This window comes from Panulirus ornatus, chromosome 66, assembly GCF_036320965.1.
Source record: "Panulirus ornatus isolate Po-2019 chromosome 66, ASM3632096v1, whole genome shotgun sequence".
NCBI classification, from domain to species: domain Eukaryota; kingdom Metazoa; phylum Arthropoda; class Malacostraca; order Decapoda; family Palinuridae; genus Panulirus; species Panulirus ornatus.
Genome location: NC_092289.1, coordinates 24,165,829 through 24,237,917, shown reverse-complemented (window position 1 = coordinate 24,237,917; position 72,089 = coordinate 24,165,829). Strand labels below are relative to the sequence as shown.

General features: G+C 43.2%; 3 protein-coding genes across 3 annotated transcripts in view; all 3 read left to right on the top strand.

The window, feature by feature from the left end:
• The first annotated feature begins 31,255 nt into the window (after positions 1-31,255).
• Positions 31,256-51,408, top strand: LOC139746701 (aromatic-L-amino-acid decarboxylase-like). The gene is made up of 15 exons (XM_071658157.1): positions 31,256-31,425; positions 41,661-42,172; positions 43,013-43,178; positions 43,591-43,661; positions 45,271-45,507; positions 46,465-46,564; positions 46,779-46,882; positions 47,612-47,679; positions 47,978-48,068; positions 48,279-48,472; positions 48,704-48,849; positions 49,291-49,370; positions 49,502-49,676; positions 49,819-49,891; positions 50,513-51,408. The coding sequence occupies exons 2-15, from the start codon at positions 41,972-41,974 to the stop codon at positions 50,682-50,684; spliced, it is 1,878 nt and encodes a 625-aa protein (XP_071514258.1). The 5' UTR covers positions 31,256-31,425; positions 41,661-41,971; the 3' UTR covers positions 50,685-51,408.
• An 8,274-nt stretch (positions 51,409-59,682) lies between these two features.
• LOC139746703 (uncharacterized) lies at positions 59,683-62,215 on the top strand. Its single transcript, XM_071658159.1, has 2 exons — positions 59,683-60,303; positions 61,705-62,215. The coding sequence occupies exons 1-2, from the start codon at positions 60,116-60,118 to the stop codon at positions 61,994-61,996; spliced, it is 480 nt and encodes a 159-aa protein (XP_071514260.1). The 5' UTR covers positions 59,683-60,115; the 3' UTR covers positions 61,997-62,215.
• A 7,070-nt stretch (positions 62,216-69,285) lies between these two features.
• The window catches only part of qsm (Zona pelucida superfamily protein qsm), an 81,487-nt gene continuing 78,683 nt past the window's right edge, over positions 69,286-72,089 (top strand). The window contains exon 1 of the mRNA XM_071658158.1: positions 69,286-69,526. Coding sequence (XP_071514259.1) covers positions 69,451-69,526 — 76 coding nt within the window. The 5' untranslated portion in view covers positions 69,286-69,450. The remainder of the gene's footprint in view (positions 69,527-72,089) is intronic.

Below are 72,089 nucleotides of genomic sequence, written 5' to 3'. Positions count from 1 at the left end.
TGTGTGTGTGTGTGTGTGTGTGTGTGTGTGTGTGTAATTATCTGTTCGTATAGTATGAGGAAAGAGATTTACAGTCGTGCGATCCCATCTCTTGAAGTTTCTCCGCTTTTATACAGCTTTTTGAATTTGTGTACCAAGGATATGTATCAAGTAGGCTGAGTCCGGTTATTATTATTATGAAACAACTCCATAAATCCCTTCACGAAAACGTCCTTGGGGTATACCCCAGGACTCTTATACACGAATATACTGTGTGTGTATCTGAACGTTGTATAAAGATGTTATTTTCATCTGAGAATCATACGGTTCCCAGTCAGTAACATAAAATGTATATATTTTTTTTTCCCATTCTAATAATTAAGTCAAAACTGTTTTCAACAATAACACCAAGTCCGTGTTTGTAGAAAAGTGTCAGAAAGAATATCTAAAATTCTTTCATACGGCCATCCAAGACACGTTCACGAGCGTCTTCATGGTCTTCAAACTGATTCTAAGAAAATCTTCAAAATGCTCCTCATCAAAGAGCTTCAAGAAGTTTCAAACCAAAATGCCTTCCAGATAGTGGGCAAATGTCTTTCAGATAGTCATCGGACAGGGCCCAAGGAGAAGTCCCTAGAGGAATATCAAGAGTGTAGAGGTGCTGAACAAGATGTTCATTTCTTAAAGTTGTATAAGATTTACCTGGAAGATAAGAAGCAAAGATTCAAAATACTCATAAGGATCTCTATGAAGTTTCGAATTAGAACCTCAGATGAGTCTGCGCCATTGGCTTTGGGAAGGCATTCAGGAGGAGCCGTCCACAGAGTCGTAAAGAGAAGTTTTATGAAAATCTTTACGGCTGTCTTTGAGAGAGTTTTCTCCAGTTTTCAAGTTAGTTTGATATGATCTTCAAAAAGGTATTCAAGAGGGCCTCCAGGAACGTAATGGAGAAGGCCTTTAGGAAAGTATTCAAGGCGCCCATCAGGAAGGTAATGAAGAAGGTATTCAGAAAGGTATTCAAGAGGTTCATACACAAGTCCTCAAGAGACCCATTAATGGCAATATACATAAACAGTGACAGAGAATCCCAGTCGTTAACGAACATATCAAACCTTAAAACATTAACGACAAGAACACATACAGGCAATAAGAAGCTTCCCGCTAATGTCACTCAACCGAGAGTAATATCAAGCGTTTCTCACTATCAACAATCGTAGAAGACCCAGAAAAAAATTCTTCCTGTCAACTACAACAAATATTCTCATATAAACAGTGTTTCTCGTCGTTAATGAGGGCGCGTGTACCCAGCCAGGGCAGGATGCGACCCGTGACTCTTCTTGCTTCTTGTCATGTTATGATCTTTGGAAACTTTCATGACTTCTCGGAAACCCTTCCATGATGACTGCTGTGATCGCGATGTTGATGACACGATCCTTGACATTTATTCCATCAAGCTTACTGATGCACATCTATTTTCAAGCAAAAAAAAAATCGTTTTTTGTTTTTAAATCTGCCTTTCTCGCATTAGACAAGTAGCGCCAAGAAAAGACTGATTCTTGAAAGGAAAAAAATCTTTGTTATTCCTCTGTTCCCACAGCTACTGAGGTAATTGTCCTAAATCTAGCTCCAGGTTTCTCTACCACTTTTCAGACTCCTTGAGCAGGAGGGTGCGATCCTTGAGCGGTACAGTACTATCCTTTTGAGCACAACGGTAAGAGACTTGAGTATGATGGCATATTCTTTGACCTGACCCTCAAGGGTAAAGTCTAATGCTAGGTCATTATACTCAAGGGTCGCAACGTACTGCTCCAAAAATTAATCAACCACAACCAAGTTGGACGTTTATATAAAAACTGGTCAATTTCTCGGTGCCTGTCTACACAAAGTCACCTCGTGGACAATCTATTCAAGACATAACTCTGGCTGGATTGCCTTACCTAGGTTCCTGTATCCATGTTTTTATGACAGTGTTAGTCTTACATGACCTGCTGCCCGCTATGGAAAACAAGAGTAGGGACACTTGAGTGGCTCTGATGACATAGACATCACATTTATATTTCCGTTCTTTGATTTGCATTAACTGAGGTAAATAACATTACCAGTTGATATCAAAAAGTAAAATGAAGCAAAAATAAAACAAGGAAAGTTATGGTGACAGAATTGGGTAGGCAATGCAATGGCGGGTGAAATTCCCCGAGATCTCCGGTTCTCCTTAGTACAGCATAAGCTCAGAGTAGAAGTGTGGGCTAAACTTGCTTTACTAAGCTAGGTGGGAATGTGTCACTACAGGAAGCAACAAGTGTTGCCAAGCGCCCTCCCCCGCGGCGGGATCAGGTTCTGTTTTGAAAACAGAAGACTTGGGTGGCTATACTGGGCGCTTACTGATGTCGGGCGGATGTCAGACCTGACAAACTGTACATGTTATGCTATGCAACATGATCGTGATTTACAGTTGTATTTTGTTTAAAAAAAAATGAATATTTACATGAGATCACTGCGAAACAGGTGTGACTGGTGGATTCATGAACGTTAGTACACAATGATAACTAACGCCTGAACTGGTTGGCTTAGATAACAACTCAGTAACGCTAACACTGACCTGCTACTGTAGTAGGTCGTCCTCCACACGTACTGTGATAGGTCGTCCTCCACTCCTACTGTAGTAGGTCGTCCTCCACACTGGCACTCAACATCATGTTCACTATTAATACAAACACAAGAACACTCATTATCTCATAATCTTAAATTCACTTCAAAGGTCATATTCACTACCCTTTATTTTCACTGCATTCTCAAGGGTCAAGTCAAAAGCTATCTTCACTAAATTCTAAGCTTTAGGTGTAATAAACATCCTCATTCACTAAAACCTCGGTGCCAGAGGCCAAACCTGACTCTTGTGGGTCTGATCAACACATCATCACTAAATCCTCATCCTCATTACATGCTTACGGATCAGGTCAAGTTGCATCTTCCTAAAACCCTCTCATTCACTACATGCTTGCAGACCACGTCGAAGGCCAACTTCACTACACCCTCATCTTCATGAGACTCTCATCTTGACCACATTACAACACCCTCGACACATGAGACTCTCATCTTGACCACGTTACAACACCCTCGACACATGTGACTCTCATCTTGACCACATTACTACACCCTCGACACCAATAACCTAACCTAACCTAACCTAACTTAACCTAACCTGAATCCTGTGTTTGGTCAAAGGTTTCTTTCACTACATCTTACCTTACCTTTACCAAACCCTCATCTACGTTATGCTCTTGACACCACTGGATTTTAAGTGAAGACACGTTTAACATAACCCTAAAGTTCAGGCCAAGTGTAACTTCAATGGATACATAGGATTAGGTCGCTAAACTGAGTCACAGAAACTAAGTCAAAATCGTTTCCATATAAAGAAGGGAGATATAATGAACTTGTGAAGTAAAGAAGACAGAGAATGTTAACCATCACGCTACGGAGGTAGTAGCTGGTAACTTTCATGCAAGTCTGCAGGCCACAACACACCAGGGACGTCAAGGTAGCTCTAACTACTTGTTTGACTTGCTGAGCTTACGGTCATTCCGTTTTTACTTGAAAACAATAAAAGTGTGATAACCTGCTGACATCATGCAAATTCAACCAACAAGAGATCACCTGCACAACAGCTTGTCGTCGTCTGGGTAATCGCTGAGTTAATCATAATATGTAGGATGAACCGTGCTGACTACCTCAAGATGCAACCACAAGTAGTACCATAAGATCATGCTTCATATACCAGCACAACAACAAGATTCCATGGAGTGTACAGTACTTGTCATCCATTTTGTAATATTTCTTGCATGTGAATAGTAGTAGTACATATACAAACTTGTACTACTTCTCGCTCCAACATTCATATATGTAAGATGTATTGTAGCATCATCCTCTACAATTACACATAATGAACACATATTCCTCTCTCGTGCTCCAGTCTGTATCGCACTGTCACACAGACAGTGGAACTGACGATGGTAAGCAGGGGCGCCCTTCACCACACATGGCAGAATTTTCCACAGTGGAGCTTTCCACAGAGCCTGTGGTAGGAGGGTAAACCCTCAGTGCTAGTGTCAATGCATTACACATTGTTGTTTCCTGTGCCTCGGAAACCACATAAAAACTATTATGTATCAATCCCTACATATACACAAGCTGGAATATATATATATATATATATATATATATATATATATATATATATATATATATATATATATATATATATATATATGAGAGAGAGAGAGAGAGAGAGAGAATAGTAATGGTTTAAAAAACTGAGCTTCGTAAGCGCAACTGTTCCGGTACTGGAGAAATGTCCTCACATGTGTTTATCACACACACACACACACACACACACACACACACACACACACACACACACACACATCACCTCAAGAACTCATAATAGCACTATACTTCAGGTATGACTGATGTCAGACAACTGTAGAGAAGACATTTTCTTGATATATAAACACAGAAGCTAAAGCTGACACAACAAACACACATGATCCACTTTCATTTTAAGAACATTTTTCTTCAGTGGATGAGGACTGTCTGTATACCAGTGGTTAAGCTGACATGTCAGTAGTCGACCATAAGGTTTAAATAGTTTTCCTTTTTTTCGTCAATAAATTTCTCCTACTTCACAATTCCGGTGTTTACACACACGTCATTCCCTGGAATTACGTCCATCCTCGGGCTGAAGGGGAAGACCTGTTGAGTCACAGACCAACCTGCACTGCACAATGGTCTGAGAGGGAAAACCATGACCACGACCATAACCATGACCACGACCATAACCATGACCACGACCATAACCATGACCACGAACCTGGACCACGACCATCCGCGAGACTTGCCGTACCTACACTTATGTTACATGAACGGCCTCATCATTATCGTCATCATCATTATCATCGTCGTCATCATTATTATCAACGCATCATCGTCATCATCATCATCGTCGTCATCATCATCAGTAAGCCTAGCATGACTTAGCGACGGTAGTAACCAGACAGTAGAGTACAGTGTGGGATCAAGGCTCCCCCAACCTACACCAGCCAACCAGAAATTCTACGACTCTTCCGGAAGGCCAGCGGGACTAGAACTGGAGAGGAGTTAGTTATCAGACTGACTGATAACAAAGGGACAGACATGTCGCTATCAACAACATTAAGCATGACAACTAATTATGATAAATGCAACTTTATTTCCTACACAACAGGATTTTTCAACATGATAATTAAACCAGATGAGTAGCAGAAGGACCGTCCCTGGATGTATCAAGGCCAGGATCCTGCCTGGGTGGGGTGGTTGTATTCCTCATGTGCTCACGACTGTCATCTTTCTCGTTAGTCAGCCGCCCTCGGGCGCCGGTCTCGACCCACCCTGGTTTGGGATGAACCACAACGACGGAACACGAACACCTCTCACAACAAATAGCAACAACAACAACTATAGCGATGGATGAAGCCAACAAAAACAAAGCAGTAAATGTATCAACAGTTATACTACCAAACAAATAACAACAACAACAACAACATACTGAGCAGCAACAAGTAAGCAGACCGACTATAATGACATTAACATTTTGAGCCAAGTTTGAGGGTGATGGTGTATGAGAGGCGTCAGGTCAGCAAGTGTCAGGGGCAACGCTCATGAAGAAACGATAAAGTCAACTCTGACGTCAATTCGTTTTAGGCCATGCGACCGTTGCCTGCGGCTGTCTGGACCTTCACAAACAAAGGGCATGCACGTGTCAATGTATTTACTAGCAAAGGTTTTAACGCGCATGTGGTGTGCTCTGCCTGCATTATGAGATAACATGCAGCATAATTCCCTTCAACATTTGCCACATAATACATCATGTGTGCTATCATCGTGGGCTTCCTCTCTACATAAGAGAAAGAATGAAAGACAAATGAAAGAAAAACGTACTAAGAAACCAGTTGCATGCGGGCACCTCCCCCAGACCAAACTACATCAAGGGCCAAGTTCGTCAATTATTTTTCCTAGACTGTTCTGCTGGTGATGCTATCGAGTCGAGGTGCCTATGAGACACATGTTCTTTATTTAAACTGAACAATAGTAAGAAATTACGTGGGTTCCAAGTTCATCCCAAGTTTTTCAAGACAATTCAATTTCAAGTGGTTGTCTTGAAGGATGTGAGAAGCGTACCAAACTCAGCTCTGGAAGACCAACCTGATTAAGAGGACAGAGCGACTCGTGTCCACCTGTCTGACCCACCCTCATGGTGTGTACAGAAGAATCACGAAAGCCACAAACCTAAACGTTCATGTATACAAAAAGGCGGCTACAAGCACATGACGTCACGAACCTTAACCACGACCAATGGGTGCGACAGTACGACCCTCCAGCACGACAGTAAGACTTGCATCTGATGGTTCAGTCCCTGACGTGACTGTTCACGTCAGACCAAACGCCATACTCAGGGTCGAGCTCAAGAGGGTAAGTTTTAACTGCCTGTTACAATATTTGTACATCAGACCAGACTGTCATCAAACGTGGTGGACGACTTACTCGCTCGTCGATCTTCAACTTATCTTAAAACATTAAAGTCGAATCGCTTCTTGTTGTGTCCACACACACATTCGCTCTTATCTTGGGGAGCGACATACGCTTCAACATCTAGACCGTGAAAAGATAGAGCCATATATATATATATATATATATATATATATATAGTCCAAACAAATCCTCCTTTTACGATGAGTAACTTGCATGAGTCACTTTGGATTGTCACTATACATTATATCATGATCAAGGACGGAACTCTGCCAGACAGTCTTGTACACCTCCTCACACTTGGTTCTTGGTCGCTGCCTCAGCGGAAGGGATGGTGTTCTGACCCATCTATGAAACTAAATACTATACTTTGGTGAGGATCTGTATATCATAATCTTACTATATGCTATATCTTTCATGAGGAACTATACGCCATACCCTTAATGAGGACCTGTATGCTACACCCTTGATAATGACCGATATGTGACCGATATGCTATACCTCAGAGAAGCACCGATATTCTACACCCCTGATAAGGACAGGAGTGCTTTACACACGATATTGATTTTTCTTCCATTCTTTGCCAGATGGATTCATTAACAAACAGTGCAGTGTATATGGAGGAGGACAGAAAATCCGACGAAACTATGGGCTTTCTTGGCACTTCCACTTCTGTGTAACATCCACACATTGGAATCTACCAAACTTCTTTCCACCTTACTTTCAGCTGAGTTCAGTCTAATCATCTTTAACAATGGCGTCCGTACGTACAAGAAGTTTTCAGAACAGGACCATTAAATATTGATTAATTAACTTCGTCTGATATGATTATGATTAATGGAAGATGATTAATAGTGAACCTCACATTACAATATCAAAATAAAGTTACACAATCAAATACTACACACACTGATTACATGTTGATCATGGTTGTACATAACTATTGATTTTTCTCTTCTAATAACAATTTAAACTAAATTACTTCCTATAACTTAACAATATGGCAATCGATTGGCATCAGAATATACTTATTCTGCTTCTTGATTACAAACGAAAACTCCAATCCTAATATTATCTAATGACCGGAAGGTAGTATGGCACCACTGACTCCAGTACTGGTACAAGATTCGGGCAGTGTATGACATCCGCTCTAACCCGGTTTACGTCACCTAACCTTTCCATACTGACGGATGGGATTTCCAGGTGGTAATGACGTCCAAGTGGACAAACAATCATCTTCTCATTAGTAAAGACCTTTCCGAGATCCAAATTTGTGGGAAAAAGTATCATGTAATGTTACTTAAAATTCATGTGCTTATATGCTGTCTTTTGCGATACGACAGTTTCTCCACATCACCGCAAATAACGATTATATTGTGAAGATATATATATTTCACAATGATATCCACTGTTTCATCATACCCATTTGCAAGAAATTAGTGGCTATGCTATTTTATGTTAATAATCAAAATTTTAAGAATCTCTTATTGAAATCCACCAAATTCATTCGTGAACCGAAATTTTATTCATAATTCATTATTCAGTTTCTGGAAGCAGTTCAAAATTTCATGAACTAAACTGGTAACACAACTAACTTGTTAACTAAAAGCAACTACACTCCATGTGAGTCTTTATCACAGTATTATTGTCATGATGCTGACCCAGGTGAACCCTGCCTGCATTGCCTCATTAATATAATGTCTTTTGGAAAGTACTTTTCGTATGAACTTTTGATTGAGTATAAATGAGCAGACAGACAACACAGACCCCCCCCCCCCTTGTCCCATTAAACTGTGTCATACGCTCATAAAAGAATCCTACATAATTCTACAGAAACCTAATGTGGATTAGAAAAAAATATCTACCCAAAAATGAAAAAAATATATTCTTCATAACATCTAGGGTTGCACATCAAGATCAATGATATATGATGAATTATCAAAAGACGAAAACAGAGCAACTACGAATTTCATCATTCAATGATCAGCAGTTAAAAAAAAATGGATTTTATGAAATACCCGGCCGAGTGGTAAGGTTCCAGTCAGGAGCTCTGGGAACGGTCCGCCAAGGTGTAACTACTTGCACTGTTTCCTCAAAATCCTCACAAAGATCTTCAGCAGCGAATCATCGGAGAATGAGTGAGGAAGGCGAGGCCACAACCTCGCACAAACAACACCAAATGCAGGGCGGGAGTCGCCCCAACATGCCAGGGTAAGGACGGAGATGGGGTAAGTTCCCCCAAGTTTTTCTCATAAACATTCCCTTCCAGCACTAACGACCTGTAGCATGATGCATTTCGCCCAGTGGCGGAATGATCAGGCAGTTTGTATTTAAGTTTCTAAATGGGGAAACAGAAGAAGTCATGCGGGGAGTGCTCATCCTCCTCGAAGGCTCAGATTGAGGTGTCTAAATGTGTGTGGATGTAACTATGATGAGAAAAAATGAGAGATAGGTACTATGTTTGAGGAAAGGAACCTGGATGTTTTGGCTCTGAGTGAAACGAAACTCAAGGGAAAAGGGAAGAGTGGTTTGGGAATGTCTTGAGAGTAAAGTCAGGGGTTGGTGAGAGGACAAGATCAAGGAAGGAGTAGCACTCCTCCTGAAGCAGAAGTTGTGGGAATACGTGATAGAGTGTAAGAAAGTAAACTCTAGGTTTATATGGTGAAACTGAAAGTGGATGGAGAGAAATTGGTGATTATTGGTGCCTATGCCCCTGGTCATGAGAAGAAAGATCATGAGAAGCAAGTGTTATTGAAGCAGCTGAGTGAGTGTGTTAGCAGTTTTGACGACGCACGAGACCGGGTTATAGTGATGGGTGATTTGAAGGCAAAGGAGAGTAATGTGGCAGTTGGTGTACATGGGGTGTTCAGTGTTATAAATGGAAATGGTGAAGTGCTTGTGGATCTGAGTGCTGAAAAAGGACTGGTGACTCGGAATACCAGATTTAAAAAGAAAGATATGCATAAGTATACGTATGTGAGTTTTGGAGAGAGGGGAAAGTATGCAGTCTGCTGTGGATGAGAGGGCTTGCGAAGTGTCAGTTGTTGTTCGCTGATGATACAACGCTGGTGGCTGATTCGGGTGAGAAACTGCTGAAGTTCGTGACTGAGTTCGGTAAGTAAGTGTGTGAAAAAAGAATGTTGAGAGTAAATGTGAATAAGAGCAAGGTTATTAGGTTTAGTATGGTTGAGGGACAAGTTAACTGGGAGGTAAGTTTGAATGGAGAAAAACTGGAGGAAGTGATGTGTTTTAGATATCTGGGAGTGGGTTTGGCAGCGGATGGAATCATGGAAGCGGAAGTGAGTCACAGGGTGGGGGAGGGGGCAAACGTTCTGGGAGCGTTGAAAAATGAGCGGGAGGCAAGAACGTTATTTCGGAAAGCAATGATGGCTGTTTGAAGGAATAGTGGTTCCAACAATGTTCAATGGTTGTGAGGCATGAGCGATAGATGGGGTTGTGCGGAGGAGGGTGGATGTGCTGGAAATGAGATGTTTAAGGACAATATATGGTGAGGTGGTTTGATCGAGTAAGTAATGAAAGGGTAAGAGAGATGTGTAGTTATAAAAAGAGTGTGGTTGAGAGAGCAGAAGAGGGTGTATTGAAATGATCTGGTCACATGGAAATCCTCCCCTCCAGTTTTACTTTTCCAAAAGAAGGAAATGAGAAAGGGCCAAGTGAGGATTTTTTCTCAAAGTCTCAGTCATCTATTCTTTACGCTATCTCCCCATCGCGAGAAATGGCGAATATAAATAAATATATATATATATATATATATATATATATATATATATATATATATATATATATATATATATATATTCATACTATTCGCCATTTCCCGCATTAGCGAGGTAGCGTTAAGAACGGAGGACTGGGCCTTTGAGGGAATATCCGCACATGGCCCCCTTCTCTGTTCCTTCTTTTGGAAAATTTAAAAAAAAATGAGAGGGGAGGATTTCCAGCCCCCCGCTCCCTTCCCTTTTAGTCGCCTTCTACGAGACGCAGGGAATGCGTTGGAAGTATTCTTTCTCTCCTATCCCCAGGGATAATATATATATATATATATATATATATATATATATATATATATATATATATATATATATATATGTGTGTGTGTGTGTGTGTGTGTGTGTGTGTGTGTGTGTAAAACTACACACAAACGCTACATGAGAAAACTGACAACACAAAGTCCGTCCTCCAGCCAACTTTAAATCAACAAAATCTTCTCCCCAGCTGGTCGGGTGTGGCAACCAACACCACAACACAACACCGACCTTGACTCGCTCCTTCCCCGGCTGCGTCCATCCATGTCTGGGGATTTACCTACAATGTTCTATAATTAGCTTCGTTGAGTGAACGCGTCTAGTGTACCAGGATGATGCGTCACTTGGTTGGAAGCCTCGCATGTAGATGTAAGTATTGAGGAATTACTTTTTTTTTTACTTAAATCGTTATCAGAAGTGTCTACGAAATAATGAATTTATGATGACCATCAATTACTCGCCATAATACATAACTTGCATTCCATAAATCATACGAATGATGAGACAAACATTTTTGGAAACTTACACAAAAAATACAGCAAAGTAGCTTTGGATTCCTCAGACTTGTGTTGTATGTGCAGACACAGCTTTGTGATATGCAAATTGCGTCCTTCTGCTGCTGACGGTGGCGTCTGAGATGATACTCGTGATGTACGCCTGACCTGACACCTGCTATGTAGTTGCACAGGTGACGTTCACATGTCTCGTCCATGGTGTAGCTGTGTCCAGACGGGGTTTGTTGGCCTTGTGACTCGGGACCTCTCCATGGAAAAATATATATGGCGTCTGGAACTGGGTATATCGACTTGAGCCTGGGTTAGTCAACTCAAAATTGAAAGAAAAATCTACCCTGAAGATGAAATTTTCAGGTAAAAGCGTCGAATGAAACTGAGGGATTGAAATTAGGCTTGCATTGTCAGATGTCCTCCTGGGAGTAAATGTTGTGCGTGGAGTTGAAAATTGGGTCTGAGTATGGCATATAAACCTACAGCAGAAATGTGGGCCTAAAAATGTTAAATATTGATATGGGAGTTGAAAAATGAACTCGAGAATGTAAAGGTGTGCGATCTGGGAGTAACATTACAGGCACGGATGTGCTAAATGTTGACATGAAAGAAGAAATGCGGTCATGAAACAGAATCAACTGACGAGTGTAACAATCAAACGTCTTACTTGTGGATGCCAACCCAGCAGGATTCCAGAGGATGGTGGGTTGAGGTGACTACCAACCAGCCAGCCAAGCCTCCCGGGACTACTAGGTGACGGAGGTAGGAAAAATCCCGCTCGATGGAGAATCCCCAAATAAAGCCCATACTCTCACATCCGTTACCTGTGACGACTAATACAATTTCAACGTGTTATGTTTACGTACATTTCTAAGTCGTTTGTAATTTTGTGTGCGTGAGTTCGGAGAACGTCTCGAGACATTCTAGGAAATGCTTGTCGATACCAGCTTCCGTCTGACAGTCGGTGACAAACTGCATTATGTGCACACACAGATACACGAGTCTACAAACTCACACTGACACATTTATCTCGCACTCTTCTTCAGTTTCCACGCACATAATGCTATACAAGTATACAAACAAAGTTCAGAAAGGTGAATCCACATATATACTAGTAAGAAGCCACACACATGCAGACTTACATGAATGTTCATGAACACAAAAACACGGAGCTATGAACTAAACTGATAGGAAAGATACACAGAGTGGAGCCCCATACCTTAATTTTGCATATATCTACAAAACATATGACTTCACACACTAATCTAAATAAATAATAATAGATATACATACGCATGCTCATACCAATGTTATCATACGAGTGTAGATGCACAAAAGCACCCAAATACCTGCACAGACCACTAAGAACACTCAAAATCAAGCAAGACATCGACGCTGAACGTCAGCAGTATCACAGATAACAGATCAGGGCGTAAATGTACCGCCTCAAGGAAAAGAACTGCCAAGTACTAAAGACGATTCCTGTCTGATTTTTTTCTTTTACGTTGGCTCCAGTCATGGACAACAGTCCATACCAAGGCCGGGCCTCAATTGAAATACAGAGAGGTTAATGAAAGGGAAAATCAATTTTGGAGGAAGTGGAAACCTGTCTTTTAAAATGTGCCGCCAGGTCATAGTTATTAGGAAAGACATGAGAGGATAAGAGTTCCAAGGCTTCGAGATGTAGGGAAAGAAACAGTTATCACAATGGCCCACCCTTGAGCAGAGCGGAAGGATGTGCATGCAGTGTTGAGGCTTGATGAAAAGTACTTTTGCTTGAAAAAAATATATATATATGAATCAGTTGAGGTAAATGTATTTCTAATGTTTTGTGACCAATAACGAAGGTCAGAAACAGACGTCACAAAGCCAAGGAAGGAGGATAAAATAGTAAGAATAATACGTAAATATGATCAAGTGGATCAAAAAACTCAAATAAGAAAAATGAGAGTGACCAAGAGAAAGACAAATACCTGCTTCCATAACTATATGTACAGTGACACTTCCATAACTATATGTACAGTGACACTTCCATAACTACATGTACAGTGACACTTCCATAACTATATGTACAGTGACACTTCCATAACTATATGTACAGTGACACTTCCATAACTATATGTACAGTGACACTTGTTCTGATTACAACGGGGTAATAACGGATCAAGGCGGCTGGCACGACCTGGCTCTTAACTAGTAGTCGGCCGGATCGATCGTAGCAATGTGTACGTTAAGGACCTCTAATGACGTTCTGGGAAGGTTAGATAATTCGGGGCAATCATATCGGCGTGATCAAGAGGGATGAAGAACACCCAGGGCACTTCATGGGTCAACAGCCTGTGAAGCTCAGGGAAAGTCACGAACCCCGAGGAATTCATGCGAAGTTTGAAGTGCTCAGACAGCTTGTTTTCGATGAACGTTCAGTGTACTTTAATGATGAAACCATGTCCTTTGCAAGTATACTGATAAGGTTAAAAATATTCAAAACAGATCAGGGGAGGCTTTGACAGGTTCAGAAAAGGTCTGAAAAAGGTTCAAGGGTTCTAAGTTCACAGAAAGTCACTCATACTCAAAAGGATGAGTCAACTGTTTTCAGGGAAGGTCAGAGTTATTCAGGGTGCAATCAGAATATTCAGGACAATGTAACTGACATCAGGAACGTTCAGATAATGCTTACGTTCAGAGTTATTAAGGGGAAGACATGGAAAACCGAGTAAGTTAAGGGCAAGTGTGTGAATATTAGGGAAAGTCGGGGCCATTTAGGGAAAGATAGAGACGACCTACGGATGGTTATGAACACCATGGAAATTTAGAGAAGAATTGGTCAAAAACGTTGAAAACGTTCAAAGGTTTCCCAGGTAAACCCCACCAAGTCATGGAACATCCGGGAATGTCCAGGACCATCTTGGAGTATACAAGGTTCATAGAGGATTAAGGTCAACCAGGAAACACTACAGCACATCTGGGCCTCTGGCTTTAATGGAAGGACGTGGGTCAACAGAAATGACATGAAAAAGCTGAGAGCATTACAACAAACACATGAGACTTTCACATGAACAAATATTACAAGTTTATATCTGCGCTACATCCTCTCTCTCTCTCTCTCTCTCTCTCTCTCTCTCTCTCTCTCTCTCTCTCTCTCTCTCTCTCTAAACATCTTCTTCCTCTTTTTCCTATTTCCATTGTTTATCTCTCTTTCTCTTATTACTGAGAACACCTTGGGTGGTCAATGCTAACGAACTGCCTAATTACCAAACCCTCCTTCTCAGGTTTTCCTCGAAGTGTTTACTGATGAGTATAATAAGACATTAAACAAATAACTATATCCATCAGTAAAATCATCGACTGTAACCAAGGATGTAACATATTTACAAATTTGATTCACTGTGAAGGGAAGTTATACACTTCGAAACAAACTGATAATCAGTAGTGAGTTTTCCTAAAGATTATCGTTCAATTAGTTTATAAAGCCACAGATACAAATGAATTATTTTTCAAGTTCAAGGATGTTATTCCTACAGAGTTGCAGTCGTCAGTTGTGTACCTGTCAGTACAAGTGTAACAGTTGTAATGCTTTGTATACTGGCAAGACGAAGCCACACCTTAGCACGCACAGTCATGAACATTTTGGCCGGTCAGTACAAGTGAACTGCTTAATTACCAACCCGCCCTCCCCAGCAATACGTACCACACTCACGACAATGTTCAGCCAATGTAGGCAGCGAGCTTCCGTGCTGGCCGGTAGCTCATGAATAGGAGATCAATCCATTTTCTGTGGCAGAGTCAGTGGACCGACCTGACAACCAATAGGAAATATAAGCAAGATGTGGCGGACTAGCCGACCTCATACCGTAAGAACACAGAGGAGATCGTGCTGGCCCACCTCAGAAAGAATTGTACTTACACTACCCATCTGCAGCCATACATGAACAAAAGCTTTCCACCAGCATGCCAACAGTGCAAACACATCTCCATAACAGAACATTTACTGCTAAAATGCAATAGATTTCAACAACATAGAAGGAAATTGATACATCACTACAACAACAAAAACATTTCCTTTAACATCATTAATGTACTGGCATAACCCGAGTACTGTTGACAACTTGATGGTCTTCCTCAGAGAAACGGAATCAATCAAGATGATGTAAGGTGGTTCGTGGGTGGGCGGGGTGGGCTTCGGTGTACGGCTCCTCCTACTTGGGCTGGTCGCATGGTGGGTGAACATGTCGCGGTCGGTCTCGCAAGGAGGTGGTCATCCTCCGGGCCGGATGCGCCATGGGGTTGAGTCGCCGGACCTCCGATTACGCAATCTATTGTGTGTGCATGTGGTGGTGGAAGCGTGTCCCTAGTGTGTCTTATCTTCTCGCATTCTTGGGTAAAATGTAACAGAGGACTGGGCCTTTGAGAGAATATCCTCACGTGGCCCCCTTCTCTGTTCCTTCTTTTAGAAAATTAAAAAAAAAAAGAATATATATATATATATATATATATATATATATATATATATATATATATATATATATATATATATAAAATACAAGTGCAGCTTTGCTATATTACGAAAGAATTACTACGAAACAAGGTAACGTATGAACTTTGATGGTGTACAATACTGTCATCAGATGGGATTCCCTAGTTTGCTCGACGGACAAAGGTCGCGCGTCCGGTCGCCAGTATTGTGTTTGCTTATTTGAAAGTTCGGAAATTACGGGAAATACTGAGTGGCGTAGGTATGACGACCATTCCTTAGATAAGGATGGTTGTGGAGTGAGACTCACGGAATATTCGGCAGTGTAGTATACATGCCATATACCGCTTGTCTCCTATATTGCCATTCTCTCCCAACTCATTTCGTTCCCTCGTCCAGTCTCCCTCCACCTATCTTCCTTCATCACATCTTTAAACTTGCCTCTTTCTGCCACCGTCTTCTTCATCCTTTGCCCCTCCGTCCCAATAAGCCCCCCCCCCCCTACACACACACACACACACACACACACACATTCTCCTTGAATAAAGAAAATGCTCTTTCCTACCACAAATACCCTCGATAAACAAAGGGAAATTCAAACACATTCTTCTCATAGAACGAGGATAAAAAGGGCTCCAGCTGTCAACACATGACAAAGAACACGTATGGGCTGGACTACGTGGCTGACAACTGATAATAACGTGACGAAGAAAATGACCAGCAGAAGCGTCACACTGCACATCGTCAACCCAAAGTGAGTATACACAAGCCCTCATACCTCCATACACAGCCAAGCAAAGCTACGCTGCACCAAACGTAACTTGTCAACATTCCGTCCACACGCCTTGTGCTGGGCGTTCCAAGCCTGCTACTTCCGACCACCAGACACGTGTGTACATTGAAGGATATATACAGACACGTGTGTACATTGAAGGATATATACAGACACGTGTGTACATTGAAGGATATATACAGACACGTGTGTACATTGAAGGATATATACAGACACGTGTGTACATTGAAGGATATATACAGACACGTGTGTACAGTGAAGGATATATACAGACACGTGTGTACAGTGAAGGATATATACAGACACGTGTGTACAGTGAAGGATATATATACAGACGTGTGTACAGTGAAGGATATATAAATAATTGAACGACGGTTTAATGGCTGTAGGCAGCCGTCTGACTAAAATTACACTGTTGAGGTATTACAAATATGTAAGAATTGGGAGGCCATGATAGTTACCAGTTAACTAATCGTACAAGAGATTGAGACAGAGTGAGTGATGTTTCCACACTTTGGAAAAGCAAAAGGATGAGATACATTAAGACAGCCAGGGTGGCAGATACACAGGGATGTTTACAGAGTGTATGGTATGATTAATACATTATGAGGATGACTGAACCTTGTTATGAATAGTTACGGTAATACAGAAGCTGACATACCTTATAACCCACCAAACAGAAAAGTGAGCTGTTCACTTGCATACCTACGCACATGTTCACACATGGTTTATGAAATCTACAACAGCAGGCATGGGACTGTGTTTCTATCTGTCTGTCTATACGAGCTCTGACTGGAACAAGTCGACTGTTGTGAGGAACGGCAGTTCATGGTGGAGTGGCGTCAGGGAGGGAGGTGGTGTGCACGACGGGGCTGCGTCAGCAGTTTACTGTAATACGGCTGTATGAGCTGCCGGTGATGGTGGGAGAGGGTGGACAGGTTCAGCGAGATGAAGGCCTCGTGGTAGGTGGTGTAAGAAGGGCCCAGGATGGTTCCGCACGCCCTTCTCACCATTCATTCTAGCTGGTCGTACTTCGTGTTGCACTTTGTAGCAAAGTTGCTTGTGTGTGTGTGTGTGTGTGTGTGTGTGTGTGTGTGTGTGTGTGTGTGTGTGTGCTCCTATAGGTCTTCTGTAGGGCTGTACCTTCCACTATGACATAGGACATACCTTACGACAAAGATCTGAAGGAAATGCCTAACATCACCTCTACACCCTGGGAGTATGGTCTGAGCCATACACCCTTCAGAAACTAGGGTGTATAGTCTACAACCCCCAGATCCTGAGTGGTATGGTCTACAACCCCCAGATCCTGAGTGGTATGGTCTACAACCCCCAGATCCTGAGTGGTATGGTCTACAACCCCCAGATCCTGAGTGGTATAGTCTACAACCCCCAGATCCTTGGTGGCATGGTCTACAACCCCCAGATCCTGAGTGGTATGGTCTACAACCCCCAGATCCTGAGCGGTATGGTCTACAATCCCCAGATCCTGAGTGGTATGGTCTACAACACCCAGATCCTTGGTGGCATGGTCTACAACCCCCAGATCCTGAGTGGTATGGTCTACAACCCCCAGATCCTGAGCGGTATGGTCTACAATCCCCAGATCCTGAGTGGTATGGTCTACAACACCCAGATCCTGAGTGGTATGGTCTACAACACCCAGATCCTTGGTGGCATGGTCTACAACCCCCAGATCCTGAGTGGTATGGTCTACAACCCCCAGATCCTGAGTGGTATGGTCTACAACCCCCAGATCCTTGGTGGCATGGTCTACAACCCCCAGATCCTGAGTGGTATGGTCTACAACCCCCAGATCCTTGGTGGCATGGTCTACAACCCCCAGATCCTGAGTGGTATGGTCTACAACACCCAGATCCTTGGTGGCATGGTCTACAATCCCCAGATCCTGAGTGGTATGGTCTACAACCCCCAGATCCTGAGTGGTATGGTCTACAACCCCCAGATCCTGAGTGGTATGGTCTACAACCCCCAGATCCTGAGTGGTATGGTCTACAACCCCCAGATCCTGAGTGGTATGGTCTACAACACCCAGATCCTTGGTGGCATGGTCTACAACACCCAGACCCTTGGATGATCCGGAAATACAATGTACGCCTTCCTTTCACACTGTAGAGAAACAGGGAGTACACGCAGAAGAGACCGGGGAATATGGTATGGCGTGATGTAAGCCTGCCCATGGAGGAGTACGTCACTCGGTTTCATCACCGTGGAAGCCCCCGGGATGTCCCATTACCATAGTCATTACATATCACACATTTATCAAATTTCACGACGTTGAAAATCTATAATTTTACCATTCGAGTATGTTAGGTCGGCATGAACTCTACAGCCCATGTAGCTACTTCAGGGCATATGTAGCTACTTAAGTACATTTGCAGATGAAAAAGTTAAACTACTTAGAAAGTGAACACACTGCAATAATGATTCTGAAGTATATGATTCGTAGGTGCAGTGTTCCTGTGGGACGTAATCGCTGTAGGGTTTCCCCTGACCGCTGCTGATACGTTCGCTTGTTGACTCTGGAGTTACAGGCGGGCCAACTATTGTTGCCGCTTTCCGCTGACGTTGCCCTGAAGGTTGTGTGTGATATTTTTTTTTCACAACTTTTCCGAAGAAGAATGACGACGCGGGAGCCCAATAGAAGTGACCCGACAAAAATGGTTTTGTGTTTAGTGGCGGTCATGGGCACTCCTGGGAAGGTACAAACATACACACGTTTACCGGACTAATGCGTAAATCACATTTACAGTGACTCAATATGATAAGTCTAATGCTTCTAGACCCAGTGTATACCCATTTCTCCCATTTCTCTCGATCGAAAATTCCTCATCTTTCCTCTCTTTCCTTTGACGGTTCTGCAGTTTCGCATCTTGGCTCAACAAACAAGTTTAAGTTCAACACTACCGGGGGAACGACATCGACCATGAGGTAATAAGGTGTTGACCCAAGAATGTCCAAGTCTTTGATAAGTGGAGTACCTTCATCACATCACGTCTGTACATTCTCCTTACAAAACCTGAATAAACAGAGGTCGTCCTGGCTGTTATAATAACATTTATTTACCAATCCGGAAGATTTGCTTAGCATTATCATCTTGGCAGTCATTTGCTGCTTGGAAGTCAAGCATAATATAGTTGTCTGAGGTTGCAGATGTTGCCGCTCAATTTCTACTGCAGCTTAAATACATCCCACATTCCACTCGTCTGTTTACGCCACCACAGCTCACTATACAGACCATTATCAATGTCAGGTGTATGTACGTATATACCTGAAAGAATATACATTCCAAGGCATCCTTACGGCTCTTGTTATATCTAGCCATATTGTCAGACATGATGGTTTATAATCTGTCAAGTCAAACCATTGCTTGTTATATCAAATTATAATGAGACTTGACTACTAATCACCAGTTATGTCTAACCATTCTGAGGCTAGATCGTTCATCATATGTTATGTCTTCACCTTTTGTGACTAAATAAGAAAAGCGAATCACGCAATTTTCCGGGAGGAACTTTAACAATAAAGAAAGATAGAGGAGAGAGAGGAGGGACAGGCCAGCCTTCATGGTGCAAGAAACTATCAGCCATCATCATGCTGTCCTGGCAGAAGAACGAGCCATCTAAACATTACATGTGGGGGAAGCCTGTGATTATCTCTACTGTATGAGTACATAAGGAAATCACACACAAATATCTGACTCGTTCCCTCGTGTAATTAATCAATACAGAAACGCTACTTCAGAGGACGGTACTGACAACAGTGAAACGTTTCCTCTCAGAGCTACAAGCAACGTTGATACAACTACAAGACAAGGATGATAATTAAAATGTTTCTTCTTTAAATATGCTACAATTTCAAACCCTATCATCAGATCAGGTGGCTGATCCTCCACACGTTATCCCCAGGGTGTTCCATGACGTCACGCCATTACGTCACATCAAGGTGGGCACCAAGTGGACTATTTTGAGGTCCAGGGAGGTCACCGCTCGTAAGAGGGTGGTGCCAGATGACTCCGGACACTGGAAACCAAAGTTACCACAGGAGATACTACTGCACTGCAGCACGGCTGGTCGTGCTGGGGACACCCGGGAGCAAGTGTGAGGAGGCACAGTGATTATGTGCCTAGCATTATGTGCAGAAGATCAGTAAGAAAAATCTAAATATTCATCTATAAGAAGCAGGTGAGTGGAGGCTGAGGAGGAGACATTAGGAGTAAGATGTAAAAACACATTTTAAAAAAATGCGTAAACATAAATATTAGGAGATAACGCCACACTAATGACAACGTACGAGGTAGGAACATTACTGTTATCATGAAGCAATGGGCGAGACGTAACTACGTGATATAAATATAAACAGCAAAACTGATTTCAACATCCATCAACACACAATGTAAACACACCTTCTGTATTCTCCAAGCAACGTCACTAATAAGTTGTTTGCCTGATCTTGGACGACATTGTTTAGCACAACATTTCAAACCCAAGGAATGTCCAAACAAGAGCAAAGATGTTATTCACTTGATACTAAGTTGTCGAGCAGAGAAAGTATCCTCGCTAGGGTTAGGCTGGACACCGCCAAACACCCCGGGGCCATATGTCGTCACAAGCGAGGCCAGCTGCCACAGTAGCCTCAGTCCTGAGTCCTCGTATTAAGGTGAGGTGTTCTTCATCTTGTGCATGTAGTACGACGATACCTCAGGCCAACAGCTGGTGGCGACTGAGGACTGACGGCAAGCAGGAGGACAATGTGGGACTAAGTTATGGAAAGCACGGCATAATGTAATGTAATCACAAAACCAAAGGGAATCGCCGCAGAAATGTAAACACCTCCCAGACATAACATATGGCCACATCCTACCACGCTCCACGACATCACGTGCACGTCGAATGGCAAGCTTGACGACTGAATCATTCAGAGGTCACACTGGGTCAGCTCAGATCAAATGACCATATAGTGGATCTTCTCATAGCATCTCAGATGACTAATGGGATCGGAGATCCACAACTTGTGTCTTAATCAACGAATGTGAAAAATAATCACAATGCCACTTTAGCTGTGATATGTTGACGATGAGGCCAGACAGCAGCGACGGTGGTCGTCTACATCCCCCGTAACTTCCCCCCGCCCGCCCCACTGTATCTCAGGTTCATGTAGTGAGCAGGTTTGTGAGGTGATCATACATCACCACAATCCAGACAGATCATACCCACTTACCCCCAGAACATTGAACTTTTCTTCTACTTACAAAGTAACTTACACGTGTGAAAAAGTATTTACGTTTTTATTGATAAACGACGTTTAGATAAACGACCACAGATGTTGGCAGTTTTCAGCTTTTAACTCAGTAGCTGTACATCTGGCACTAGTGACCTGCACTCAGTAGCTGTACATCTGGCACTAGTGACCTGCACTCAGTAGCTGTACATCTGGCACTAGTGACCTGCACTCAGTAGCTGTGCATCTGGCACTAATGACCTGCACTCAGTAGCTGTGCATCTGGCACTAGTGACCTGCACTCAGTAGCTGGGCATCTGGCACTAGTGACCTGCACTCAGTAGCTGTGCATCTGGCACTAGTGACCTACACTCAGTAGCTGTGCATCTGGCACTAGTGACCTGCACTCAATAAACAAACTCAGGTAAGCTGGTGGGGAAGGGAAGGCTGGGGGTCAGCATCGAGCAGATGTGTTTTCACGATGATGACAGGGGAAGCGTCATATCTGCTGACGTCAACAGCAAACTATGACTTAACATTGTGCCGTCCACCAGTACGTGACTCCAGCCACGCTCACCACTCTGCTTGTAACACATTCCTGGTTACTTAGTTGCCACCTCCTCATGATACACGATGAGGAGAATTACGCTCTCCTCAGAGAAGCCCTAACACTCGCTAGCTCATATGTGTTTATTCACATTACAAACCTTAATATGACCAAGACATTGCTCAGCCCTACACATCTCTGTAGGCTCTACATATCTCTGCCCTACACATCTCTGTAGGCTCTACATATCTATGCCCTACACATCTCTGTAGGCTCTACATATCTCTGCCCTACACATCTCTGTAGGCTCTACATATCTCTGCCCTACACATCTCTGTAGGCTCTACATATCTCTGCCCTACACATCTCTGTAGGCTCTACATATCTCTGCCCTACACATCTCTGTAGGCTCTACATATCTCTGCCCTACACATCTCTGTAGGCTCTACATATCTCTGCCCTACACATCTCTGTAGGCTCTACATATCTCTGCCCTACACATCTCTGTAGGCTCTACATATCTCTGCCCTACACATCTCTGTAGGCTCTACATATCTCTGCCCTACACATCTCTGTAGGCTCTACATATCTCTGCCCTACACATCTCTGTAGGCTCTACATATCTCTGCCCTACACATCTCTACAAAACTAAACCGAAACCAAGCAAGTGGCGCTTGAAGGATCTGTGATAAATTCCCTTTCAAGCTATTTGTAACTTCTATTTTTCTTTTACTATGAATATCTTGCCATGACGCTAATGTAGCACCGTGAACCACAAGTGTTTGTAATACTGAGTCCACTTGCATCATAACACTAAACATAACATTCATGGTCCTCGCTCATGCAGCCAAGGGCAATGCCAAGTGTCCAATACGACGCTCCGTTAAGCTACGCATCTCAGCAACAAACTACAGTAAGTTACGTTACGTTACGTTGCGTTACAGAAGGTCAGTCTTGGTCAGCTTTCGCATCTAGTAAGATCTAAAAGAAGGAAAAACAACCAGCGATCGTTGGGCAAGATAAAGCGGTTATAGAACCAGTTACTTTATGGGAGTGTATGTAGGTCCGTATCACAGCTTTGTCTTCAAGGTTAAAAGGTGTAACGTTGAAGGTCTCCGAGGTGAACAGTCAGGTGATGGTAGAACGAGTATTATTAGTTCTCATATGACCAAACTGCCATTACTCACACCACACTCAGCACGTGACGCACATCTTCACAGGTTCATAACGCACCAGCAGTTTCATCTCCGACGCTTCCCATGATCTCATGGCAGCACCACCGCTGGAGGCCCATCATGACCCTCAGAACGCGGGCAACCTAACCCTCAGATCCGAGTCATACACATCAAGGTATGATTATTTCAGTTTGGTCATGAACGCTGAGTCCTGCAATTCCATCGGGGCGATTGGCCAGTCCCACCAGCATCAATACGTTGACCAGTGGTGGTGTTCGTGTGTCACATGTACTGGTACAACATACATAACTGATCCGTCGTGCTGTTTATGAGGTCATGAGGTCAGGGTAACAGTAACGAGGTTAGTGAGGGTAAACTAAGAGTACCTGAGCGAGTTCTTTCTTGTTGTGACGTAGACGAAGGTGGCTGAGATTCATAAGGTGTTCTACTTTCTCAAGGCAAACGTCACATTTCCTATGAAATAAAATCACCAAATACTAAACCTCACACGAATCCAAAGTCAGAGACAAGAAGTTCATAGAAAGTCAAACCTACGAAGAGGGAAAATACTTTTCCCTTTATCCAAAGGTCATACTGTGATAAGGCCAAACTCGGACAAGGTTGTGGAAACCAGTAATACTTGGCTGGGCGTCGACACAAACAGATTATTCCATTACAACGAAACAGGAAAACTTCAGATGTATATCATATATTACGACTAATTACAAACGTTATTGTGTGTTACTTTTTCTTAGAGTATAAGCCTTAGTTATTTAGGAAAAAGAAATATATATATATATATATATATATATATATATATATATATATATATATATATATATATATATGTGTGTGTGATCGGGGCCTGAACATGCAGGAGGGTGAAAGGAGGGCAAGGAATAGAGTGAATTGGAGCGATGTGGTATACCGGGGTTGACGTGCTGTCAGTGGATTGAATCAAGGCATGTGAAGCGTCTGGGGTAAACCATAGAAAGCTGTGTAGGTATGTATATTTGCGTGTGTGGACGTATGTATATACATGTGTATGGGGGTGGGTTGGGCCATTTCTTTCGTCTGTTTCCTTGCGCTACCTCGCAAACGCGGGAGACAGCGACAAAGCAAAAAGAAAAAAAAAAATATATATATATATATTTTATATATATATATATATATATATATATATATATATATATATATATATATATATATATATATTATATATATATATATATATATGTTCTTAACGCTACCTTGCTAACGCGGGAAATGGCGAATAGTTTGAAAGAAAGAAAGAATATGGAGGAAATGATCACAATTTTGCGCGTGATCAAGATATTCCCGAGTCCACGGGGAAAATGAAACACGATAAGTTCCCAAGTGCACTTTCGTGTAATAATCACTTCATCAGGGGAGACACATGAGAGAAGTGGTAGTCAGTTGATATACATCACTTCTCTCTTGTGTCTGCCCTGATGAAGTGATTATTACACGAAAGTGTTTCATTTTCCCCGTGGACTCATAGGAATATATATATATATATATATATATATATATATATATATATATATATATATATATATATATATATATATATATATATATATATATATATATATATATGCACAGAAAGTGTGAACATAGGGATATTGAACATGAGTCAAGCAGACCGACACTGTAAGAGCAGTGTAACACACGAGGTGTGAACACAGACGTGGTCAGGGAAAGACAGGACGCAGCAAGGACATGAGATGGTGGAACATGAAGAAGATAAGAAGGACATGCAGATAATGATGGTCTGCACAATATATGGACAACATACACATAATGATGGTCTGCACAATATATGGACAACATACACATAATGATGGTCTGCACAATATATGGACAACATACACATAATGATGGTCTGCACAATATATGGACAACATACACATAATGATGGTCTGCACAATATATGGACAACATACACATAATGATGGTCTGCACAATATATGGACAACATACACATAATGATGGTCTGCACAATATATGGACAACATACACATAATGATGGTCTGCACAATATATGGACAACATACACATAATGATGGTCTGCACAATATATGGATGACATACACATAATGATGGTCTGCACAATATATGGATGACATACAGATAACGGGACCAAGAGAAGAATTAGACGGAACACAGAAAATATAGACCTGAAGGAGACATGGAGGGGACACAGAAAAAGGGGACAGGGATAAGAAACGGAGGGGATATAGAGACCTGGAAAAGACACAGACCAAACAGAATCAATACTTGTGGAATTTAAAGAGGAGACAGTGAAGGTCAACCTTGAAGATACGATAAAACAGGGCCATGACACTGAGGATTTGGGAAGAATGGTGCCGGTATCCACCAGGTGGGGAGGATGGTGCAGGTGTCGACCAAGTGGGGGAGGATGGTGCAGGTGTCGACCAAGTGGGGGAGGATGGTGCAGGTGTCGACCAAGTGGGGGAGGATGGTGCAGGTGTCGACCAAGTGGGGGAGGATGGTGCAGGTGTCGACCAAGTGGGGGAGGATGGTGCAGGTGTCGACCAGGTGGGGGAGGATGGTGCAGGTGTCGACCAGGTGGGGGAGGATGGTGCAGGTGTCGACAAGGACTGTACCTGTGAGGACACAGACCACGTCGCCCCCACACACAATAGGTCCGTGACAGGCGGCCCCTCCGTCTGTATTATCCACGTCAGTCATGTCCCTCACGGTCAATACCTCCCATTCTCTCTCTCTCTCTCTCTCTCTCTCTCTCTCTCTCTCTCTCTCTCTCTCTCTCTCCACCTTCCCCTCCTCTCCCTACTCTTACGTCATCATCTTAACCTACCAGCACTCACCGCTTTCTCCTACTTCCCACAGTATTCATTCCTGCGTGGTAAAGTATGGGAGCATTCGCCGTGGCATCATGCTGCATCATTACGTCTGCGCCTAACAAGTTCTACACGTGATTCTACGACTCCTGATAGCCCCCCTTCCTCCCTCCGTCCCTGACATATCTATTCGAGTGATCGGTCGATCGTACGGCTGCCACAAAAATCTTAATGGTCGTCACCTACGTTCTTGCAGCCTACAGTTATTCCTTTCAGAATAACCAGACGACTACAAGAGAATTCTGGGAATCGAACTAGGCACTCATAATGCCCCAGCTGGCGCTTTCAACTGAGGTAGAAATTACACGTTCAGTCTGGTGCCATACAAAGTCATTCCAGAGATATTCACAATGTGAGCCTCACACACGTATAGTAGCAGCATGACAGGGAGCACCAGTAATGCTAGTCCAGGCTGACTGAATCCAACAGACCACAAGCTACACAAACGCACGAGACGACCTCTCCATCAGTCCTACATGAACCACAGTAGCAATACATGCCTATCAACTATATGCCCGACACACTGAAAAACACTGTATGATACACTACGGGATACTTCAATCTTGATCGTGGTATTACTGATCCCATACACAATCTCCACATGTTGTCACATGTTATATATATATAAACAGTGTCTCCCTCTCTACCACATCAACACAGCTGTAACATGACTAGTAACCCAGCCATAACAGATCGGACCCACTAACTTAATCGTAATAGAGCGGCCTCAATAACTTAGCTGCAGCAAGATAACCCCAATAACTTGTCCATGACATAACGAACCCGGTTACAACTAGGAAAAGACGTCAAAATATCTGTCACACCTTTCACGAAATTTATGGGTCAAGTACCTGACTGTATGATGACAAACAGTTGCTTGTGACTGTTACAGGACGACTCCATAACAGTCTTCACCATCCTCATGGTGAAGACGTCATCATATCACCAGGTTTCATACTTCAACATGCTCGAAGGTTCCTCGAGACTAACCTCCACAATTACTGTACAGGGAAACTCTGCTTTTAGTTTCTACACTACAGTTAACGCAAGATAATAATAATGTCTATGAAAGAAGAATTATGGCAAGGAGTTAGTTCTATATCTACAAGTGAACTATGGGTATAACTATATCTTACCGCCAACCATGGTAGTTAACTATATATCTTATAGTGAACTACGGCAGCGCTTCCCCTGTATATATGGAGGCGGACTATAGGACAAGTATCATTACAACAAAACCAAAATAAGAAATAATAATTGTTTATATGTTGTGGGTTTGTGGTGCTTGTCATGGTAGCCATAAACAGGCTAGGTCACTCACCATGGTGGCCATATGTGAATACATATTTCATACTTGATCGCTTTTTCCAGAGTTTGAGAAGGAGCGCCGGAAACAGACAAAGAAAGGCCGCATTTCCTCACATCCATTCTCTAGCTGTCATGTGTAATGCACCGACACCACACTTCCCTATCCACATCCAGGCCCAACATACCTTTCTATGGTTTACACTGGACGGTTCACATGCCCGCGTTCAGTCCATTGACAACACGTCGATCCCTATATATCACAGTGTTCCAATGCACTCAGTCCTTTACATGCCTTTCACTCTCCCGTATGTTCAGACTCCCATCACAACATACTTTTCTCCATATCCTTCCATCCCTAATTTGATCTCCCCCTTCTTGTTCCCCCCACTTGACACATACAACATTTTTGGCAACCTCTCTTCACTCATTCTCTCCATAAGCCTAAACTATTCCACCAAATCCCCTGCAGGTCTCTAAACCAAACTTTATATATATATATATATATATATATATATATATATATATATATATATATATATATATATATATTTTTTTTTTTTTTTTTTTTTTTTTTTTTTTCCCAAAAGAAGGAACAGAGGGGGCCAGGTGAGGATATTCCAAAAAAGGCCCAGTCCTCTGTTCCTAATGCTACCTCGCTAATGCGGGAAATGGCGAATAGTTTGAAAGAAAGAAAAGATATATATATATATATATATATATATATATATATATATATATATATATATATATATATATATGACCTGCAGTGCGGTACCTCGCTAACGCGGGAGACAGCGACAAAGTATAATAAATAAATAAATAAATGACCTGCAGTACAACCTGGCTGCTGTTCCAAGGGTCCGGTTTACATACAAATGAAGAGCTCCAAATAACCAAGTAATTCCTATTACATCTTTTATCATTACACATAATGGTCCATATCTTACCAGTCACTTGAGGTGGCTACGACTAAAGTGTTTTTGTTACCAGAGAGAGAGAGAGAGAGAGAGAGAGAGAGAAAGCGATGATAACCCCGTGACGTCAAATCCCCTGGGCGTGACGTCACTCAGCACGACCTAAGCCTAATGGTCATTCACCCTGGACATCAGAAGGTCGCTCTGACTCCAGCCCCTTTCTGACCCCAGCGTTTACCCCCGCTGGTGGTAACACTGTGCCGTAATTCCTTCTCTTTCATGTATTCCGTCAAACAGCCTGGCAGACATACTGGCGTGAGCTGGCTCTCGAGGTCAAGTTAAAAGGGTTTGATACTGTCAACATACGACGGTTTTGTTAAGAAAAAAGAATTACGCAGGTGTGGGTGGGGTCGTCTGTCTGTACATGGGTCGAGAAACTATGATTATTAACAAAACTCAAGATCTCTCTGGGTAGCCCACTGGTATGCAGTAATGTCTGGTAAATCATATCAGAAACAGACCGGGAACGAGAGTAAATGGGTGAGATTATTGTTATTGTTTCATCATTCTTTCATATCTGTTCGCCGTTTCTAGCGTCAGTGAGATGGCGCCGGGAAGAAACGGAGAAACTGTTACACTCGTTCACATCTATAGTCAAGCTGTTGGGTGTAATGTACCGTAACCACAAGGCATTAATCACAACCAGGCCCCACAGAACTCTCCTTGGTTTTACCCTGTTGCTCCATATGCCCTGATTCACTCCATCTACTACACATCGCTCCCTGCATACTACATCGCTCCAAATCACTCTGCTCCGTGCATGTCTTTCACCCTCCTGCATGATCAAGCTCCGAACAGTGAAAATTCTGTTTACTCCATCCTTCTTTTTACAGTTATTATCATTATTATCATTATTATTATTATTACTATTATTATTATTATCATCATTATCATTATTATCATTATTATTATTATCATAATTATTATCATCATAATTATTATAAGTAGTAGTAGTAGTAGTAGTGGTACTAGTAGCATTTCCTCAAATAAAGAAGAAGAAATTCGGTGTAAAATTCCCTCTTAATCTTTGGGTTATCAGGCAGGTGCTCCAGACATGTGACGTCATACAGCGGTTGGTGACGTCATGTAAGGGGTTAATGACGCTACGGTACACAGCATTCTCCATATCCGCTATGTAATTTTTTTATAGAATTCAACAGATGGGTGGATGAGTCCTTCATTTGTAAAATTCCATAGTATGATATAGAAAAATATCGGATATGTATGTTATTACAGATGTGCTGTAGGGAAGACCATGAGCCATGTTCAGTGGTCGAGTGGTACAACATGAAACAGAGAACACATGACAACAACACAATATGTCTCACCTGCTCTGACGAATATCATGAAATTCTCAAGTATTTTAGCAGACGAGGAGAGCTAACACATGCTCGACTCACTCACTGAGAGATCAAAGGTTCTTGTAATTAATTTTTCCTAATTTATTCGCCTTTAAAAAAATTTTTTACAGTGCATAAAATCTATGTTGCATACGATATTTAGCAGAGAACTGATATCATGAGGGACATCTTGTACTGTATTTTGTATGAGAAGAAAATGTCCGACTGCCAGTAAGTACACGACCTCACTGTAGGGTGTGTGAAGTGGTTGGTCTGTAATAACCGTTCTGGGAAAGACTTCACTGGTAAATTCCCGGACAAAAAAAAAATGATCAGTTGTATTTAATATCGCTTTGTTGCAGACTTTTCCTTTAACAGTGGACGAGTTATTGGTGAATTATATCATAATACATTATCATATCCGGTCACCCTGGGTCTGCAGTGTCATCATGCCTGGTGACCCAACAATATGGTCGTCAACAGTAAGGTTGTGTATGTTACCCTCCTCTGTACAGTCTGGGACACTTAGCTTCCTGTGGCAAGTACTGGATACAGGAAGATGGTGCATCTCTTCACACTCCCAATCTACGTACAATTAGTCTGTTGCCGTAAGAAGCATAGACGCTGATCATTCCTTCAAATACGATACTTTTCTCTATGTTTTAAAAGGTGTATGATAAAGTCCTGCACCAATACACAAATAAACCCATCGTACGTAACCTGAGTTCCATAAACCCTGAGTCGCATAACTTGAGTGCACGGGACTCAAGTTCCATGGCACTGGTCGCATTATGCGAATCACATGGGCCCTTAGTCACATTGATTTCTCAAGAATAATAATTGGATTAAGACAAAGAATACAAGTTATATAACACCTTTAAAGATCGACTCAACATTTACATTATTATATCCATGTAATTCTATACGTAAAATAGATTCCAGATTCCAGCACTGGTACCTCACTCCTCCCTTCACAATAAAATGTCCATAACAAGAAAGTCATGTTTTTGTACGTCTAAACCTAAGAAAAAACCATCTTATTACGTCACAAAACAAAGTTTTCCTATAAACAGGAGACCAAGGCTCCTACAGGGAGGGAGACGAGTAGGTGACGACACCCGTCTGACAGGCCAGGGGAAACCCCAGCCACCTCCCACCGCGCGAAGGCCTCCTCAGATAATTGTATCACAATGAACAATATAATAACTGTGATACTTTCATAAGTGTAGGGTATGCAACGTGCCCCAACACCCATACAGCAATGGATACCCGTTAAATCTAACAACAATACACCGCACCGGCCACACTTGCTAGCTTTGGGTGGGTCCTGCCCAGGGAGGAGGAGGAGGAGGAGGGAGTCGGAAGTGGTGCTAGAATATAAAGGTGCGCGCTCCTCCTCTGAGCTCACTCCTGGCCCACGAGGCAAACAGTCCTCACTTGGTGCGGTGTGCGCTTACTGCCAACACTTCCCTTGCACCTCTACCGTACTGAACTAAACTATCATTGTTACTATCAACGAAGGACACTTACAGGTTTAAAGGACTACTTACAATCAACCTCAAACACCACCGTCTGGTAAGTACACAAAGTTTTCGTTCATAAAAAGAGGTGAGGCAGCAGTACATGAAGGCCAGTGTTAGGTAATAACAAACCCTTTGGTGCTGGTAGTCACTGGTAGGAGAACTACTGCGTTTTCCAAGCAACAGATCTATTACTTTACATATATATATATATATATATATATATATATATATATATATATATATATATATATATATATTCCTATGAGTCCACGGGGAAAATGGAACACGATAAGTTCCCAAGTGCACTTTCGTGTAATAATCACATCATCAGGGGAGACACAAGAGAGAAATATAACAGTCACTTGAAATAAGGAGACGTAGATGGGACGCCATTTGGTAAACGTGATTGTCTAAGACAAACAACGAGCGTATCATAAGCTTATTATGTGGACAAGAAGGTGAATTGTTTACAAATTTTATCAACAATAAAGTTATCCAATTTGTATAGTCCTTCACTGATATCAAGGTTACAATTCTTTGTGTATCTAATAATAGAGGATTCAATTATATTTTTCGTGGTACTGGAGTTGGAGTTAATAAATGAGATGGCATTACTCCAGTCAATACAATGATCATAGTTTTTAACAAGATTGATTTCAGACATATTCGCCATTTCTCGCGTTTGTAAGGTAGCTTTAGGAACAGAAGACTTGAGCATGAGGGAAAATCCTCCCCTGGCTCCCTTCTGTGTTCCTTCTTTTGGAAAATGAGGGGAGGATTTTCAGCCCCCCGCTCCCAATTTATATATATATATATATATATATATATATATATATATATATATATATATATATATATATATATATATATAAAGTGATCACCACGTTTTTATAATCAAATTCGTAAGCCTGTTTATCAAAGCGTATCTGAATTAAGAAAATTGAAAACTTGATCCTACTCAGATATATATATATATATATATATATATATATATATATATATATATATTCTTTGGCAAATTGTTGTCCACAGAGAGTGGATGTAAAACGCTTCACTGTGACAATCCACGAGAATAATTAAAGAATTTGGTTAAACTTTGCTAAAAACATAATCTTTTATAAAGAAGTTAGCAATGAAGCAATATAATATGGCAGCACAATTAGCTAGGTATAGGCCTTAACGCAAAGTTGCAAACCTCTCCTACCACACAGATCGCGGAAACGTTGCAACATCTTGCAGGTCTCCTTGTGTAACTTTAAACTTCCTGAACGAAATACTAATTATAAAAACACAAGAAAAAAGACTCCCCGTAGCCTTGCTAGGAGTGTACGTACACACGACCACCAAGGTACTCCATGGTCACTACTCTCTGGTGTTTACTGATATTATTCTCCGTCATAACAGGAAACGTGAGATTTGCATTATTTTTCTTTTTCGGTGGGGGGAGGGGGAATATCTTATTATCCTTTGTGAAAGAACGTAAAATCCACTGGTGCCGGGAGGCAAGCAAGCAGTGCAAGAACCAGAAGGAAGGTATGGCGCGGCTGGTCGTACACAAGGCCTCCCACAACACGACCAATTTACCAAATTTTTTAGGCTCGTGAGAAAAGGCGGCAGAGCCCACTACAGTATGAAGGAAGGCCTAGCGGAAGAACAGCAAAACAGATTATCAGATGAAACAGATAATTATCTATTTAATTACTTAATCATTTTCAATTTTTAGTCATTTAATTACATTCACTTTGGCGAAATGACGTGAGACTATCGTTGTGGTACAATTGACGTACGTGATGTAAGTATATTGAAGAAATTTATCACGATATCCATCGTTAAGATTTCCATAATACAAGTCCATAATACGTCTAACGATATTGAATTAATTACGAATAATGAAGAAAATTGTCAGGTTTATCTTCTCCAATAACCAACCTCAGGTGCTGGCACAGACAGAGCCCTAAAATATCTACTCCAGTTACCTTACCTGGGCATCAGTCATAAGACATGACCACACACGAGGACCTTAGTTTCCTGTTCCCTGATGATTCTCAACACACGACACAGCTACTTAATTAGTGACCTGCCCTGAATGGTGACCCCAATTTCCCGCATCAGGAGAAAGAATAGCTTTCATCACCACGTTAATTCAGCGGGCAAGTACGTCACCAAAGGTCGAGCAAGGCTTAAAATAGCTTCCAAGGCGGAGGGAACACTGCGTCCAGTCCAGGAGACTGACTGTAGCAACGTCTCCCTGGCCAGGCCTCCACATCTCCCAGGCGCAATCATGACCTGTTGCTTCAAATGTTCTCCAAGCGACTTACGGGTGTCATACGAGGCTGACATCCAAGTTATTTACACAATTTTGTTTGCAGTGAAGTTATGTTACTCACAGCGATAATACTTGTTAGTCCAAGACTCCATACAACTGGGAAAATATCTAATATTACGTACGTCTGTCATATTCCAAAAACGAAAAATTAATGACACTGTTGATACGGATATTACTTAATGACAACAGTATTTACGCTAATCAATATGTGTAAAAAAGAGGTGGAAATGCTTCATGAAATAACAGAGATCTTGGCCTAATATAAACTATTTTTTCAGCTCATCTATATTCGTAGTGAAACAAAAGATACGTTATCATCTGAATAACATACTATTAATAAATTAGTAAATTATGTTCTTTATTGGTACTTTCCACTACATTAGTTCCGTAATTAATATCTTTTAGGAAATCATTGATGACTTGTTACGTCAAACAACAAATATAAGTTCTCATCATGCTCCCCCCATCCGTCCCTCTCCTCCCCCATTAATTGACGTCACAAAACAATGAAAAAGCTCTTATGATCAAGCGACACATACCGTTCCACACACCTAAGCTATCTTTCCTACGGAATGCAAATGTGTTCATATTAGCGTCATAGGTTCAAGGTAATGACGTAACCAGATCTCGACCAACCTTTACAAACATCTTAATCTACGGGAGTGAGTCCGCGCGACCAGTCCTCCCGCCAGCCCGGCTATTGATCACTTCACCGCTTACATGACGTCGTCTCCTTCATGAATAAATGATCATTAGCCTTTTCCTCAGCCGTGATACCTGCCCTCACAGGGACACTTGTGTCAGGTTTGGGATATTTCTCAAACTGCAAGTTCTGAGCTGAGAGCTGAATGAAAAAAAAAAAAACCAATGAGATGATACAAAAAATGATAATAATCTTCGCTAGTTTCCAGTAAGGTTATTCTTAGTTTTGAGTAATACCTTCTGTATAAATGAAAAGTGAGTTATTACAGTTACTGCACCTGAGAGTACAGCTACAACCATGATTTGTTACAGTGCTAATATAGTTACTATTGCAGGAACTATCGTGCTACTACTGCTCCCACTATGTGGGAAATCTTACTCGGGTAAAAAAATCAACGTTAAAAGACTAGAACAAATGAGTAAACATGGTATTTTCTCATTAAAACCGCCTGAAATTCTTCCCAGCTTTCACATTCTCAAGATCTAAAAAAAAAAAAAATCATGCGTAATTTGGCCGAGGTTACGGGTTGATTTATTCCGTTTTCAAAAGGTCAACAGTTTAAATGAAAACACTGGTGGCATTCACCCACACGTTCTAAAGTCTGTAAGATACAACAAATAGTAATGGAAAGATCGGCCACCTCGCTATAATCTAATGTCCAAGATACGGGTAAGACGATCATGGTACCATGGTAAGTGACACCGCTTCGTAAATTTGCCATCCAAACTGACGCGGATAACAGTTGCTTCCCCGGCCCTCACACGCCGTGCCGCCACCTGTTGCTCCGCCCCATACTGCTGGCCCAGCCATCCGCTTCTGTCCTTCCTCCATCACTTCTATCTTACGCACTTCACCACGTCTCCTTCCTTCTAAACCAATCTACAAGTTCCTGCTATTTCCACCAACCCACTTTCCATTGCTTTTTCTCCCTCATGAAAGAGACTATATCATGAGGCGCTGCGGTTCACTCATAACCTTTCCTCATACAATATTCTGTCGGTCACAATCCATTAATTCTACTGAGCCTACGAGTGTGGTGGTGGTGGTACTGCCGCTGAGGAGTAAATGCCAAGGTTAAGCAATGACTGTTCCAGTATATTCCTATCATCTGTTAATTTTCACCCTTCATATCCACACACTTCTGTCTCTTCCATAAGAAGGGAATGGGTGATGGCAACCCCGCCAAATCCCTCAACAAGCACATCGCCAGCTAAAAACGAAACCCGTCTGCGGCAGGGCCCTCCTGAGAGATAAGATTTATTATTGTTGGAGCGGAAACTCAGAAGTTCATCCGTGCAGAGGAGAATGGAGAGCGCCGGCTCGCTCCAGACGGCCTGACCCTCCCACAACAACTGATGCCCATAGTCCTTGAGGCAAGTGGGCGGGGGAGTTAAGGAGGAGCTGGGCGGCACGGCGGTTGAGGGAATCATGCCGGAACCTCAGGAGCCTCTCGGGGATGGCTGCCTAATATCAGATACAAGAAAGACTGGCAGCCACAGCGAACGGTGCTCAGGTCAGCACAGTTCTGCTTCTATACCACTTACCTGATGAAGCCAAGCCCAAGGTACCCAACATGCAAACACGGATAAAGTGAGCCACAGTCAGCTCAATGTACAATTCAAACTAACTCTTGGATCAAGTTACTTTTTGCAAAGACTAGATTATATTCTAAGTCTATACGATCCTCAAAAGCTGCACATATTTTCTATGCATGCGACGGGAGCAGCTATCAGACCGGACGGCGAGGCAATCCTGAGCTCGAATGCTCCAATTGAGTTCCTGGGGATGAGACGGAAGGGAATACGGCCCATGAGTCATGCCGTGGGCGAGTCTGCATATGTGATGCTGCAGAAAAATGATGGGGCCCAAGAATCTTAACTACTGGTAACGGGCTGGCGCGTCACGTTTTGGAATCTGGAACGAGGCTTCTGGCTAGCGACTGTGAATGATGATAATACCACTGGCCATTATTGTACCACATCCATCACGCCACACTAGGCCAGGCCTCCATAATACACATATCCATGAAGCCTTGAAGGCCCTTATCACTGTGTAAGGCAAACCATCCATCACATCTGTTGTCTTACATGCAGTAACGCAGGCGCTACATCTTTATAAAAAGATTCTCTCTAATCAGCAACCCACTGACGACATAGCTTGGTAGCTTGAGACATAGGGACAGCGGAGAGGAGATGCAATTCTCTTCAATGACTATTTCAAAATGCAGTCGAGAATAATGTAGGCCATCATGCTGAAAGGTCAGTCTAGGCGAAGATGAGGATCCTGGGATAACCTAAGAGCATTCCAGAGGCATGGTGAAGGATGGGACTGACTCAACTAATGCTGTACACAAATGTGAAGTAATGAGGAATGTAAGGATGCCAGGTGGAAGTGAGCGATGTAGCGGGAGATCACAGATCAGAGATGGAATACAGCTGAAGGAGTTTGTGTGACTGGCAGGTGGAGGACGGCCGGAGGAGGTGGAGTACGTCCCCGGGAGGTGGAGGATGGTCGAGGTGGGTGGAGAACTGCCGGGGAAGTGGAGGCGGGAGAAGAGGCGGCCTGGTGATGACAGACTCATTACGGAGAGGCGAGAATCGGGCCTGGCCAGCGATGGCAGATCACAATGACAACGGAACCAATCCTTCCCCTTCTCCCGTCCCCATCACCCATGCTCTGCCAAATACCCTTCCCTTGCTGTGCTGTTCCTTACCCATCACCTTACACTGACCACAATATCCTCTCTTCCCTACACTTCAACCCATCTCTGGTCTTCTCTCCAGCTCCTTTTTGTCCTTATCTTAACCCTACACCTCTTAACCTTATCTATCCACCTCACACAACTCCCTATTTCATTCACGAGCACTTTCCCCTCTCAGCACAGCCACACGGCCGTCTACACATCCTCAGTACACACTTGCCTCTGTTCACCTCCACTGTTGCTCCTGTTACTCTAAAATATTTTCCAACAAAAAATATTGGTCCCAGATCTCGCATACGGCAATTAAGCGTCCGTCAGTATGGCTGCACCGCCCTGAGATCAAATATGCAGATGTAATTAATTTCGCTAAAGTGTTAGAGCAGCAACTTTGACTTCCTCCGTGGCCTTCTGATGACAGCATGATCACTCATGATTATGATGCTGTTGATGCTTCCTGTATTGTTATTGTTGGTGATGTTCTTCATGCATCTGCTGCTCTTATCAAACGCTTCAGCTTATAAACAATTACGTCGTCCAGTGACATCTGAATAAAAATTACTTCAATAACTTTTACAAACTTAGTCAGCCGTGTTAGGCCGTTTGAGTTAAACAGTAAATGCCACACTGAACAGCTTTATTCTATCCCTCTATAATGGTAAAAGCTTCCTTACAATCAATACACTTCTGTACGAGTCATATGTGGCCTTTGTTTATACACTACCACGATACTATGAATCATCCAGTTCATCTCAATCAAATACATCCAACACTGAATGTCATTGTTTGCACCTCCGTCCAACTATTTACCTCGAACAGTCTGAGGAAAAGGATGATGGATTCACAGAAAATTCTTTTAACGCTCACTTAAAGTTTGCAACATGGTCAGGAGTGAGCATTCATGGCAAGGAGGAAGCCACGAAGCAAGTTCTTGCTCGGACATCATCACTGCCGCCCAACACCCGCGTACTGGACCGCGTCGGCCACACGAACCACTTCTATTCCTCAAACTCGATCTACGTAACTCAACTCCTTATCTTCTTTACGATAATTCATTTCCCATGAGACGCGATGTTACACTGGTACGACAAGTGGATGTTTCTCTATTGGTGATTGTTTACATTAGCCACTGCTAAGCGGGTTAGGGCATGTTACTCAAGTGGTAATGTTTATTCTGTATGTGGCAGTTGGTTGCCATGGCTAACTAGTTATCATTTACCTGCCGAAAACATTTCTTTGGTGTCGACAGTTTTAGTACTTATATCAACGACTGTTTCATGAACGGCTGGTTCAACATGGACAGTTTAATCATCTACTTGTAAATCATGATCGTGGCGACGTAATTCCTGACCATCGGCGATCATTGTAGCATTGGATCCTTATTATGGTGATTGATTACGTTCTGGCTACCGGAAGCTTATTGTCCGCACAAATTTCATTCTTAATTAAGTTACTTTTGAGTCGTTTTGTGCTCATCAGGCGCCAATGACATACACCATAATTATGTCATTACTGTTTTCTGTAGTGGCGATCATGACGCCCACCCAGGTCTGTAGCTCTTCCAGACAGCTACAAATGCCTCACATGCCACTAACTCTCGCATACATACAGCTGCAACAGCAAGCCTCAGGTATTTCTCGTGTGCCGGATCTTGATTACTTATTCTTCCCGTGATAGGCCTAACTCACTGCTGGTTCTCTGAAAGGCGTTCCAGTCAAATCCTTCTTTACGTGGGACCAAACCCCATAATCAGTAGTCATATCGGAGCACAAAACCAGTTAGTATTCTCAAAGTTGTAAGCATACCATTTAAGATCCTGTGGAAGGAGGTTCTACCATACGTAGGTACATTTCTACCTTCACGATTCAACGCATATCATTTCCTTAAGTGAATGTCAACAACAACAAAAGCCTTGTATTCAAAATACCTTTCGTTTCTGTACGTCAAATGCATATTTGTGTGTTTCTGATACCATCTTGATACAGACCATTACATGGCCTTTACCATAGGTGTGTCGAGCAGTTGACCTGTGTCGACGACTTTCTTTCCCATCCCTCAGACTCCCCTTCCTCCCCTCCAATGCTCTCCCTTCTGCCTTCTCTTCTCCCCTTCCTCATCCCCTCTACCCTCATATCCATCTTCTTGTTCTTCCTTCTCTTTCCTTCTGCTTTTACTCTGCCTCTCATCCATTTCCCTCCTTCGCCTGCCGGTGCCAACATCAGCTCACACCACACATTCCACGGTGGCCATCTCTATGGCATCTCTGAAATTCTGTCTCGCGCGAAAATCGCCAAATTTAGATATTGACGTTGTGATAATGACCCCTACCCACACAGCCTGTTCAGTCTCAAGTCACCGTCAAGTGGTATAACAAATACCACATACAATACGTCGTTAATTTAGTCAGTGCAATAATGATTACCGATCTTGTAATTTGTTTATGTGGCACACAAACACATAAACACAATAAATCATGACTAATGACAAACTTTTTAATCAATGTTTGCACACACCACACTCCGTCTCCCGCACCCTCCTCCCGCCACACTCACCCTCCCTCCTCTCCCCCAACCCCCGACGTACCAGCCTAAAAAGGTCGACTGCGGTCCTTCGTGTGAGATGGAAATGTGAGCAGAGTTTTACCACAATGAAAATCAATTTAGTGGCGCTGAAAGATTCCCGGGAAGACCACCATAACATTCCCCTGCCCGCCTACGTAACCAGGCCACCCAGCTAGCCACCCACACAACCAGGTCACCCACCCAGCTAGCCACCCACACAACCAGGTCATCCACTCAGTAATCCACCTGGCCATCCACACAACCAGGTCACCCACCCAGCCATCCGGCTAGTCATCCAAATAACCAGGTCGACCAACCAACTTCCGGTTTACCATGCACACATCCAGGCACCAAACCTTCACCCACCTGCACTCCTGTCTGGTCAACAACTGTACCACTGACAAAACTAACAACCCAATTAACTACCACAGGCCTGCCATCCTGTCGGCAAGAGTCAGGCAACCACTAATCAAAACAGTTAGTGGCCTAACCAACCAGACAACCGTTCAGAGGGACAACCAGACACCTACACAACCACCCTCCCAAAGGTCGACAACCTAAATCTTTAACGCACGTATCGTATAATTACTTCCCGCTCCCAGACGTTATCAGTTAATATAGAGAAGATCCTTATATATGAGGCAATTCTCCGCGGCCAGGAGCTAGAGCCGTCCTGGGAAGATGACATACAGACACACTACGAGAGTTACCAGCAGACACAGGACACTGGGAGGAAAACTCTCTCACACACACACACACACACACACACACACACACACACAAAGGCCGGAGATAAAAAAAAAAAAAGATGTATAGACAGACATAGCAGCTTGGACGCATCTATAGATGGTGCCGTAAACACCGAGGTTATAGCCAGAGACACCAATACAAGTGGTACGTGGAGCAAGACACAAGGAGTCGTACCAAGAATAATGACATTCACGTCACATCATACCAGACAAGTGGCGCTGGTAAGATATACGTGGGTCGTATACGTGGAACAAAGAGGAGGAAATGGTCGCCAAATGTCGCAACAAGTATAACAGTCGTAATAATCAGACTGATGCCGGAGTGGTAACACGTAAACATAAGGCGTAAAAGGGTGAAAGGTCACACAGGCTCTCAGTCCAGACAAGGTCAAAGAGGGTCACATGGAGGTCATCCGTTCTAACAAGGTGAGAGAAGGTCACTCAGAGGTTACAAGAAGAATGTCCAATAAGAGGCGGCACAGGATTTAAGCCATTGGGAGCGATTTGATGAGTTGGGTGGGAATGGAAGTCGGGAGTCCATATCTTATACAGGAGTGGGAATTCCTGAGGGCTGAGAATTCCCGGCACGCGTCTCATTGTCTGCGGCGGCCACCAGGGGGATATGACGGGTGGTGGGGCGTCGCTCCCTCCGACCCTCCCCCACAGGGAGGCGCGTCCCGTTTCCCTTCTCAAGGCCTCAGGAGTCTAGTGACATCTACACTGGGAGGGATTATGGTGGCCAACTGGCAAGATAACCCTGAGCGAAAGACTGCCTCTGTGGGTGCCCTCTCTCTCTCTCTCTCTCTCTCTCTCTCTCTCTCTCTCTCTCTACCCCCCCCCCCAACCCACACACACACGAGACCCCCTCTGCTCCCCTCCATTCCCCACTATAGCCGAGGTTATCACTACGCCCACCATCACGAATAGTTAGGATTCCCACACGAGGCTGGCGAAACGTGACGATCATGTCAGCGTGCCTGTGTCTGCTCTCTCGTGCTGCTCATGGATGGTCCTCAGCAGCAGCCACCAGCCAACTACCTGACTCCGAGTCTTCTTAATGAATAATGTGTGTCATCTGTGAGGCAAACTTATACAACTCGAGAGTATAAGCGGACGCTACACACCTTCCTGAATTACTCAGTAATCAACACAATTTTCCACAGTAATCAACGCAGCGTTTGCTTATCTACATTTATATTTTCTGGAAGTTTGTGTTACATTTCAAACTAACTGCTCATTTTTCCCAACAGGTGAGAGAAAAGAACTGAAGGTCAACCACTAGATCTGTGAAGAAAGAGAACACATATAATTAAGGGAGAAGCGGCCATCCTCACTCACTCTGCAACCAGAACTATCAAGACACCAGAACATTACAACTGTCCAACCAACACAACAAATCTTTCGAGGAGAAAAATCTCAACAAACCTCAGCAGAGACCAATACCTCAGCGACCACTACCACCCACTCACCAACCGTGAACACTTCTCCAGCAACACCCACCACCACCACCACCACCACCATCCCTGCCACACCAGCGCCCTCCAACACCAACACAACAGCCATGAATTCCACAGAGTTCCGTAAGCGGGGTAAGGAGATGGTAGACTACATCGCTAACTACCTGGATACCATCGAAAACCGACGCGTCACGCCGGCTATCGAGCCCGGCTACCTGAAACACCTTGTGCCCCTGGAGGCGCCGCAGAAGGGCGAAGACTGGGACGACATCATGAGAGACGTCGAGGACAAGATCATGCCGGGGGTAAGACCAACTATTTACAACATTTACACTAATATATTACAAGACACAAATCTCTTCTTTTACGCGAACTCTTACTCTCATATCTTAGCCTACTGTCACCTATGATTTCCTCATTCTTTTCGTCAGTGTCACCACAAAACCCGAATGTAATCCTAAGAATCCAACATCAAGTGGTAAACCTGCCAGGCAGTAAAGAAAAACATCCCCTAACACACAATGAATATCCCTGTCAACGACGTGGTTTTAAAATCATTCCAATCTGAGGTGGAAATGATCAAGGAATTTATATGACTTACAGTAAAACTGGAACAAAAAGTAATGGTTTGCTGTCAACCAACACATGTAAGAATGAACAACATGTAATGTGATTCCAACACGACAAGTGGCCTGGCGTCATACGCAGCCACACTCGACTCCAACAATATCAACCTACAGTGTCGCCAACGTTTTCATTGATAAGCATTTTAAAGAGTAATTTCTTCACCAGTGGCGCGGGACACTAACATCCCGCCTGACACTTCCCTTACCATTAATATCAACTTTCTACTCGTCAACGACGGACACCACCTCAATATATCAACCTTCTGGCATTCATCAACACATGTCCTACATACTGATTACTGTCATCAAGCACCACTATACACAGCATTATTGATATATACAATATTGACAGCGTAAACATTTTTATGCCATTTTATCGTAGACATCGATCACCTCTTCAACCAGACTTCTTCAGCCAAATTTAACATTTATATAACAGTGTTGCGCGTAACAAATGTACTACGCTACACTTATGTATGCTTGACCTTAGCCTTACCGTCTGCCTCCGTGCCTCCCCAGGTGACACACTGGCAGCACCCACGGTTTCATGCCTACTTCCCGTCTGGCAACTCTTACCCGAGCATCCTGGGGGACATGCTGAGCGACGGCATCGGCTGTATAGGCTTCTCCTGGGCCGCCTCCCCCGCCTGCACCGAGCTGGAGACCGTCGTCCTCGACTGGCTGGGTAAGTCGACCTTGTCCTCCCGAGGACTTCCTTATCTCCCAACGAAAACTCTCTCAGAAACAACCCATTCCCTGGCCAACACCTGACAAGTCAAACAAGGTCTTTCTAGTATTGTCTATTTTCTAATCAGGACAATTGCAATGGATCTGTTCTATTACCGCGTTACGTCATTAATTTTCGACTGCTTCCTTACGTACAATAACTTGAGTATCTTCAAAAAGTTTCCTCGTTAGATAAAGTACAATCTAGAACAATATTGATATTTCCAGTAGTTTGTTCACCAACTTAAGTACTATATATCCTTTCCTCGTTGGCAGAAAGAATCAAAGTTTTCTATTTTCTTCGTAATTAAGTAAAATGTGTCAGAGTACAAGACGATGTGCTGAGCAGTCTACTTCTTTCTCTCCTTCAGGCAAGATGGTGGGTCTTCCAGAGGAATTCCTTTCCTTCAGCGAAAACAGCAAGGGCGGTGGCGTCATACAGGTGAGAAACATGGGGTGTGGATGGTCAAAGTATTGTCATTAAAAACTGACAAACAATTAATAAAAGATTAAATGAATATTTCACTTGAAGTCGATCGACCATTTGGTAAAGATCAAAGAAGGCATCACAGGAACACACTGATCACAACGTATCTCCAACAATCAAACACGACAATCACCAGAAGCGCTACGATGGGTTAAGCAGAAGGCATTTTTTTTTTCTTTACAAATTCATTGGTGGGAAGCAACGACCTCAATAAAAACTTAAGGGTTCAATTTAAACTTTTAAAGGGGCATGAAGTCGGAAAGGAAAACCAGTTTCATCTTGTTTTCTAAGTAATTTTAAATAATTCTATCTCAGTGTTCATAGCGTTAAGATGGGGAGTGAGAGTTGTCTCTTTTCAACTATCCTTCATTCTTCTCCACACAGTAGCGGTCCACACCAAACTTCCCTAACTGTCAGAATGCCTACAGCACACTAGTATTCCAGTCAGATGCCCACAACAACCACTCGTGAAATATCAGCCTCACAAACCCCTCCACTCACATATCATAGTCCCGCATCCCTTTTCTATCTACCCCTCACCCACCTAACCTCCCTTTCACTATCAGGAAACTCCACAATGCACTTCTTAAGCCATTATATCCCTATCATCCCTGCCCAAACTATCAGAACACAAACTCCTTTTGTCTAATGTAGCAGAGGCCCACAATCTCCCTATCTTTCACTGCCTTCAAACCCCCTTTACCTATCCATGAGGCCCAGGACGTTACCTCTTGTTAACTATCAGGAAACTATAATTCCCTCTCGCCTTACCCATGACATCCACAACCCTCTTCGCCCTACTTATCACAGGCTCGTAAATACCCTTTCCCTACCCATCAGAAACTCACAAAAACACCTCAACTTACCCATCTAAAATTAGCAAACCTCCTTTTCTTAACTACCAGTCCATCCACTGCTTCACCCCACAATCAAGCTCGGCTGGATGCGATACTGCTCCACCCATCCATCCAGCCCACTTGGATGCAATACTTCTCCACTCGCCCATCCACCCAGGTTGGCTGCGATGCTGCTGATGAATGGCAGAATTTGTGGGCGGGAGCGTCTCTCTCTCTCTCTCTCTCTCTCTCTCTCTCTCTCTCTCTCTCTCTCTCTCTCTCTCTCTCTCTCTCAGACTGACACACAAGAAATCGATGTGGCCATTACCAACCACAATGGCCGGCCCCACGTTGAACTTTGGCGACAACCCGACTTATAACACGGCACGCTAAGAGTGCGTCACGTGGGGAGGAGGAGGAGGTTAGGGATTTTACAACAAGGGAGATGAATCGTTTCCAAGATTTATTATCATCTTGAAAGTCGGTCGCCACAACTCAACGCAACCGCAGAGCAGAATTGCCAAAAAGAGTCAACCATCACACAAGAATGGAGTCTTTCCTTTTCGCGTCTCCTTAATCAACATGTTTATCTCGACCTTAAGTACATGTTTACTTCGATATATGTTTCTTTGACTCTTGTGTAGTACATAAGTCACAGTCACTGTAGTTCATCATTCATCGAGCTCCTGATTAGTTATGTGACATATCTCTGGTCTCTTCCCTAACAGGGCTCTGCCTCGGAGTGTGTTCTAGTGTCTCTCCTGGCCGCCCGCGCTCACACCATCCGCCAGCTGAAGAAGCAACACCCATTCGTAGAGGAGGGCGTCCTCCTGTCCAAAATGATGGCTTACTGCAGCAAGGAGGCCCACTCGTGTGCTGAGAAGGCCGCCATGATGGCCTTCGTCAAGCTGAGGATCCTGGAACCCGACGAGAACCAGAGTCTCAGGGGCGCCACACTACAGCAGGTGAGAACCAGCCCTGAGGGCACCGCCAGAACTCGACTTTGGGTTATACGTCTTAACTGCCTCCTCCATCTTGTGTCTGAGACTTCCCTACCTTTAGTGTAAAACCTTGATGTGTGACCACTGACAGGAACATCATAATTCTTATATAACGACCGATCCATCGAAATACAATGAACACTTCTGGACGAGGACGAGGTTGCCCGGCGGTTACCATGATGTATTACTCTACTGCGTACAATCCTTAGAGCAAAGTGAGAAAATCCTTAATTACATCAACGAATCCTTCATGTAATGCAGCTCTAAAAATACAACATAACCGTCTCATTTTGATAACATCAAATCTCCCCCGATTTAGTGTATTGTGAAGACTATACTGTACATAAACAGCTGTAAAATTGCGAGCAAAATCACTTAAGATGTTTGTTATACCTCACGGTGTAGTTGTCTACCTGTCATAAATCTACCACGGTAAAGTTCAGTAATCTATATCTAACCTGTTAACATCATTACCATCCACAACGACAGACATGAGTCTAATAAACTTCCCAGATGGATTACAGTATCACATATCATAGTTTATATTTTACATCACTAGGTTAAGCAGCTACAGGAGACGCCCTAACGCGTCATTAAAGACTGTTGACATGTAAAAACGAGACCGCCAGTTGGTTATTTCAAACTTATAATGAGAGTATATCAATCATGCCGATCATGTTTCTGTTTACGTCAATATAAAGACCAGAATCTTAAGCATTATCATGTCACGTGATCATCCAGTCCTCCCAGGGTTCCCCTCGTCCTCAGTCATATCTCGTTAAGTTTGCAGACACTTCGGTAGTCCTGACAGCGTGCATCTTGGTGGGTGACGGTGGCATGCTTGGTGATGTTCTGCACTGACAGCAATCATCAGCTTTAGCCATTTGTGACACTAACCCTCCCTGCCTGTCCCCTGTACAGGTGATGGAGGAGGACCGCGCCGCAGGCCTCATTCCCTTCTACGTGGAGACCACCCTGGGCACCACATCCTGCTGCTCCTTCGACAACCTCGCTGAGATCGGTGAGTTTCCTTCTGCCTTTCATTGTTCTCTCATCATCTTTCTGTAAAGTGCAGCCTCTCCTCTCTGTGCTGTTCTTCGTCTTACCCTCTCTACTCTTGCTTCTTTATTTTTCATTCTTGTCGCAGTCTTCACGATTTCACTCTATAATGTTCTGTGTTAATACATGGCTGTGCGGGCTGTTGGAGCCAATGGTGACAGCGACTGGTGTTGCAGGTCCAGTTTGCGAGGAGTTCGGTGTTTGGCTTCACGTGGACGGCGCCTATGCTGGTAACTCCTTCATCTGTCCGGAGCTGCGCGGACCCATGAATGGCATCGAGGTGAGCAGAAGTCTCCCATCACACTCCATATTGATACACTCAACACAGCATACATAACTGAACGCAAACACTTCATTAATGAATTCAGTCATGACACCATCACCATTCATAATGACCTTATTACCACTAGAGGCACAAGCTTCACCACAACTCCTCTTTCCCGGAAAGTCTCCAGCACCTTCTTACATCATCCTCTCCATCTTCATCCCTCACACCACCTAAGCCACACGTAACTTCCCTTACCGTCAACACATAATGAAAATATGTTCTTAACGAATCCTTCACGACGCTTGACCTCAGACAACAATGAAACTCCTATCGATTAAAATTTCAAAACTCCACTGGTTCTTGGACATCTTTTTTTTTTTTTTAATAAGAATAGATTATTTCACTGCAGTTCAGTATCAGATGGTATTGTATTAAATACAGGAACCTACATAAAGCAGATCTGTTACCACATAAAAAAGACGATCTCTGTTGTCCTGGATATTCACGTTACTTGCGGGTATGATAATGAAGGTCAAACGTCGATCTAAGTGTTGTTAGCTACGGTTATCCAAGATCAGACAAGCTCTCAAATGCAAGGCCCATAACAGATGGGTAGAGATGTGCCTGACCGAGATTAACTTTGCCCAAATCATATCTCCAGCCCATCTTGTAAACTTATACACATGAATATGAAAGTCTTGTATAACTGTTGACTAATTGTTTCTGTGTTTTGCTTTCCAGTATGCCTCCTCCTTCAACTTCAACCCCAACAAGTTTATGCTGACCAATTTCGACTGTTCTCTCATGTGGTAAGTTTAAAGACTTGTATTACCAAAAGTTTATATGAAAATTACATATAACTTATTGATAAAACAACACTAACATTGTATTCACGAACTACCTTGACTTTCGTTAGTTTGTAAGAGTTCAGATAAAAGCAATAATTTTACTAACTTAAGTACGATGATGCACGGTACTGATCATGTCCCAGATAAAATCAAGCAGGCCAAGCATTGCAATATTGCTCGTGCAAGCCGTGTATCATCATGACCTTGATACAAACATCGGGTTCTCCTAGTAACGTGTGTGTTCTTGTGTTCTGGCCAGGGTGAAGGACAGATTCCGCCTGACGCAGGCGCTGGTGGTGGATCCTCTGTACCTCCAACACTCCTACTCCGAGAGGTCCATTGACTACAGGGTAGGTCGCTCCCACCAACTGCTCACTTACAAGTCCATTTCATCTTATCTTACTTTCCAGTTTATTTTTCAAAAGTAAACACAAACTTTCACAGTTAATAAACCAATTATATATATACAATCTGAGGCAGATTGTTGATCTTTTCATTTGTATTACATTTTTCCCTTCGTAGTTTCAATGGTATATTTGTTTGCTTCGTCTGACCCACAGCACTGGGGCATCCCACTCAGCCGACGGTTCCGCGCCCTCAAGTTGTGGTTTGTGATCCGGTCGTTCGGCGTGGAGGGTCTCCAGAAGTACATCCGCGAACACTGCCGCCTGGCCAAGAGGTTCGAGGCCCATGTCAGGAGAGAGAAGAGATTCGAGGTAGCCAGCCCTGTGAACCTTGGCCTCGTCTGCTTCAGGTGAGTCCTTGGCGATGTTTCTTTCACTTGTTTCTTAACTAGTCACTTGAGGAAGAGCAAATATTCGTTTTCAATCCAAAACAACTGCAACAATAACATTTTTTTGTTAAGCCCTAAAATCGATGCAATGCCACATACGTCACACAAACTAGCGTATCGTTCTAAACGCATCTGGTACACAACAATGGCACAACAACTATACTTGGTAACGGCATCTCTTTCTGGCCACAGATTGCGCGGGTCTAACGAGAGCAACCAGAAGCTCCTCTCGTCCATCAACGCCTCCGGCAAGCTGCACATGGTGCCCGCTTCGCTTAACGACAAATACGTCATTCGCTTCTGCGTGTGCAGGCAGACCGCCACAGACGCCGATATTGGTGAGTTACACAAGGATTCCGTAATGCTGATCATTCCAGAGTCCCATACAAAAAGGACAGTCGTGACTGGGTGAACATTCATGACAGTACCAGAATGATTGCCTCCCCACAAGAAACATCCTATATTTTCTAAAATAAACCGAGACAGTTCGTGTACCTTTTTATTCTAGAGGGCTAACACTTGATACATCGTGATCGATTTACAGTATCCAGAAATACAGAACCTTGATATCTCTTTCACATGCTTTCCCCTGAAAGGAACACAGTTTCCCCTTCGTACGTAAACTGTATACTGACAATACGATATCTTTAAGCCATATAATCAACGTTAACGAACGTGCATTTCTGACAGTAAGTTATCCGTTTCAATCTATTGGGAGTAAATCTACGATGTAGAAAATCATTCATTCATTTTAATAAGTTGTACATCTTGTCCCACAGACTGTGCTTGGAACGTCATTACACAGTTCGCCACAGACATGCAAGACATCTTGGCGGAGAAAATCGTCGATAAGAACGAGGTAAGATTCCTTTTGTCAGCCTAGTGACTCTTCACAGCTCACGTCTGGTGCTATGAAAAGTATTACGATGAACATTTGGTAAAAAATTTCACCTGCTTCCCTCACTTGACATCATACTTTCTCTCACACAGTTAGAGGAGGCGAAGAACAAAGAGGCAGAGAAAGAGGAAGAAGAGAGTACGGAGGAGGTGTTCCAGATGTTGAATCGCAAGGACAACAAGAGCCTACGGTACAAACGCTCCTTCTTCGTTCGTATGGTATCTGACCCCAAGATCTACAACCCCAAGATCGTCAGAAGTCTTCCAGGTGAGTCTTGGCTCGAGTGTGACTTCTTGAGACACACATCACTGGGGATAAACCTTGACGAATTAACCATGTAAAAGCTGCGTCTCTCAGTAGTGAGTCAAGGTCTTAACACTGATAACTAAACCTAGTGTTTGTCTTCCAGCCGGCAGCTCTAGACGGCACACTACATCCGAGACGATCGAGGATAACAACGTATCCATCAGCTCTCCCACCATGTAAGTTACACGCTCACACCACAAGCCGATGGCTGCTGGTGCACATCGCTGTGACGTGTTTTGTTCTGAGTCAGAGTTGGACAGTCATTTGACATTCACATTCGGTCAAGTAAACAAAATCTAAGAATATCCGAAACTCAGGCTATGTTCCTCAAATCATTTCCAGAAGTAATTTTACCACTAAAGCTCACTTGCATCAAAGTTTCTAAAGTGTGTTTAAAAGATCAAGTGACCCACTCAAACCTTTGTTGAGACATGTAAACTGACCAGTCTGACTCCGCCTCCGACAGATATTGTTGTACTTTACAAAAAGCTTTCTATCATTTTGTTTATAGTTTCATGTTTAGCCAGTTTTATTCACATTACCATTTGCTAAGATTACAGCTATCTGCCAAAGAAATAATCACTCAAGATTCACTTCACAGTTAAGCAATTACTGTCTTAAATTCCCTGAGCATCTTACAGTAAATATTTCAAGAATAATGTGAGAATAAAACCTCTTATACTTCATTCATCTGGTGTAGGGAGATTTAGCATGATTCTCCATTATTTAGTTTTTATGAGTTGCATTATTTTTGTTGTGTTGTGTCTGTGATGTTGATGTGTAGCATGCCCCACCAGTGACAGCGACAACCTGACGGAGCTCCTGCAGCAGACCAACATTAAAGAGGTCTTCTCGAACGTGAAGGCCAAGTACAAAATAATTTCGAAGACAACCAGCGACCTCTCGGACCGCTTGATGGCCACGAACTCTTTGCTGCAGGCCACACGAATGCAGGAGGTCAAGCACTGACATAAGCAGAGGTCACACTAAACTTGAGAATGAGTACTGAGATAAACAGTAGGCTAAAGCTAGGACATAGAGTGCTGCTGAGGTCATGCTAATGAACTAAGACGCTTAACAAGTCACTCATGCAAGGTGGCATGAACACCTGAACAAGATTACATTCCCAACGACTGGCCAACGAATCGAGGCATCTGAACTAAAGATATCTGTGTTTACCTCAATAACCAAGTCGTATTGTGCATTGGGATGTTTCGCTCATACACAGTCTTTCAACCGATAAATAATCATTTGGAAACATATCACATTCATCCCCCACTTGATTTCTTGAGCTCCAATAACCTCATTCACTCCTATGTCTAAAGCCTTATCTCTACACTCCTACACTACTTTCAAATTCTTTATGACTTTATCAAACATGTCATGAAGATACCATGTTTACCAGTAACGCTCTGTTACGGTGAAATCCTATTTTTCCTGACCTAATTCATATTCATTTAGATTAAGAGAGAAATCATAATATATTTAATGTATTTATTGTACCTAGTAAACATTCCATGTGGGAATACATGGGATAATGCTGGACGACCTGTGGTAAGGTCGTCAGGATCTTTAATGGACAGAGGCTTGTATACACATTATCAGTACTGCTCTGGTAAGCAGTTTATATCCTATGCTTTGTAACCTGTGATACAAAACTATATAATAAATATGAATGACTTTATATAATTATGATCATCTCTCATTATTTACTACACCCAAGGAAGTCATAGAAACGTGTTCATAATGATAATTTAGTCACACTGAGTAGCATACGTATATCATAATGATGAAATCATCAGTAAATCTAACTAATCTTGTGTAAAAAGGTTAAATTCGTGTTTGAAACAGAAGACAGTGTAATACTCGGAGAGACGCTGGACGGTGTCAGTATGACGCTGTGAACATGAGGAAAGATGGAGGAGAAAGAAATTTAAACTGAAAACAGAAGTTATTAAGTCATGTCACAAAGAGACCCGAAAGGAGGCTCTGGCGGACATTTTCAGATTTCCGGCACTTTGGTCCGTCTCTGGCGGGTGGCAGCGTCGTATTTGGTTCGCTCGCTGACGGTCTTCCATAGTTCACTGATGTTGCCTCAGAAATGACTAGTACTGTACAGTGTTCATTCACTCTGACGAGCTACATAATACCAAGCAAGAGGGCAACACAATCCTACACCCCCTCCGTCATCATAACAAGTGACTGGCACAAATACAAACATGTTGGACGGACTTTAGGAGCCAATCCAGATGATGTTTCATTCTCATCATTACCCTTCATCACGGATATACGACCTTTAATCACGATAGTACGACCCTTGATCACGACTGTACCTTTAATCAAGCTAGTACGACCCTCGAGCTCGATAATACGTTCCTTCAACACGATGGTACCATCCTTGGCAAGATGGGGCGACCTTTGGGTATGATGGCCTGATTTCTGACGTAACCTTGACCAAGGATCGTACCATCGTGACCAATACGTTAATATCTTACACATGAAAGCAAGGAGGAAGTGAATAGTCTTAATGGACTGAACTGTCCATGTCAGGCATTTACACAAAATTTGTTCTGCAAAAACACAATGAACATAAAAGGTGGAAACGAATCAGAGAACCACAGCGAGTTAAATCATAATCCCGGGCGACTAGAACAGTCCACACGGAAAAACGATAATAAAAGAGAAAATGAAGTAAGTCGATGAGGTAAGTCGAGGACATAATAACAGATCAGCACAAGTGAATGATGTATGACCGAAATGATAGAGCGAATGATATTGGATGAGCATCACAACTTCAAGGTGGATTTGGGCCACAAGTGAACGAAGATGGATGAGTGTCACAAGTTATGGTGATGTAATGAATTACGATAGATGATTAATGTCGGACGACGATAGAAATTCAAATAACAATTGGATTAGCATGGATAATCTATAACGGGTTTTAATCACAAGTGGACAACTGTGGAGTTAGATCACACGGGGATGACACAAGTCGAATCACGAGGTAAAACTGGAGGAATATGAATATGTATATGTGTTTATATATATATATATATATATATATATATATATATATATAGATGTCTGTGTATGTATATGTACGTATATGTTATGTATATGTATGTATAGGTGCGTATATGGGCGCATGACTGCCAAATATCGTTCGTCAAATCACGTATGATGAGATGAAATATGGGCACAAAAATATGAAATATCACCTATGGCCACTTGAAATATTATGACCAAACAACACAGGACATACCACTTACAACGTATCACCCACAATGAGCTGAAACAACTCTGGACACATCACGACAATGAATGAAGTGAAACATCATGGACAAACAAGATGATAAACTAATTATGTTACTTACCTTCCGCCGGTCAGCTGGTGCCACACCGTGGAGGACGTCACAAGTCACTTGACTCACGAAATCAGTCACTTTCCACTTGACTCACGAAATCAGTCACTTCCCAATATATTTTCCAGGTAATCACACGACAACCAGGTTTTGTATATAATTTCTCGACTGAATTACACATTGTATTTACATATATTTCTCGCATTGTTTCACCACATTTTTCACTAATCATTGACCCAAACAATCAACCTTTTGTTAATCCAGCCAAAGTTCAAACACAAACTAATCACTTGATTTTCGTGCTGGAAAAATATGTCATCCTCATCTTGGGGTTAGGCTACATGTGAGGGTGTGCACATACGAGTTCATAAGACGCGGCGCACACACACACACACACACACACACACACGTAAGGTTAAAACACGGGGCAACACGCGCGTAAAATTCTCTGAGCGTAACGCCCAAACAGTACGCGCATATCAGTCCGTCTGAGCGTATCCTCCACACCGCCGAGCACGAGGCTAACTGACTTAGAAGTGCTTCCCTGGGGTTGGACGGTGTCACTTGAAAACTGAAACAAGGTAATGAACAGTTTGACTCTGCAATGATCTAAAATATCTCTTGCAATTACAAGGGTAACTTTGTTAAAACTATCATAAAATGGTAATAAGTATGTTAATAAGATTACATCATCTGGTTGACCTATTTTGATCAATATATACAGATATCTGGGCCGATCCTTCACACAACGAAACTACAAGGGGCGGGGCGAGGATTTTTACCACCCATAGTACTGTGTGTGTGTGTGTGTGTGTGTGTGTGTGTGTTCCAGCACGACATGTCACGGTCACCAGTGTGACTTGCTATGTCATCCTAAATCTGTCTCGACATAACTCATTGCATTCTGTACATTGCATTTTACTTTACTGATTCCGAGTGAGCCGAAATCCTTGAACCTAGTGTTCCGGGTCCATCTATCAATACCGTTGCTACAGGCCGGAATGAGTTATGAGGGTGTGTCTGGTGGAGTTTGCCTCCTGCCTCCGTAGATAAGATTCATGTAAGTAATGTGTATCATCTGACGACTGAGAGCAGATCCCAGTGTTCCAAGACATTTTATTAAGGGGAAAAATCTGGTGGAACGCGGGTTAAAAGCAGCCATAATGCAGAACTAAATCTTCGCCATTATGAGTTGCTCCACGATACGTGAGTGATCATGTGAGGGTTTGTTTGGTTCATTACCCAAGATATTCTGTGCTGTTCCTGCTTTATCCTCAGCCAACCCGGTCATCCACGCTCACCAGTTTGTGACGACCAACAATGAAAGCCTCGCACAGGCAAGAAAGACGGGTTCTGTACTTCTCATAATAGTAAGTATAGAAAAAGTATCTTAAAAATAAGGAAATACAGGATTCGAGATAGTTCCAAAAGCCGGCTCGGATCGATGTAATGAACCATACTGCCAGTCACACATAACATGTGATCACATTAAATGTCCTGCAGTATCTGGAAACCCCTACACCAGTGATACCTTTCATGGCACACTGTATTTGTCTGCACTTTCTCTATGTTTAGATATTTGAGTAAATTATCAAATCTCTTACGTGACTGACGTAAAAATTACGTTTTCTTGTTCTCAATGTTACGATAGTCCATGAACAATTTACAATCGTGTACTCATTAAAATGTTACACGCTCTCCATTTTCTTTGATGAACATCGATGTTAAAAGCAAGTGGTACATGAGGCAACCCAAACTGCGGTATATTCATAATATGACTCGGATGATCGACACATGCACAACTGTAAACATTCAGAGAAAATAAAGTGAATTAAATGACGAAAACAATATTTTGTTCTTCATTTCTGTATGGCAGTTGTCATGATGTCTGTAGTGTTTATCCTGTGTGTTGCAAGACAGGTTATTCATACTGAACTTTGGGTGCATAAAGAAAGAGGACAGACCAGGTAACAGAGAATCAATGAACAGAAAAACTAAATATTCCACATAATTACTCAAATGACAATATTCGTAATTAGACAACATTTTGGACACTATCAAAACTATGAAATCAAGTAAGAGTATTATATGTAGGGATTTGTCTTCTCTGGTGCCACCTGAAACTCTAGCTCTGAGGCATCAAAGTCTATATAAACGAACTACCATGAAATCATTTCCATAAAAGAAGACATGAGTCAAAAAACTAACTGGTATGTCCGTCATGGAATATATTGCACCTGACGAAAACATTACAACCATAATGGTCAAACTTCCGTGAGCTGTGGCTGAATGTATTAAGGAAATATTTACATTTTGATCTCTTGAATAAATTCGTAACGGTTGGAAATTCGTAAACCAATTTTTTTAAACCAAGAGACAATACCCACGTTGGTAGCTGACAGGCCTAAACCCCAACCAACCAACCAAATTAATAACGCCATTGTGGAGAACAACGAGAGATTACCAGCAGTTCCCTCGTGAAGTCCTCCTAACACTTCACTGTCGTGATAGTATGAACCATCGTCTGGATGTCAGCTTTGCTGACATGCATCATGCACCGGTGTTCTGGTGACAACTTATACATCACAGTCCAGCAGCAGTGCTTACCGTCAGAAGGTACCATACTGGTATTCTTAAATATTCCAGTTTCTGTGTTAAGTGCACCGTTGGTATGGAATACAAGAAAGTTAAAAGTTGTCATGGAGCTTGACACACACAGTGTGTGTGTATGAATGTATACATACAGATAGTTGTACACCTGTGGGGCTAATCCCTCATACTCCCTCGTCTCTCATAATGTCAGTTCCATTCATCTGTTACTCTATCATCACAAACGTATTTACTCATATTTTTCTCTGACTTTTGATTAGTTTCCTGTTATGTTGATAGAAGTGTTTGTTACACCCAACGAGAAACATAGAAAGTAAAATCAAAATTCCTCTCACACTCTCTCTCAGTAAGCAAGTCCATCTCAGATCACCGTAGCTCAGATTCTTTACAATACTATGTCGTCGTCTGCATACTCTCCAGCAGATCAAACTGCCGTCATAACCAGTTGACCACAGTGGTGTCCTGTGATCCATATAAGAATGATCGTATGAGAGGTCAATATTCTCTTGGCCATGACCTTGGCCGTTCTGACTGAGTCGTTTCGTAGTTTACTTTCTTAACGGTTCTCTACATTGTGGTTTTCTTATCATCTTTCTTATCACAGCTATATAAAGTATGCAGACTTCATACCTTAATCACTGGAAAGTAGTTGAATCTAAAAATTTTACTAAGATTCATTCAGTTACTAAGTCATAGCAAGTAAATACGTCAGTCAAATGTCACCTCTCGGATCTGACTCAGTTTGAGTGCCAAGACTTACCGGCCACGTCAGATTCTCCCAAGGATCCGAAACTCTGTGTCTCAACACCCAACTCTGACGTGATCGTCAGACTACATACATAACTCCGGTAAATCTTGGGAGCCATCATGATACAGCCTCCGGCAATAAAGACCCCAGCTCGTCATCCCTGGGTGGGGACCAACCCTCCTAATTGATCAGGAGGGGCGGGCATGGTGCTGGGGCAGGAGGCCCGTAATCATCTCCAGGAACGGAGCACATCAGGTAGCCTACGCTATCTATAGTAGTAATCACTGCTTCCCCTTGTGTCCTTGAGACTCGCTATTCCGCACCCTCCTTAAACTTTAACACTTCCCCACCCCCGCCCACTGTCATCCCCGGTGCTTTACTCTAGTGCACCATCCATGGTCTCAGAACAAGGCCATTACGGGAATGCTGGGTGTGGTTGTTGACGCCAGTCACCAGAGGCAACCACCAGCAAGACGACCGTGCAACACTCGGCCGCCTGCAACATCCTTCGTCTGACTCACTCACTCTGGCCTCAGGCTCACAAGTTCATCTCTTCATTATATATTTCTAAGGGAATTTTTTTTCCAGTTCAGTAGTTTCCTTTGTCTTCTCATTTCAGTTTAAACTCGCACGCGGACGTGATTAATATCGTCTAGCACATTACAGCGGTGCCAGGGCCCGACACACTGGCAGAGATACAGACACACCAACACAGTAGGCCTCACCCTTGCCCCACTCCCAGTAAGGAGAAAGGCCCATCTTGCGATCCTGCACGGAGAGGCCAAGTGTTCGAGACTATTAATGGTCTTGCAGTTCTCAGTGACCTCGTATATAGTCATATATCATTTAATGCTCCATCTTCCATTATGTGTACACAGCAGTCATCAAGCTACCCATGATTAAAGCTAATCCATACTTTTCTTCTCTCTAGCCACTTCAGGTTAGAAGCTAACAAAATCATCACAGAAAATACAGGTAAAGATTATCCAAATCCTCACTTCGTATCTTGGCAAGTCTAAATCCTTCTCCCTCGGACTCTGCAGTGAGTGACACCTCATTAACAAGCGCCTCGGACCATCAAGTTTGGTAACATCGCCTCACCTTGCCACACTGGGAGGCGAGGTAATTTATCATTACGAGCCTCCTGCTCGCCCACACCTTACAACCTAACTTTGACCGCACCTTGCTGCTCGTGACATGAGAGCTGCCCTTATTGAGGATCCAGTACTTCTGAATCCTAGCAAACACAACCTAGCAACTCCTTGACTACGTTACTTTAAGCTCTACAAAGATGTTTCTACCCGAGTTGCTAAACGGTCCATAAGCGAAGTATTTTTGGCGGTAAAATGCAGTTTCTGAAGCATCTGCTGTACTACAGAAACTGGTGACGCTGTATCAAACATGGAAATCATTAGTTCCAACAATACTTGTGAGTAACTAGTATGACCCTTATATAATCTTCTTCACGTGACATGTGAGGCCTCCTGAACCAGACTACCTACACTTCTGTTGGGTAGTTCCGTATACAACCCCATGTGTATGTTCCTGTTGTGTGTAATGACTCATTAATGTATGTGCATGTCATTGTTTTCAAATGTTTACATGGATGTGTAAATGCACGTTTGCATGATATATATAAAGTGTAATTTCCTGATACACATGAAATTATATATAAAAGCAAAATGTACTTACAATTCAACTGCGCCAGAGTTTGCATAGCTTCAGTCATGTGGTCCGCACGTATGGCTCCTTCCCTGTAAAAGAATACAATTCACATGAAGACGTTCTATCAGAGAAGTGAATTCTATCATTAGTTGATGAAAGGAAACATGAGTTCCACGAAGGTTGAAAAAAGTGAAAAATGTCAGACTTCGGCAGACGATGGAGAGTGACAGGTCATGCAGGTAACTAGAGTCAGGCACAGGTCACATATACAGGTCTTAAACACATGAGCCAGCTTTAGATTAGATTTCACTGTGAGAAAACTGTTATATTAACGTGTAAGCCAGACGTCTAGATACAACAGCGAGACGTAACCTGGACCCTGAGCTATGGAGTAGGACTCCTGCCTCTCCCGTCCCAGTTCTTACCATCGTCACACCCTCCTACATCCCACCTTCATCACGACAACCACAGTTCCCGTCACGACAAACTGCCCACACATCCAGGAGTCGCTGCAGCTTGTCGTTACGGGAGTGTTGGGTGTGGCTGCTGTCAGTTACGTGCATCAGCCACAGGAACACCCACACCACCGTAATGCATCAACAGCAGCTCCTTCCTCCCGACCCACTCCCACACTAGATGGTCTCTCGTGTATCTGTGTCAAGATCTTCCACTTTTAACCGATGATTAAAATTCGTTTTACCGTTTTCTACCTACTAACACACATCACATTTGCATGCAAGAGATAGAGATGCGGTTCGTTAACCATCCAACGAGTCGTTTTATAATATCAGTCAACCTCCAGTGGTGGCGTCATGAGGTGCTGCCTCATCATGATGATCATGACAGTATCATACAATAATGTTCACACATGATGACGCGGAGGTTTGTTATCAGGTGTGTGAGTACTTCCCTCATCTTTGGTAACTTATCGAGACATCAGTTAGCTTCCTCGCGGATACCATTTCATCCAGCACGTTCCTTAATAACAACAAATACGTATGTAGTTAAGAACATTGGTCAACATATAACAGGTCAGAGAACAAGGTTTTCCTATGACTCTTTGTAAGTCAGCTTTATTCACATCTTAACCAGCTGCACAAATATTGAAATTTTCTGGATAATTCAGTTATCGGTACGTCACTAACATGTGCCTTGGACCCAGAAATTAGCTTAACAATTATTCACTTTGTATTACCAAGAACTGCCACCGTCCTGTAATATGCTCACTTAACCATCAGTTATAACACTACACTCAGCTCCCAGTGTGTGGCAAGAACTGGATTCAAAAAAGCCTGAAAGTAATTCTAGGTTCAGCTGACCGCGACCACAGCACCAGACCGTTTCCAGACCGTCCACAGTGCACGGCTCATGTATCTGGATAACACAGTACGGTGAGGCGGGCGCACCTTACCTACGGTGACTGGCAGTTGGTGCAGTAACAAGCTATCATACGTTCTTCGTCGTAACTGGAACATACCGCTATGGACGCGGCACTGGAACAGACTGCAGGTTTATCATTTCGAATATTCTTATACACCAGCCTTCCAACGGCGGAGGGAAAAAATATTCAAACAATGTAGAACCAAACAAGTACGATTTTCGTGTTTATGTCATCGTGTGTAGCAGGATCTGTGAACCTCATACAAATATCGGTGGAAACCCCTGGGTTACACTGCAGAACCTCCATCAAACCCCACAGTACGAAGTTCACAGCAACGGCCTAGCTACACCTGTCAATGCTGAACCAAAAATATCAGGTCTTCTCTGCCAAGTAGGTCCTAACCTCAGTTGCTAAGATATATCCATGAAAAGCTGTGTAGTACAGGTCACAACCTCAGTTTCTAAGCACGCAAGATCCAGTTCGTACCCACGTATCTCACGAGCAGCCAAACCTCATACCATTAAAACACTGCTGGTTATAAGAGCTGACCTAAAATTCCAAATTATAACCTACAGCGTCACTCCCAGGTCACTAGGTGCAGCCTCACCCTCCTCCAGGAACATATAAATCCCTCATGTCCCAGTCTACGTCCTCTGTGGCCCCGAGTTCCCCCAGCTCAGGCCTGCGAGTAGCCAGTGTCCCCTGGTTGACCCATAACCTCCATGTCCTGTGTTGCAGCTCCTCCTGGATCTCCTGGCCACTGGCGTTCCTCCTTCAGGGAGTTTTCGACGACCTAGTTGACGACCCTGCTCTCCCCGTCAGGTCAGTTTCTCGCTTTTTTGAGTTGGTCACCTAGTTTGACCTCAGCTTCCAGTGGATATCAGGAAGGTAAGTTACATTTGAGCGTATGAAACTCGTCATCCATGCTGGTGACGTCACGGAGTACGTGTGATGTCATCGTATTGGAGTGAGCATGAGCTGTGGTATCATGTGGAACATCAATCTTTACTCGGAAATCCCACACGATGACAAGCCTCAAGTGATTTCCAACTGGTTATCTTCCTTCAAGAAACACAATCTGGTAAGTTGTGAGTTTGTTTAATGGCTTTCGTTAACTGTCGCTATAAATTCCCTCAACACAAAACGCTCTATGTAATTCAATTTAGTGTACTCTTTTTGTCCATAATATTACTTTGAGGTAATTTTGTCTTTTACTGATATGTTAACTGCACGACTGCTCTGCCATCCATGTTTCCACGACCAAACCCACGTTGTAGAGACTAATATCAAGATCGGCTTGACCTTGGCCGCGTTGACACGGGCGACCGGAGTTTATAATGAAACTAAAGTCAAGCTTCCTCACGCCTACCACACTGCTGGCCTGACCCACAGCTGCTTTCTGCAGGCGACGTGTTTCCTCCCTCAGTAAATCTTTTTAATATTAGTTTACACTCACGCTCAACCTGCGCCTCGTTTCAACATAATTTCCTCTACAATCTCAGACTTGACCAGGATATCCTGATGTGGTAAACACAGCTTATCTAATCCTAATGCCTCCAAAACACAGCTTCTGCCTTACTCTATCTCAAATCTTTCATAACTTTCTAGTCTCTTTCGATGGATCTATAATTCCCCCACTTAATAATCAATACTTGGTATCTCTCTAACATCAAACCTATCTGGAAAATCTCACGTAACACAAATATCCAATAACCGGCATGTTAAAATGTCGTCAATTCTCTCTTCTGAACAGTTGTTCCATGTTATACAACAGATCGCTCCCATCTTGTACGAACTCCTGCTCTTACAACTCAACGTGACCCATTTGCCTTACTCCATCCCCACAATACTGGCTGTTTCCCGCCTTCTATAGAAAATACTTTGGCTTTTGCTCCAAAGATGTGGCTGGCTGCTTGTCTGCCCCAGCATTACCAGGACTACATAGACTGAAGAGATAAGTTTCCCTGAATCTCCCTTGATTCTTACATCCAGACTTTTGTATTCGTCGTAACTGATGAAATACTCGACCCATGTTAACTAACATACAAATAATCATACGGATACATACAGAAAAAATCTAAATATACACAAATGAATGACAAGATATATGTAAATATGCAAACGGGCACAACACACACACACACACACACACACACACACACACACACAAAACCAGGCAGCAGCTGCCCCTCACCGCACGAGTAACGTGGTCTTCTTAACCAGGTTCCGCAACTGGAACACGACGTTGCGACTGAAGGGAACATCTCCATCAAGGATCGCAGAGAAGATTGTGGAGCGTCGGTCCCCACAGCCGTCCCCCAGCACCTCCCCGCTGCCCCCAGAGACCCATCCTGGCCCATGCTGCTGCACCCACGCCGTCCCTCAGCGGTCCCCTCTCCGCCAGCAACGATGTCGGGGCCAGGTCACCACCCACTGCACCTGCTGCGACGCCTCCAACAAGGTGCCTTTGTCAGCGGAGGGCACCTCCTCGCCAAACATTAACGGCAAGATCTAAGTTTTGCTTTGTAATCCGGCGACTTGACCTGAAACGACCTTAACAACTAGCTTTAATGCCTTCCTGATTATGCCTCCGTGGTGGCGTGTCCAAGTCCTAGAGTGTGGCTACACCTCGAGGTCGACCTCCACTGTAGCTTCCAAACTTCGACTCATGATCCACAGAGGAATTCATTCAAATCTTTATTAATGTTTATTTTTGAATATTGTGATTGAAAATGTGCCAAATCTGTTACATATTCAATTATATATATATATATATATATATATATATATATATATATATATATATATATATATATATATATATATATATATATATATATATATAAAATATGATTAGATATTAGTTCTCAAAGAGCATAATTTATTTTCTTATTGAAGTATATATTAAAGTTATCAATATTACTGTAAAGATTTATGCAATGTACGATGTGCTTCCCAAGCCTTAGTGTAAACCACAACTGTTGTTAGACAGCTTGTTGACACGGTGGTGTTGGTTGACCATCAGTCCTCACCAGACTACACTGTAGCCCCCCCCCCCCCCACACACACACCAATTATATATATATATATATATATATATATATATATATATATATATATATATATATATATATATATATATATATATATATCAACGTCTCGCGATGACGAATGATTTCGTCAACACTGTGTATAACATTACACATAGACACTAAAATATCGTAATGAATCTCGATTTCATTGACTCAAACTTTTGCCTTAAATTCGTGCTATCTAAACATGATATCTTCTTCGTCAGTGTTCACTGTGCAGTGTTGAGGCTCCTTCACGAGACCGTGAGTATATTAAAGTACCCACAGCTGAGACTAGCACATGGGAATCAAGGACATTGTCCAGCGCAATTCTCTAAACGTTACACTTAAACCGATTGGTTATTCGTATGAACTTTGCCACAGTTCATACATGAAGGCGTAATAACATACATAACCGGTATTGCTGACGTATTAAGTAACCAGTGTCTTCGGTCGCGTCTTCCTTCCTGGAAGCCTGACATCGAGGCGACACTCGCCTTGATTACTCATCACAATTATCTCCCTAGCCACAATCATCATCATCAGCAGCTCCTTGTTCCCAACGAAGAAATTACTTGGAAGTATAATTATGTTAGTATATCTTCCGGGGATGTATCCTCAGCACATACAGTGTGAAGCACATGCTCACCGTGTTACTGCTCGTATCTAGTGATGCTTGCTGAGCCAACGTGAGGTGGAGGCATCTCTCTCCAACCATGTACCACAGACTAATTCACAGATGTACGAAAAAAAGGATTACTTATTTAGCCAGTAAGATCATTACTCTTCTCTATCTCACAGTTACCTTGAACAAAATCTTCATCAACATGAAGTAGAAATACTTATAGTTCACAGATTCAGTTATGTCCTCAGCTCACTTGACAATGTAAGGTTTAAGTCGAGCGATCCAATCATACAGCTTAATGCTTTTCTGATCGTCTCCTCTCATCAGAAAACTGCAGCATCACCGGAAATAATCTTGGAGACTTGATGATATTCAGACCAAACACCAAGCCTTAGTGTACCCCAGCATGCTGGGTCATGTATACTGCACCACTGTAAATACTGTTTTACATATATATATATATATATATATATATATATATATATATATATATATATATATATATATATATATATATATATATATATATAACTATCAAAGAGTTTGTCCTCTTCGGCTTCTTCTCGAGCTTCAAGGCCTGTGTTAGGTTAGGTTTGTCTGCAGATGTTATATTATGATTGTGCCAAAGTACTGGTGACGTATTACATCGTTGCCACATGCCGCCATAATCCTCATGTAAAATACGAAAAATAAAGCAGTGTTTGACATGGTTGTTTTACGACAGATGGTTATATCCTATTGTAGTTCTGCAAGAATCTTCAACTGGTGTGATCACTGCAGTGGTGGTCAAGTTCTTCCTCAGGGCTGTTGATGCAGGTCGGGTGGGTCAACCACAGGTCAGACCGTCGCAACCAGTCATGCAGTAAATCGTGGTCATGGCCCACATTTGATCAGCTCCTCTGACAACCATGAATTCAGTTAGTGTTTTGTCATTATACCATTAGGGTCATCTTACATGGAATCGGGGAGAAGGGACAAAGGTAAATAAACGGTGTCATAATATGAAGCAATTCTCGCCACCGTAGGACCTAAGACTGGGTACCCAACCCTTGCGGTGGGGGACGTGACTTGATGCTGACAAAAATGTTACAAATATGAAAGATGGAGACAAGTACCACACAGACCCGCCACCTGCCTGGCCTCTCAAGTCACTAGCTGCGTCCTCGAGCCTGGTGACCATGTGGCTCCAGCAAGGTAGATGGTAACAAGTGGCACAACGAGTTACTGAACATTTTTTATCTTAACACTAAACATTCCTCAAACGTTATCACACTTTCCATAACAACCAGTTACTTGAGTGTTCTTCTGGCCAGGAGGAGCCGAGGGTAGCGTGAGGTGGTAGAGTGCAACGTCAGCCTCCAGGGGAGGGTTTAACACGGAGTGTGGCCGTAGACTGGATAGCCCTCACCCCAAACACTCCTGCCATATGTGACAACAAACGTAATAGTGACACGACCCTCAGGAAGGACTCAGGGAATGTTACCCTTACATCAAACTGGACAGATAACCATACGAACTGGATCACACAGAAGGCTGGACATGGGAACACAGTGCAGCTTCACTTGAAGACAGGTGTACCAACCACACCCATGACATGCAGCACTACACAACCAGGGACGGCGGCATAACCGTGCAGTACGTCGTTGTTCCCCCGAGCCTTACGTCTGCCCAGCCGGTGAGGTACGTCAGCAAGGTGCTGGGAACATTCTACCTTAACCGCTCTGTCACACCCGGAGAAGCCTGGGAGCCCGGGATAGCCAACAGCTCCCTTACATGTGTGGAACCCCACGTGACTGGGAATCTGCAGCTGTACCTCCTGTTCAGATGAACATCGCCTCCCAGTTGCTGGTAAACACAGCATAATGTTAACGTCAGCGACAACATACAAGTTTTGTATACACACTCACAACAGTTGGCTTTCCATGTTATGAATTAAAAGATGCACTAAACACGGATGTAAGCATTACATTCCTACATACCTAAAACAAGAATGTTTGTATCGAACATTCATGAATAATGAAGATGAGCGACAGTTTCTTGAGACATTTTACCAGATGATGGAGAAACCTCGACGTCCCAGTAACAACGAGGACAAGCAGTTGACATCACGCTGAGAGCCGGAAGTAAGAGAGTGGGAAGCAACAACCACATTCGGCCAGCCAATTGGTCACAACCACTGGAGGAGTCATGACCGACCCTCCACCACGGGTGGATCCAGTCCCACGATAGTCAGTGGATCTAGGATCACTGCAGGAGCAAGAGGATCCACTGGTCCCCACCCCATCCCTGCTGGCCACAAGCACTGTGTGGATCCTGCAACACACTAGAGCCACTGAAACTAATCTGAACCATTGTGTGGATTCAACAGCTACGCTGTATCACTAAAGACACGTTGTAACTCGAAGTACCATTACAAAAAATACAAGAACGGAGGTGGATTGTTGCATGGCTACTGATCACAATAATTACATACCACTTGATCACTTCGTCACCAACACCACACTGGCAATTCTGGCTGACCATAAAGGCAATCATAGACACCTCCATCACTATATATACATGTGTGTGTGTGTGTGTGTGTGTGTGTGTGTGTGTGTGTGTGTGTGTGTGTGTGCGTTACGACCTGAATTCCGCTTTGAAAATTTAAAAATACGAACGACCCTCGTAACACTGCATCATCAATGCCTCAGTACAATGCTTCGTTCCCGCCTCGGTACAGAGTTCCAATTTCTCACATCAACTTTTTTCTAAAGTATTTTTGACGTTTTACGGACCCTGGCCTCATGACCTGTTGGCGTCATTACATCCCACAATATACCGTCACCACGTCACAACCATCTCGCCAAAATATTCTGGTCTGGTCTTGAGCAAAAACCGGCACGTCATTGTTTCCTGCCGCCTCCACCTCGCACACACTTGACCTATCATCAGAATCTTATCTGATCCAAAGAAAAAATGGTAAACAAAAAGTTGAAGAAAATGAAAGAAAAAATGCTGGATAGATGTCAGTTCATCGTACTCTCTTTCCAGTTTGTCTCTAAACAGGGAAGAGATTGAGTTTGCTATGTACCTAATTCAATGATCAGTGCCACAGTAGAAGACTGAGACGCTCCATCACAGTACCAGCACAGCCGTAGACTCCCCGGGCATCACGAAGCACAGTGTGGCTCTCAACTGTCATTAACAGCTTACTAACCTAACCAGTCAGGATGACGAACACACAAGGCCTCACGACCCTCCCACGATACACCTTGACCACGAAGCGATTCCTTGGGTATGATGACCTGGGTTGGCCTTGGTCCTGGTCCTTGAGGCAGGAGAAAACCCAGGTCATCATACCCAGATGCAATACGGTCCTGCTCAAGGATCGTACCGTCCTGTTCAAAACCTTCAGAGATGTAGTAATACTCGTGTATCCGGCTTCAAGATTATACATAAAAGTGATTAACTATAATTTTGGAGCTATGTAACATTAAGACAGGAGTAAGAATCGAGACTCAGGTGTATTAAGCTCCTTTCCCGAAACCACAACAGGAGAATGTCAAGTACAAAGCTGCCTTTCCCTGAGCAAAGCAGGAGAACGCCCAGGAAAACACTATCTCCCACACTTACAAACCAACTATGCATAATCTTACAAACCAACTAACCATAATCTTACAAACCAACTAACCATAATCTTACAAACCAACTAACCATAATCTTACAAACCAACTAACCATAATCTTACAAACCAACTAACCATAATCTTACAAACCAACTAACCATAATCTTACAAACCAACTAACCATAATCTCACAAACCAACTAACCATAATCTCACAAACCAACTAACCATAATCTCACAAACCAACTAACCATAATCTCACAAACCAACTCACCATAATCTTACAAACCAAGTAAACCACGAGAGTTTTCAGCCGTCATCCCTCAAGACCTTGGTCAACAGGTCATCGGCGCTGTCACATCAAACACTCGGCTCCACCATAACAATACTAAGTCTAAGCTTAAATATATTGTGTGGTTAAAAGATTCACAGGTGACGTGTGTGTGTGTGTGTTTTGTGATGTGTGTGTTACTGCTGGACGCAGCTCATGGACCAACATGAGGACAGCTTAGACCACACAACACACGCTGTCATGCAACATGTCAACGACCACAGGAGAGAGAGAGAGAGAGAGAGAGAGAGAGAGAGAGAGAGAGAGAGAGAGAGAGACTGAAGAAACATATTTCAAGGCAACCACTAGATGCAAGACACAGGAATTAACAACCTCCCCTCCTGTATTGCCACCCATTACCTAAGAAACTGTCATCAACACTTGTCAAGTATTTTCCCTGTAGAGAACTCCCTGGTAATCATGACGTCAATATCCTATTAAGACACGGGCAGATTCCTCAGTGCTTCGTCAGGCAGGTCCTTGTGGTGTTATTAGTAAAGGACCGGACCAAGGATCTATTAGAGACAACAGTATGTTTGGCCAGAACCCACAGACAGACCCCGGACTGAAGATTAATGTACGTACGTCTGTCATTCGTGTTCTTCCCCGACACTCATGTCGGAATACAAATCATATTTGTGTGCATCGCTCATTACCAGCCGGCTTTATAGTTTGCTCTTCTCACAAGGTACAAGTAAAACATACGTCTTATTTGATAGATCTTTCATCTTAAATCTTCACAAAAAGATGGATAATTCAGTATGTTTCCTCCATATTTAATTATTGACCTTCACATTTTTCCATAAAAGGTGTACAAGATGTTGCAAACCTGTCATGATCACGTAGTTTCATGAGGTGGCTTGACACTCTCATACCCGGCTGATCGTGCCGAGGATTATCGACCAACCTAACCTAACCAGCAGTAAAGTATCCTCCTCCCTCGTGAGGCTAATTCTGAGAAATGTAATAAATACACGGATGGTGGTGGAACGTCTGCTGGGTAAGATAATTACGCGGCGCTCGAATATCAAATTATCAAATACACACACACACACACACACACACACACACACACACACACACCTGCGGCTACGCGTTGTTTAATCTTAAGAGATTTCTTTGACCAGAATTTCAAAATACATAAGCATGACCAGAGAGGCACTTCATCTTGGTGAACGTCTGAAGTGTTGTTGTTGTTGTTGTTGCTCCTACAGAGAAAGATGCAGGGGTTTGAGAGGTTCATGTAAGACTGACCAGTTGAGTCACAACGTATGGAACTCTTGTGATGTTGTCATTGTGATGATCTTCTCACATGTCATCAAATCGTCACAGAAAAATAATTCCTTAGCGAATCAAGTGAGTGTGCTGATCCACCTCACACTTACTGATCTACGTGCACCTTGCATGAAACACAACCAAAATCAGCTTCCTCGCGCGATAGTGACAACCTCATGACAAGTTCTAGTTCATGGCAGTGACAGCCCCATGACACCAGTCCTGACCCATGGCAGTGACAGCCCCATGATACCAGTCCTAACCCATGGTAGTAATAACCCCATGACACTGGTTCTGCGCACCCTGTATGATATAAACAACACTTGTACAGAAAACATGACGGTGCTCTTCATAAGCCAATACAGTACAGTAATTGTATATACCGAGTAGAGTAAGCTGTACTCATCATTTGGAAAGCTGATGATCCGAAAGACCTGGATCACAAGTTAGTTTATAACAGAATTCTTGCTGTGTATAAAGAAAACCTTCATGACTCCTTCATGAAACTGTATAATCTTATTATATACCGTTTTAGTATTACTTTGTTTACAACTCAGGAGGAATCAAGCCATGTGACATGTATGATAATGAAGGATACACGACAAAGAAGACAACTACAACATGGAAATAAAACTGCGTTTTGAAGTCCAAGTTACTGGATCGCTTTGGATATTACGTTCTCCTTCAACAACGTACTTTTTCTTAAGCCGTATATCTGATTTGCATCTTTTCCATCAAATCGAAAAGAAAAACTAAAACTTCTGACACGAATTGAAAGGTTAGTCCATGCGTGGGACTGCGCGGCCATGAGTGTGCTGTAGCGCGCATGCGCGGCTGTGCGACTGTATGTGTGTGTGTGTGTGTGTGTGTGTAGGCGAGGCTTCCAGCAGGTTGCCTACTCAGTGTCCCCCTGGAACTCGTGAGGGCTCGGGTGTAAGTCGCGACCCGCAGTGCCTGAGCTCCGTGTATGTGTGCGTCGGGGATCAGTACGAGCCTTGTGGGTGTGCAGTGGTGCTGGGATAGTACAACAGTGTCCACTTGAGGAAGCTAGCCACACACGCAGGATGGGGCCGCACCAACGAGCGACGTTACTGTTACTTGTAGCAGCAGCAGCAGCGGCCGTGGCGGGAGCAACCAGAGGTAAGCTCCCTCACAACCCTTCTTGAATAGGAGACGCAGGTGGGCCGCTTGCCAGGCCAGGTCACACCTGCAAGGGAATCGTCCATACCCGTGCATGAAACACAATCTCACCTCACTCACTCCACCTCCAGCTGAACCTAACCACAAAACAGCTACATTATCTTGCTTTCATAATTCTCAGGTTATTGACTTAGTGGTCAACATCTTATATGTCACAGACCTAGCGTAACCCTTGGTGTTACTGTCTACTTATCGTGTTCTGAGTAATCTAACTTAACATATAATGCAGTAAAAAAATACTATTTTCCCACAAACTGTAGATTTATCAGCTGTTATGTAGTGGAGACACGGGCATTATGGTCCTGCCTCCGCTGGCCCATTCCCCAGGAAGTGCTTCAACCATTATGGAAGTCCCTGGTCGAGACACAACTAAATGAGTTATACGGGTGACGATTACTGCTCAACACCGGACGACGTCTCTGCACGCTCTACTAAATTCATCAATATTGTCACAAGTCAATAATCATAAGTTTACCTGTGAGGCTGACAAGAGTGCATGACAAGAGCTTTATACGTGATCAGTGGACTTCAAAGATCAGGGTGGCAAAGTGGTGGCATTTATGTCCCTGGTCCCTAGTGACGTCATCCTAACGAAGGTCGAGCCCATCCCACACGCTCCCAGGGTGAACGTAAGCCTTCTACCCCGCACCACCCTGTACCTTACACTCGTTTGTCTCGCCCTTATACCCTGCACCACCCTGTACCTACGCCCGTCTGTCTCACCCTTGTACCTTGCATCATGCTGCCCCACAAACTCGTCTGTCGTATTCAGTATTCTGTATACCAGTCAGCCAATCCCCTGTATCTTGCACTAGTCAGTCTCACCCCTTTTATCTCCATCAGCCAGTCACCCCAGTAATCTGCTCCAGCCAGTCACCCCAGTAATGTGCACAAGTCTGGCCCACTATCCCACCATGTACCCTATATCAGTCCACTGTACCCTACACCAGTCAGTTTCACTTCTGCACCAGTTATCTGTACCCCTACAATCCGCACCAGTCTGACTCTCCCCTGTAACCTACACCACACTTTACGGACCACTGAACTGTACCGCCTTGTCAGTCCTGACCCAGCAAGAGTGTACCATCCTGACGGTGGGCGCCTCCTCCCGTCTAACCAGCGCCCCAGGCACGAGCCTGTACTGGGCCAGCACTTGCAACCCTGCCCTGCATGATAAGCATGTACCTAACCCCGCAAGACCACCACCATCACCACCTACACTCCTGCCCTCTATAACCAGCAACTGGTTAGCCCTACACGACCAGACTGTACCATGACCCAGCCGTCATAATGCTACAGTTTGCCCCCCGGTTTACCTTCTTCCTGCGACCTGCTCGAGCCTTAGCAGTTCCTCCTGCAGCTTATTCCACCGTCGTACCTCAGCCTCTTTCCTCATTCTTCTACCTGCCTCACCCTGGACATTCACCCTCACATCTCGTTCAAGTACCAGCTTCACCCACCTCATCCTTCACTTAACTACCTATATACTAGTACCCCTCATACCTCATCCTCTTCCCCTGATTCTACCTCATATGTCCCCACCGTTCATCGTCTTACCTAACTCACCCTCTCATCTCAGTTGTCTACCTGCCTCACACACTTACTCCAGCCCAGGACCTTGTGCTGAGCGCCCCAGTTATATATTTGTCACTCATCCTGCTCACCTCCCGCTCCAGCCCAACGCCATATTTCGCCTTACGAAACTGTTCCACTGTTCTTGGCTTACCACAATCGCCCCTGTCCCCAGGAACCGTTTCCCTCGCCCGATATTTTTTTCCCTCCAACATTACTTGGCCGGAGCCATTATCATCCTGTAAAGGGCAAAGTTCTCTCACAACACCCCAGCTCATGACACGTAGCCACACTCTGGTGGCTGATGGCAACAGTTAGCGGTGATGGGTGAAGTGTTGGTGGGTGTGGGTGACTGGTTATTACTGTTGGTTGTGCTAGAGAGGTTCTGGTTGTGAGTGGACGATGGACGCTGTTATAAGATATGGAAACCGGGTGTTAAAGGGGCTGTTCATGGAGCAAGTTGGATTCACAGTACAGTAGATCTAGTTATGTATCTTTAAGACCAATTTCTTCCTAAAGGCCTGACCCACATACTTCGGTTATCTGGAGTTTTCTTTTCTTCTGATTCCCGCTCTCCCACATCCCTCCCTCCATGTAGCCACTAAACTGACACATTATTCCCCTTCCACACCAACAGTGAGCCGTCATACTTCAACAGGCCATCAGTCATATGTTTTTCCTGCGTACTCCTCCATTGCTTCCATTCTTTCTCAGAGTACATATGCAACGCCTCATTTTCCTCCCCATATTTATCCAGGTGAACTTCATAATCTTCACACACCATTGCATACGCCTTATATTTCATTATGATTATCAAAAGATTACGTATGATGGAGACGTATTCCTTGATGTATCACTCATGTCGTCTCATGAAGTCTTCATCGTCCTACATAATTACATGCACTTCCCCACGCCTGCCACACTATCCCCA

Coding starts and splice junctions, on each gene's coding strand:
- LOC139746701 (XM_071658157.1), top strand. CDS start 41,972: ATGAATTCCACAGAGTTCCGTAAGCGGGGTAAGGAGATGGTAGACTAC. Junction 42,173..43,012: donor AGGACAAGATCATGCCGGGG/GTAAGACCAACT, acceptor GTGCCTCCCCAG/GTGACACACTGGCAGCACCC. Junction 49,677..49,818: donor GATCGTCAGAAGTCTTCCAG/GTGAGTCTTGGC, acceptor TTTGTCTTCCAG/CCGGCAGCTCTAGACGGCAC.
- LOC139746703 (XM_071658159.1), top strand. CDS start 60,116: ATGTCCCAGTCTACGTCCTCTGTGGCCCCGAGTTCCCCCAGCTCAGGC. Junction 60,304..61,704: donor GACCCTGCTCTCCCCGTCAG/GTCAGTTTCTCG, acceptor CTTCTTAACCAG/GTTCCGCAACTGGAACACGA.